Source organism: Ochotona princeps, chromosome X (assembly GCF_030435755.1).
Source record: "Ochotona princeps isolate mOchPri1 chromosome X, mOchPri1.hap1, whole genome shotgun sequence".
NCBI classification, from domain to species: Eukaryota; Metazoa; Chordata; class Mammalia; order Lagomorpha; family Ochotonidae; genus Ochotona; species Ochotona princeps.
Window position 1 is genome coordinate 9,152,365 of NC_080865.1, and position 60,948 is coordinate 9,213,312.

A 60,948-nucleotide genomic window follows, 5' to 3' on the forward strand; every position below is an offset into this window, starting at 1 on the left:
CAAAGATATATTTTAAAGGGAAGCTTACTTTGGTGCAAAAATATTCTGAAATCTTTTTTAATTAAAGAATTTGTGCATGGCACAACAACTAAACTGGCTAACCCCCACTTCCTTTAAACACCAAGATCCCATATGGGCACCAGTTCATATCCCAGCTGTTCCATTTCCCATCCAGCTCCCTGCTTGTGGTCTGGGAAAGCAGCAGAGGACAGCCCAAAACCTTGGGACCCTGTACCCATGTGTGAGACCTGGAAGAGGCTCCTGGCTCTAGCAGATGGAAGATTTTTCTGTCTCTCCTCTCTATAAATCTGGCTTTCCAATAAAAAGAAATAAATCTTTCTTAAAAAAATTGCTGGAAATGCTCATATGAAAGAACTATGCATGAATTTTAGAATATCTCTGCATCAAAATAAACTTACCCTGTAATTTCATTTTCCCTGGACTTTTTTGAAGGCTCCTCATACTGAACACCACTTTTTGATCGGAGTTGTTCCAAGGCTGGCATTTGGGCCATGGGTGGCCATGGGAGGTGATGAGGTTGGTCTCAAGGTTTTTCTGGGCATGGAGAGTTTCCCCATCATCTGAATCCCATAGAGGGATTCCCCAGTTCACCTTTGGGGTAAACCAACATGCTTGTCCCTGCACTGACAAGGGGGTTCCCAAACTCAGTGCCTCTGCTCCCTGCTTGTGGGTGGACAGCTGTGGGGCCTTGGCTTGGACTGTCAAGCATGCAGGGAGTTTGGGAGCCTCAACCAGCCCATCCTGAGAGCCAGCAGAATCCTGCAGCCCATGATGAAAGCCTTGGAGCAGAACTGAGTGTGCCCTTCACCCCTACACCCCCAGTCCTCTCCTTGCCACCACCTCCCGGCAGGCCCCATCGTGTCTCTCCCTGTGGTCTCCTCACTGACCCCTGCTGCCACCTGGGACCACTGTGCCCTGTCTTCACAGCAGCCAGAGGGAGCCTGCTGGGACCAGATCCCATCCCATCTTATCTCTGCTCAAAGCTGCTTAGTGAAGTCTCCTCTACTCAGCAAACTGAAAGTCAAAGTGTTGGTGGTGGCCCTCGGAGCCCTGCGGCATCTGGCCCATCTAACCTCACCATCACACTCTGGCTTCCATGACCACACTGCGGACACTCTCCAGCCCCACTGACTCAGCCCCTCTGTCTAGAATGTTCTTCCTCACACTATGGCTGCCTCTCACTTCATTCAGATCTTTGTTTAAATGTCAGCCTTTCAGGACAGGTTTCCCTGAGGCCATCACCCACTACCCATACTACTGCCTCCAGCTTGTCTCCTCAATCCAGTTGGTGCTGACACCACTCACCTTTAGCTGACCTGCTCCATTCGGATTCTCCTGTCCCCTGGAGAGGTTGCGTCCTGATGGACCCACAGGGAGCTGACAATAGCCTAAAGCTCCATTTAATCCCCACCACCCGCTGTGCAGTGGCTTGACTGCACCAAGCTCATGCACACTGAGAACACTTGAGGAGCCCACGGATGGGCAGAATCCTCTACCGAGGCCTATTTGAATATAATATAAAAGTGCTGAGTAGCTCAGGCATGTGTCGAATACTGTATTGAAAGTGAAGAACAGAATGGCTGCATGGGGACACTTTCATACCATCATAAAGTAAAAAAAAAAAATGCTGATGTTAGTCTGTAATTCTGTCTGCTGTTGTCTCCACAGGGCTGCAGATCCCACCACATCGCCACTACCCAGAAGGCTTCCTGGCACCACTGATTTGGTGTTCGGCAGTGCTTGCAGAATGCACAGCTGTGGAGAAGCTCTGGGATACAGCGGACATTTGCTAAGTGCTTGCTGAATGGATGAACGGACACATCACCGTGGGAAGACATGAATCAGACGATGGACCCCATTCCCCTTGGCTCCCGGAGCTGTGGGCTCTGCAGTGCTGCCTCCCGGGACACCCGGGAGCTGGTCCTCACCACCACCACAGACACTTTATTCACAACACAAAGCTGGTGGCGGGGACAGGAGCAGGGCCGAGCACAACCCTACTTCTGCTCCCGCCTCCAGACGATGACCATGCCCCTGGCATCACTGGAGGCCAGCAGGCTCTCGTCGCAGTTGAAGCTGACGTCAAGCACGGGCGCACTGTGGCCCTGAAGCTTGTTGACGGCAGCCTTGGCCGCCCGTTCCACGTCAAAGAAGTGCACGCACATGTCCTCACTGCCCGTCACTGTCCGGGTGAAAAGGAGAGGCTGTCAGGAAGCACTGGAGTTCCCTGGGGCCGGGGGTGGGGTAGTCCCTGAGGCGGCTGAGGTGCCAGGCCCCAGCATGGCTTCTCTAGGCCCAGGGTGTGTGAGGTCTCTGGGCTGAGCTCTCACACTGCCCCCTTTGAGGTTTTTGAGTCCCCAGCAGGAGGCTGTCTTTGAAGCCCAGGTGGCAAAGGGCATCATCAAGGTTGCTACCAGTCCTGGTCCCTGCTTGTCCCCAGCTGCCCAGCACCACCCATTCTCTCTGTCCTGCATACTCACCCACACAGGCTCCCTGACGGAAGGACATGAGTGGGCAGAAAATACTGCGCACAGGGTGGGAACTCTGCTCAATGGGGAAGCTCCTCTTCAGCTGTAGGGTCCCCTCGTTGTCCACCACCCTGAAGGATGACAGATAAGAGTGGCGGTCAGGGCTTGTGGCCTCAGCCCCAGAAACGGGCCCAGTATTGAGCATGCCTGTATCCCCACCAGAGTGCTTGAGTTCTCTGCCTTGCTCATCAAGTGCAGTGTGGAGATGAGGGCCTAAACCTCTGTGTGTGTGTACCTGGATGAGTGCGTGCAGGTTCTGACACACCCATGGGAGCCTCTGCAGAGTGGGGCTGATCTGCAGGGTGAATGAAAGAGATGAACACAGCACAGCATGGTTCACTGTAATAAGGACCTGGTGCTAGGGTTCCAGGCAGCTAGGCCAAGGCTTCCCTCACTCCACACCATGACAAAGGCTGGAAGGCAGAATCCCCTGTGGTGGGAGGGAAGAATGGGGCATGGCGGGGGTTGCGGGGAGGAATGGGCAAGGACCAAGGACTCAAATTTTATTAGACTGCTTCTCTTTCTTTTTTTTTTTTTTTCTTCGCCATACCTCCCCTTCCCCATCCACAATACGGGCCAAGCACAAGGCCACTGAGCTGATGTGTATGTGCGGGAGGTCTCCCTCTCTCGTTAGATACAAGACTGCAGCCTGTGGGAAGCAAGGATGCTTAAATTGACAAAGCGGACAGATGGATGGCTACGTTTGGAAAAGGGGAAGCAAAGGACCACAGTATAGTGAGCTGCAATCTTCTGGGCAGTGGTTTTTCAAGCCAGGCAGGAACTTTCCACCCCAGAATTTCAAAATTGCTGGCCCTCAGTAGGGCCAGCACATGGCTTTGTGAAATTCTTCCATGTCATTCCACTGTGTGGCCTGGCCTGAGGCCTTCATGTGGTAAGAAGCAGGTGTGAGTACTGAAAGTAAGCCACGCCTCCTCCCGCAAAGAAAACTGAAACAGGGAGAACAAGGCAGGGGAGGGAAAAGGAGTAGAAGGGAAAGAGGAAGAGAGAAAAGAAGGGACGGAGGGAGGAAAGAGGGAGGAGGGAAGGAAAGAAGGAAGGTTGGAGGGAAGGGATGGAGGGAGGAAGGAAATAAATGAAGGAAGGAAACTGGGCCTGAGCCTCAAGGGAATCCTTGTCTAATCTATGCCTGTTTGCTTAATTATATAAGGGAGCTGGTAACAATATGTACAATTGGTTGTTATAAGGATGCAGTAAGATGATATGCGAAAGTGCTTAAAAAGGGCCTGGTGGGCCTGATGTGTTGGCTCAGTAGGTAAATCCTCGTCTTGCATACACAGGGATCCCATATGGGTGCTGGTTCGTGTCCTGGCTGCTCCACTTCCCGTCTAGCTCTCTGCTTGTGGCCTAGGAAATCAGTCGAGGATGGCTCAAAGCCCTGGGACCCTGCACCCGTATGGGAGACCTGGAAGAAGCTCTTGGCTCCTGACTTCGGATTGGCTTAGCTCCAGCCACTGTGGCCATCTGGAGTGAACCAGCAGACAGAAGCTCTTTCTGTATCTCCTTCTCTAACTCTGCCTTTCCAATAAAAATAAGTAAATCTTTATTTAAAAAGGGGGGAGGCCCGGTGGCGTGGCCTAGCAGCTAAGGTCCTCGCCTTGAACACGCCGGGATCCCATATGGGCGCCGGTTCTAATCCTGGAGGCTCTACTTCCCATCCAGCTCCCTGCTTGTGGCCTGGGAAAGCAGTCGAGGACGGCCCAAAGCCTTGGGACCCTGCACCCACGTGGGAGACCTGGAGGAGGTTCCTGGTTCCCGGTTTCGAATCAGTGCAGCACCAGCCATTGCGGTCACTTGGGGAGTGAAACATCGGACGGAAGATCTTCCTCTCTGTCTCTCCTCCTCTCTGTATATCTGACTTTGTAATAAAAATAAATAAATCTTTAAAAAAAGGGGGGGGGGCTGGCCATAACATAGCAACTGCTGTACAGGTGCTTGCTACTACTAGGACTACTGCTACTAATGACACGTAATCCTCACTGTCATCATGTGAAGAGGGGACTGGGCGTACAGCCTCGGCGAAATGCCTGTGCTGCAGGAGGCAGGCTCTTGTCCCAGTCTGATGGAGGAGGCAGGCCCTCTACCACGTGGTGGCTGACAGGGACGCACCTGTAGAGCAGCAGCTTGTTGAGGCAAGTGTTGATGAGCAGCGAGGGGTCACGGGCCTCACGGCTGACCCAGGAGCGGGCGGAGATGCTGGTCACGGGGCTCCCCTCATGCACCACCAGCCGCTTGGCCTTGGTCAGCTTCCCTGAAAGGGAAGAGAAGAAAAGGCAAAGGGAAGGGCCACCGCTGTGCTCTGAGAGCGTGGGCAGGGGTGGGCAGCAAAGTGTGTCAAGGCGCAGGCCTGTTGTCCGCTTACCTGTGGCCATGTCGAAGAGGAAAGAGAAGACGCTGCCACGGTCATCGCCCGCCCAGAGCAGCCGGCCAGGGGCATCAAAGGACAGAGCGAGGACGCGGCCTGTCAGCTTGCTGGAGCCACCCTTCACTTTCTTGCCCGTGGAGATATTCACAACATGCACGTTGTGCTTGGCATTCCCCACCTGTGGATGGAACACACAGTCAATCATCCTGCTCCCAGCCAGTCCCTCCCTGAGTCTGACCACAGTGGAGCTCCGGCAGGTGGCACTGGTAGCTCTCTACTAGAATTTAATCACAGTGGGCATGTGGCACGTAGACCAGAAGGTGACTGAGGCATTCACTTCTCCCTAGCCAGCCCCTCTGGGGACAGTGGCTTATGTCACAAAGGGGCCTCGGAGCCATCATGCTGCCTCTTGGTTGGTGGCCTTACAGGTGGAAAAGAATGGAAAAGCCCTTCCATTCGAGTGTTCCCCCACCCAGGGCCCTGTGAGCAGCAGCTTGCCTGTGGTTGGTACCCCTATGCATCAGCACGCCCGCCTCAAGAGAGGTGAGCACACTCTGCATTTTCCTCCCCAGCTCTCCAAGCCGTCTGTCCTGCAATTGGACCACAATGGGACTTGGGGCTGGTGGACTAGATGATGTGCCAGCCTTTGCACTATGCTCCCCAGGATAAGCCCCTGCTTGGCCAACACTATAGGACTACAGCCAGAGGGGTCAAAGGGGTCCCTGACCCACGCCCCCCACCCTCGCTAGCCTGCCCCCCTCCCCGGAGTCTCCCAAAGCAAGGTCATTCCAGACCAACACTTGATCTCCCCATCCCCACCCCCATCTTGGCCTGTTTCCCTTCCCTCTGCCCACAGCGGGCTGGACCTGCATGGCAGGAATGGGTGTGTGTGGGGGAAGCTTTCTAGATTCCCCAGGCCATCCCCCCTTAGTCTCCGCTGCCCTGGGGTGAACGGGCGCCCTAGAGCCTGACCACAGTGAGGTTGTTGTTGACGGGCTGGAAGGTGCAGCAGAGCAGTTCAGCGCCATCGGGGTCAGGGATTTCCCGGATGCAGCGGCCATCCTCAGAGGCCCAGATGCGCATGGTGGCATCGAGTGAGGTGGACACAAGGATGTCATTGGAGAGGGACCAGGCAAAGTCGGAGACCCCGCGGGTATGGCCCCGCAGCACACGGAGCACGGTGGGTGGGGCGGGTACCAGCTGGCACAGGGAGATGCTGCCGTCCAGTGAGCAGCAGGCCAGTCGGTGTCGGTCGTCGTTGGCGAAGCGCACCCTTGGGACTGCAATGTCAAGGAGCAGTTGTGGCAGTCAGCACACTCACTGGGTACTTTGCATCTCTAACATGCTCTGTGGCTGTGCAGGGGGCAGGGCTGTGCTCTCCCTGCACAAGCACAGTAGCCTCAGCAAGATACCTTCCTTGGTTGGCACAGGGAACTGCTGCCCCACAGGGTCCTCTCCCGAAAGCTCCCTCCAACCTCAGCAGGTACTTCGCAGATTGCAAAAGCCACGTGCCATGTGTGCAAGTCCCTCTGTCTTCACAAGCCCCTGACAATCGCCAGGGCCTCGACAGCCTGCAAAGACCCATGCTTCTCCGGATCCCCTTCTGCCCTCCTCTGAGGGGGCACTGCTCATCAGCACAGGCTTTGAACTCTTCCCAGCGCTTCAGGAACCCCGTCAGCCTGTGGCCACAGTGCTCTGTGCACTCCTCGGGCCCTTTATGGTGCACAACCAAGCACTCAGGCCCTGGAGGCCACTTCCGCAGAGGGCTGCAAAAAGGCTCTACAGATGCTACTGCCTGCCTCGGAGGGGCGCCAGGGGCTTGCATTCTGGAAAAGAATGCATTGAGCGGTGGTCATGGTTTGGGTAGCTGCATAGTAATGCCCTGTCCGCCCTCCCCAGCTTACCTGCCTCATCCACGTGCTGGTCAAAAACATGGTACATGCCGGCAAAGGCGTAGTTCTCACTCAGTGACGTGTCCCCGGCCATGGCCCGACTGGCTTCTGCTGCTGATGTGGGTACCACACTGCCAGGGGGCCTGGGCCACACGAGGAAATGGACAGTGACAGGAAGGAAGTGCGTTAGGACTACCACCCTTTCAGGGTCCCTGTCTTCTCCACAACACCCTCCCCATAAAAACACCCCCCTCCCCAACTCGTCCCCCTGGCCTGGCCCTCAGCTGCCTCTGGGGCCTACCTGTCCTCATAGACAGCACGGTTCATCTGTGCCTGCAGCTGGTAGGAGCCACGGCTGACAGAGCGGCGGTGCCCGCGGGCTCCCAGGGCCCGGGGGTCATCCTCAAAGTCCTGCAAAGGGAGAGGTCAAGGGTGGGCTCATCTCCAACACCTGAGTTCCGGAGCTTTCCAAAGAGCTACAACCTGGTCTATTCTTACCACATGCCCTTCCACCTCCCCTGCCTTCCTGTGGTGCCTCTCTTACCACTTTCCCTGCTGGGCAGATAGTCAAGATTCTGAACACAGAAAGAACATGTTCTCCTGGGAAAGCCACTGGCCTCTGTCGTACCTCACTCAACTTTCAACTGTCACCTCCTCTAGGCCATCGTCCCTCCTCACCCCACTGAAAATAGCTTCCCTCTACTTCCTGCACTGCTTCTTTTTCATCTCCCAAGTCCACGTTAGTTTTCTAGTTTAGCACACGTCACTATGAGCCATTATGGCTTATCTGGCTTTTAACACACTTATTCACCCACTTCTCTTATTTACTGTTTGCCATGTTTACTGTCTACTGACTTTTGGGAGCTATTCTGTCTCAATCCTCTACTGGTGCTGAGAGGCTGGAACAGTGCCTTGTGCACATTGAAAGTACTTGACAGAAGTCCACGGAGTGGGGGCCAGCACTGTGGTATAGTGAGTTAAGCACTGGGTTGAGTCCCAGCTGCTGCACTTCCAAGCTAGTCTCTGCTATTGCACTTGGGAAAGCAGCAGAAGACGGCCCAGTGCTTGGGCCTCTGCCGCAGACTGTGAGAATGGATGGAGGATGGAGTTCTAGGCTCCAGGCTTCATTCAGCCTGGCTCAGCCCTAGCTCTTGCGGCCATTTGGAAAGTAAGCTAATGGATGGAAGACTTCTGTCTCTATCCCTCTTTCTGCCATCAAATGAACAGACTAAATTTTTAAAGAGTCCATGGGTGGGATGGGACCCATGCAGGACACGTGGCTAGCAACGTGTTTAATGAGCTCACCTCCATGCGGTCAAGGGTAGTGCGGCTGCTGCGGATGATGCTGTTGCTGTAAGCACGGGCACTGCCTGGCTCAGAGAGGGGTCCGTAGCGCTGGCCTAACAGCTGTCCCCTCAGCCTCAGGTACTGCCTACGCAGGGCTGGGGGATGCCCAGCTTTGGCATTCTCCCGGAGCAGCTGGCTGCGCCGGCGGATATACTGGGTCCGAAACTGTGGGAACGTTGGTGTGCGGTATGCGTTGTACCTGTGAGGTCAGGTGGCAGGGTGGACCGCAGGCACAGACCACAGGGACTTGATCAGTTCAAGGGACAAGGTAGAACAAAAGTGTGACTGGGGTCAGGGTGTTCATGTTTATGGTACAAGGTCAATCTCTGCTGGACTCAGGAGGGGGTGACTGAATCAGTGTACACCAGCCCAGCATGGTGACACAAGTTAAACTTCCATGGCAATGGGGAGTGGGTTGTTAGTGTCAGGTGGTGATGACGTGAGCATGAGTAGTGCCAATAGTAACACTGGCAGGGCAATGACGTCCCAGCTGCATCCTCCCCGCCCAAAGGCTTAGTTGCTTTGCCCATGCCCACATCAGATTGCACTTTCCCAGCATGCTGTGGGAACCCTCCCTAGCCACCTTCCGGGCATGCCCCCATACCCTGCCACAGGGCAAGCTTCCATTGAGCAAGCCCACACAGCCAGTTCTCACTTATTATTTCGCATGCACTAGAATAAGTTCTCCCAGCTTCCCACTTATCACTATTCCGCATGCACCAGAGTAAATTCCACTCCCAGGTGCTCCGACCCTGCGCCTCACCTCGCATCCACTGCTAATACTTGCTGCCACACCGCGGCCATTCCCCGGTCTCCTCCTCTGGCGTGTCAGCCCGCGGAAGCCTGCAGGAGAAATGCCTGGAATGTCAGCGTCCCAGGCGAAGAGCTCTAGTTCTGCCCTTTCCGCCAAACGACAGTTGCCAGAGAAACTGAGTCCCGTGAAGCTGGCATGTCACGAAATCCCACCCGACTGTTACCATGGTCATCACCCCAGAACTACTGTTCCTAGACAGAGCCCGAGGTGGCTCGCAGCCCCGATTCAGACCTGACCCCGCCCCTCCGGGTCGCCATAGCAACGCCCCCTTCCCCCACCCAGCAATTTTTGTTTGACAGTCCCCGCTCTTCTGGCCCCCCGCCGCCCTCCGCCTTCCCTTCTCGGGTCCAAAAGAATAGCCCAGGATCGAGGACCACCTCCGGGGCTGCCTCCGGCTCTTGAGGCCCCCCGGGGCGGCGGGAAGACCACTGTCACCCGTTTCTTTTGGTCTCGCTTCTTCCTCTGTCAGGCTCCAGACAAGATGGCTGCCTGCTACCAGAAAGAGCTGCCGAGTGCAGAGTGCATCGATAGGAGCCCTTCGCCGGGCGTGGGAGTTCCGCACGCGCACTGAGGGACGGTAGTGCCGCCCCGGGACTGAGACTCCACCCCTCGGGCGCCACCCTCTCCTGAATGACACTTTTTACCCGGGTGAGCCAGTTCATTACTCACTACAAATCAGAAATACGACTTTCAGAAACAGAAACAAACAAAAAAAGACTTTTGAAAGAATAATGCAAGAGTAGGCTCTTGGTCTAGCAAAACTAAATAATAGAATAAAGTATCACCGTGGACGCCGAAACCCTTGGAAAGCTCTTCAGTTCCGGAGTGACTTGACTGACAGGCCTCCGGACACTCCCAGGATAAGTGTCGGTTGCGTGGGTATAACTGGGAGTGGTTGGGTTCCCATGCCCCCACGGGGCTGGAGGCTTGTCTCTATAGGCGCAGAAATACTAACTCAGAACAGGCTTTGCGGTTTGGATCCAAGTAGGCTGTTCGAAGCTTAGTTTCACCTTGAACAGGAAGCTGTAGCTCAAACTGTTCACCTTAACATCGTCAGAACACAAAATTGACAAGATTGGGACACAAAGTTAAATGGTTTGTAACTGGACCTTAACATTTTCTGACAAAAATTTTAAAGCTTAGTTTTGTTTTGCTTGAGTCGCCTTGGCTTATGAGCAAACTGTTTCCTTTTTTTAGTTGTTGTTGTTATTATTATTATTGAGGCACATTTATAATGAATGACAGGTCTTCTATCTGTTGGTTCACTCCCGAAATGGCCACAATTAGTGCAACTGAGCCTATCTGAAGCCAGGATCCAGGAGCTTCTGCCACGTCTCCCACGCAGGTGCAGGGTCCAAAGGCTTTGGGCCGTCCTCCACTGCCTTCCCGGGCAATAAGCAGAGAGCTGGATGGGAAGTGGCACAGTTGAGACTCAAATATGGGCTGCTCGTGGCTGCCAGGGGGACACTAACCTATTGAACCACCATACCAGCCTCAAAGCTTAGTTTGTATGCTATGTTTATTTTATTATTATTATTTTAAATTAGAAAGAGAAAAAGGGAGGAAGGGAGAGAGAGAGATATCATTTGCTAACTCAGTTCCCAAACTCTCACATCAGCTAGGGCAGTATAAAGTAAAGCCGGGCAATGGGAACTCAATCAGGGTCTCCCACGTGGGTGGCAGAAGTACAAGAACTTGAGCCATCATTGCTGCCTCCCAGGAAGCACATTAACAGGAAGCTGGAACTGGGAGCACAGCCTGGACCTCAACGCAGGCACTCTAATATGGGATGCAGGCACTCCGAGCAGATATCTTAATCTTAACCACTACACCAAATGACTGCATCTTTTTTTAAAAAAAGATTTATTTATTATTATTTTTATTACAAAGTCAGATATACAGAGAGGAGGAGAGGTAGAGAGGAAGATCTTCCGTCAGATGATTCACTCCCTAAGTGAGCGCAACGCCAGTGCTGTGCTGATCCGAAGCCAGGAACCAGGAACCTCTTCCGGGTCTCCCACGCGGGTGCAGTGTCCCAGTGCTCTGGGCCGTCCCCCAGTGCTCTGGGCCGTCCTCGACTGCTTTCCCAGGCCACAAGCAGGGAGCTGGATGGGAAGTGGAGCTGCGGGGATTAGAACCGGCGCCCATGTGGGATCCTTGGGCCTTCAAGGCGGGGACTTTAGCCGCTAGGCCACTTCGCCAGGCCCATGACTGCGTCTTTTGCACTGTTTGCATAAGACAATGAACTAAGGTGTTAGTGAAATGAGGAGATATATCCAAAAATGTTATTATCCCTTTTTGTGTGTTTCAACAAAAATATACACCTTGTGGCAGAATAACTTTACGTCTCCCTTGAGCATGTAATTGTCATCATCTTTTCATATTAAGTACCCTGCTGTAATATGGTTGCTAGAGAGTGAAATGTGTAGTCTCAGCAAGAACCACTAAGTGTTGATTGGATAATACATGGGGCAATAGACAAAGTGATTTTTATGCATTAATCTATCTAATTTGTACTGGAAAAGCAGATTTACAGATACAGAAGGAGAGACAGAGATTTTCCACATTCTGGCTCACCTTCAAAAGGCAGCAATGGCTGGATCTGGATCAGTCCTAACCAAGGAGCCAGGAACTTCTTCCAGTTCACCTACATGGATTCAGGGCCCCAAGGACTTGGGCCATCCTCTGCTGCTTTTCCAGGCACATTAGCAGGGAGCTGGGTCAGAGTGGAGCAGCCAGAACTAGAGATGCTGGCCTCACGGGTGGAGGCACAGTGCCAGCTCCAATTAATCTAATTTTAATAATGGAATGTTGTGGGGCCTGCTATTTTCCTCATTTTACAGGTGAGGAAATCTGAAGACCAGGAAATGACACTTAATTGGTCCCATGTTTGTGATCAGCACTGAGTTTATTTCCATGTTTGTTTATTTATTACCATAAAACACATGATGCATGCCATTTCTATCCATTTCTCCCCTCCCTGGACATAGTCCTGTCCCATTCATTCCATCCCCTGCTTCCAGAGAAACAGGATGAGAGGAAATCACAGAGAAGATGCCCCAGAGGACCAGCATGATGACTCAATTACTAATTCTCTGTCAGCATGTGCTGGGATCCCATACTTCCAGCTCCCTGCTTGTGGCCTGGGAAAGCAGTCGAGGACGGCCCAAAGCCTTGGGACCCTGCACCCATGTGGGAGACCTGGAAGAAGCTCCTGGCTCCTAGCTTTGCATTAGCTCAGCTGTAGTCGTTGCAACCATTTGGGGAGTGAACCAGTGGATGCAGGATTTTCTCTCTCTTCTCTCTGTAAATCTCCCTTTCCAATGAAAAAGAAATCCTAAAAAAAAAAAAAATGGGGGAGGGGCTCCTGAGATGTATTATTGTCTCACTATCGACATGAAATCTCTTATTGCATTGTTATTTTTATGATTTTCATATATTATTTAAATTTTAATTTAATTTTTGGAAGGCAGAGAGAGAGAAATTTCTCATCTACTGGTTTACTCTTCAAATGCCTACAATAGCCAGGACCGGGCCAGGCTGACGCCAGGATCTCAGAACTCAATTCAAGTCTCCTATATGGTTGGCCAGGACTCAGGTACTTGAACCATCATCTGCTTCCCTTCAGTGTGTGTGTGTGTGTGTGTGTGTGTGTTTAACATTTATTTGAAAGGCAAGTTTACAGAAAGAGAGAGGGTGGGACACACACACACACACACAGATTGAGAGAGAGCTTCCATCTGATGGTTCACTCCCAAAATGGCCACAATGGCTAAGGACCAGAAGTTTCTTATGGCTCACTACGTGGGTGTAGGGACCCAAGCACTTGGATCATCTTCCACTACCTCCCACGCACATTAGTGCAAAGCTGGATTGAAAGTGGAGCAGCTAAGACTCAAACAAGGGATTTTTGTAAAGATTTATTTATTTTCATTGGAAAACAGAGAGGAGAGACAGAAAGGAAGATCTTTCATCTGCTGGATCACTCTCCAAGTGGCCGCAAAGGCTGGTGCCCAGCTGATCGAAGCCAGGAATCTCTTCCGGGTCTTCCACATGGGTGCAGGGTCCCAAAGATTTTGGCCGTCCTTGACTGCTTTCCCAGGCCACAAGCAGGGAGCTGGATGGGAAGCGGGGCTGCCAGGATTAAAAACAGCGCTCATATGAGATCCCCGCTAGTTCAAGGTGAGGACTTTAGCTGCTACACTATTGCGCCGGGCCCCCACACAGAATCTTTTTTTTTTTTAAATGCTCCATACTTGTGGAAATAAGTCGAGGACAGCCCAAAGCTTTGGGACCCTGCACCTGCGTGGGAGACCTGGAAGAGGCTCCTAGCTCCTGGCTTTAGATCAGCGCAATTCCTGCAATTGCAGCCGCTTGGAGATTGAATCATCAGCCAGAAGATCTTCCCTGTCTCTCCTCCTCTTTGTAAATCTGACTTTCCAATAAAAATAAAATAGATCTTTTTAAAAAAATCTCATTCTATAAGGCCATGTTATATAAAACAATATAATGAAAGGGTTAAATATAAATTACTTTTTTTTAAGATTAATTTTTATTTGAAAAGTAGAGTTACAGACAGAAGGAGAGACAGAGAAAGATTTACCATCTTTTGGTTTTCCCAAACATCTGCTTCACTCCGCAACAGCTAAGGATGAGCTGCTCTGGAGCTGGGAGTCAGGAGATTCCTCCAGGTTTCCCACCTGGGTGCAGGGTCCCAAAGATTTGGGCCATCCTCTGTTGCTTTCCAGGCCGTAGGCAGGGAGCTGGATTGGAAATGGAATCACCAGGACATGAGCTGGCACCTATATATATAAGAAGCTAGCGCTGCAGACAGAGGCTTAGCCTACCACACCACAGCACCAGCCCCTGTAAGTTAGTTATTAATACACATAAAGTGTTTACTACATTTGTAGTGTGAAGGTTACTGTGTTTTGGAGAGGCGATATAATTCAGATACAGTAAAACTTGGCCAGTGCTGCAAGCTATGCCAACTCTGAGTTATATGGCTTTGCGTAAGTAGTGTAACCTCTCCGTGACTCAGTCTTGTCATGTGAAAGAAAGCTGTCTCGCTGGGTGGGTGTGAAGACTGAATGAGCTAGTACCTGTACAGCTTAGTCTAGTGTCTGGAACAAAGTCCATGTCCATTCAGTGCTGCCTGCTACTTGTTGTTTTAGAAACTTTAAAGATTTCCCTCCCAGAGGTCAACCTACTACAGAAGTGATTGATACAAATGGAATTATCCCAGCTACCACTGGGATGTTCATACTTTGACTTTTTCAATTTAAAAAAGAAAACTTAATCTGCTTACTCTAATTCCATTAAAATAAGCACTAAACTGATAGCAGAAAGCACTTGTAGTTGAGAGCTTTGAAGACAAAGAGCAGATGTAGCTGCTAAATGGCGGTGTTATGCAACCCAAATCTAACACTTGTCACAAAGAATGTAATAACTACAGCTGGCATTTTGGTGTGGTCACAGAGCTGGTTCAAGTCCTGGCTGCTCCACTTTCAAATAAATCTTTAAAAAAAATATCCAGTAACTCAGGGTAGGGATTTGGGGAAAAGAAAGGCAGCAAAGTTTCCTCAGGCTACTAGCAACCTGGGAGGTGGCAGCTTGATATTCAATCTCTCAGGTGAACAAAATACAACCAGAACTTCCATACGAAAATACAGATGTAGCTACACGAGCACAATGAAGTGAGCGGTACACGAGCGAGAAGTTTTGCCAGTCATCGTGACAACATTCTGTGGAGGCACCTCTGACGGGCAGCATGGCTGTTTGAGCTGTAGTTGTAAATCTCTTCCTTAGGCCTGGCGCTGTGGCCTAGTGGCTTAAGTCTTCTCCTTGCACACCCCAGGCTCCCATATGGGTGCTGGTTCTAATCCTGGCAGCTCTAGTCCTCTGGCCATGCTGAAGGTGCTGTGCTGATCACTTTGTACCTTAGGCAGTTTTCTTATTAAGGCCAGTTTCTGGAATTCTCCAAAAAGCATTGTATATCGGTTGAATTGAACCAACACTTAGCTCTTGTTCCTTAGAGTAGGAAAAAGGAATTTAAAATGTATTTAGTACAGATTTGTCATGGTTGGGGGAAATGTGGGCCATAGGCCCGTGGCGGCGGGTAGTAAGGCACTAGAAGCAGCTTCCCGTGGTTGTGAGTGACCTTGGTTATGATCATGACCTCTGGAAACAAAGCTTCAGCCATGGGGAACCACAGGCCCCATTCATCCTAAGAGGATCTGGGGCCATTTCAATGCCAAAATCATAGTGAAAGGAGCCCAACCAATAAACAAAACAAGATTTGTACAGAAAAGATAGGGAAACTAGCGCTGTTTTAAAAGGTTCTTTGGGAACTGCATGATGGCTCAACTGGGTAATCCTCTACCTGCATGTTTCAGCATCCCATACAGGCACTGGCTCGTGTCCCAGCTGCTCCACTTCCCATCCAGCTCCTATTTGTGGCCTGGGAAAGTAGTAGAGAATAGCCCAAAACCTTGGGACCCTGCAGCCATGTGGGAGACCTAGAGGAAGCTCCTGGCTCCTGGCTTCGGATCAGCTCAGCTCCAGCCATTATAGTCGTCTGGAGAGTGAACCAGCAGATGGTTCTCCCCTTCCCTCTGTAGATATGCATCTTAAATAAATAAATAAATAAAAATAAATACATCTTTTTCTAAAAAAGAGAAGAGAATGTTCAGCAGTGGGGTGACTCCATTCATGGAGACACAGCCACGTGGGCCTTTTCTTTTTCAGGCTTGTTCTTTCTTCCCAGACCTTCTGCCCATTAGGCCCCGCCCCGAGTTGAAAAATGCAAAAGGAAGCTTAGGATCATTTGGGGAGTGTACCAGCAGAAGGAAGAAACACAAAGGAAAGTAAGGCCTGCAGTGGCTGTGGCTGCTTTTCCTGACTACCACTGGCAGAAGACAGAATGGAGCATGGTTTGAGGGGAAGCAGGAGGCCTGGGATGATCAGGAGGTGACGAGAATCGTGGCCAGCGGGGAAATGGGAGGAGCTGTGGTGCTGAGGTGTAGGAGTGTAGCCATGTCATCCTCATTCACTTATCTCATTTTTGAAGTTTTTTTTCTGAATAGTAGAAACTATTTCCTGATGAGAAGAATTTGCCTCAGGGCTAGGGTCCTGACATACAGGGATAAGCCACCACCGCCTGTGATACTACAACCCATATTGGAGTGTTGGTTCAAGTCTCAGCTGCTCCATTTTTGATCCAGTTCCCTGCTAATGAACAAGGGAAGGCAATGGAAAATGGATCAAGTGCTTGGGACCCTGTTACCTATGTGAGAGCCCTGGGTGTTGTTCCTGGTTTCTGGTTATGACCTGGTCCAGACCTGGATGTTGTAGCCATTTGAAAAGTAAACTACTGGATCAAAGATCTCTCTCTGTCTCTCTAACTCTCCCTCTCGGCAATTATGTCTTTCAAATAAGTAATAATTACATCTTTAAAACTAAATGAGCCCTTGTTATATTCAGATGTCACGTAGACATCAAAAAACAAGAGCAGCCACAGGTTTCCAGTTCACATCTCTCATGTCAGGCAACATGGCGAGGGAAGGGACGAAAGGACCACGTTAGCAGATGCTACGACGTCGTCTGCCAGTGGCTGAATTCCCACTGCAGCTGAGCACCACCCCAACACAGAGCCCGGGGAGAGGAGGCCAAGATAGCCTCACACCCCTCCGGAACCTCAGGAGGCCAGAGGGAGAGTGTCTCATAAAGCCTGCCCAGGAACTGGCAACGTGAACTGGGAATGGCCTTGCATCAGCTCAGCATGTCGTGCCAAGACTAAGATGAGTTTATTCACAAGGCCTGTGCAGCAACAAGGTAGCCAGAACCCCATGGTAAAGCCATTGCCTCCTATCACAGTTTTTCTTTACTGGCTCCCCCCGGAACTCAAGTCTCTGTGCCGAGGCTGCTTCCTCCATGGTGCCTGCCCTGGCTACCCTTACCCTTGAATGCTCTGTAAAAGGGCATCACTTCCAGCTCCATGCTGCTTTATTTTCCTTAAGGCATTCCACTCCCCAATATTATACAGTTTTATTTCTTTTTAAAGACTTATTTACATACTTGTTTATTTATTTGAAAGGCAGAATGGCAAAGAAGGAGACAAATCTTTGAACCATTGGTTCATCCCCAAATGGCTGCATTGGTTGGGGCTGGGCCAAGCCAAAACCAAAAGTACCATCCAGTTCCATTCAGATCTCCCACATGGGTGTAGACGCCCAGGCACTTCTGCTGCTTTCCCAGGCTCACTAGCAGGGAGTTGCATGAAAAGTGGAGCAGCTGAGACTTGAACCAGCTGAGTTTTTTTTTTTTTTAAGATTTGTCTATTTTTATTGCAAAGTCAGATATATACAGAGAGGAGGAGAGACCGAGAGGAAGATTTTCCGTCCAATGATTCACTCCCCAAGTGACTGCAATGGCTGGAGCTGAGCAGATCCAAAGCCAAGTCTCCCACGCAGGTGCAGGGTCCCAAGGCTTTGGGCCGTCCTCGACTGCTTTTCTAGGCTACATACAAGGAGCTTGATGGGAAGCAGGGCTGCGGGGATTAGAACCAATGTCCATATGGGATCCCGACTAGTTCAAGGCAAGGACTTTAGCCACTAGGCCACCGTGCTGGGCCCTCAAACCAGCTTTAATATGGGATACTGGCATCACAGTTGGTGCCTCAGCCTACCACACCACACATAATGTGCCCCTCTTGATCTGTTTTATGTAGAATTCACCAAAACCTCATTGCTAAGCAAAACAACTTTTGAATCTGGCACCCCATTCCTAATCGTATTATAGGGCAACATACAATACATGCTGTCACTTATTGACTCTATGACAATCAGCAGGTGCTGTGCTAGGTTTTCCCCATGGTGTAGCTAATTTTTATCTTTTAAAAATTATTTACGGGCCCGGTGTGGTAGCCTAGTGGTGAAAGTCCTTGCTTTGCACACTCCGAGATCCGTTATGGGCATTGGTTTGTATCCCCGCAGCCTCACTTCCTATCCAGCTCCCTGCTTGTGACCTGGGAAAGCAGTCAAGGACAGCCCAAAGTTTTGGTACCCTGTACCACGTGGGAAACTCAGAGTAGGCTCCTGGTTCCTGGCTTCAGATCAGCGCAGCTCCAGCTGTTGCAGCCACTTGGAGAGTGAATCAACAGACAGAAGATCTTCCTCTCTGTCTCTTCTCTTCTTTGTAAATCTGACTTTCCAACAAAAATAAAATAAATCTTTAAAAAATTATTTATGGAGAATCAAGATGGCAGACTAGGGTAAGGGCATGTTTAAACAGACAAACATTAGCCAGGACGAAGCAGAGAGGGCACATTCTGGGAAATAGGAGAAGACAGAACGACAGCAGAGAGACACCTAGAGACTGACAGACACGGGAAAGCAGCGGACACAATGGTGTGGTGTTGCAGTGACTGATACTCCAGCGGCATTCAGTAACGGCGGATCTGAACTCCACCAGCAGCCGGAAGTCCACCAGCAGCAAGGTGGGAAGGGACGTCCACTGGGAGCTTGGGAGGTGAACCCAGACAAAGAACTGCCTGTCTTGTTGGGCTGTGTGATTTGACCAGGAGCAGAGATAGAGTGACAGGTCCCAGATGGGCAGTGCAGGAACAGGGTGGATTTCACAGCCCAGTCAGCCCTCTAGAGCCAAATTGTCACCATGTTGTATAGAGAAACAAAGGCTATGAACAGTACGGCACATTCACTGAGCTGGGAGTGAACTCATTTCTGGCTCAGTGAACTGCAACTATGTGGCATTCTACAGGTTCCACCCAAGATAGGTCCGAGGGCTGAGTAGCCCTCAGACCTGACGGCCAGAAGGTCAAGAACTCTAGTAGTGGCATATCAGGTGCCATTTTGTACAGTGTGGAAAAACTTTAAGACTGCAGGGACAGGCCTGGCATGGTGGCCTAGCAGCTAATATCCTCACCTTGAACACACCAGGATCCCATATGGGCTCTGGTTCTAATCCCGGTGGCCCCACTTCCCATCCAGCTCCCTACTTGTGGCCTGGGAAAGCAGTTGAGGACAGCCCAAAGCCTTGGGACCCTGCTCCCATGTGGGAGACCCAGAAGAGCTCCTGGCTTCGGATCAGCACAGCTCTGGCTGTTGTGGTCACTTAGGAGTGAATTATTGGATGGAAGATCTTCCTCTCTGTCTCTCCTCCTCTCTGTATGTCTGACTTACCAATAAAAATAAATAAATCTTAAAAGAGAAAAGACTGCAGGGACAACCATGAGCTGCACATGCGCTGAGCTGTAAGCGAACTCACTGAGCTTAGTGCATTGCACTGGTCCCACAGTGAAAATAATACCGATGATGGCATCCTACGGATCAAAGTAGGTCCGTGTGGCCCTCAGACCTAGCAGGCAACAGGTTCTGGCAAGATCAGCACCACCAACAACCTAGCTATATAGGACACCTGGTGTCTCCCTAATCCTGGGACCTACTCCAACCAGAAGTGGGAGAAAGGTTGTACAGACAACTGTGCAGCCTCAGCACGGTGTCACAGGAGGTGGAGGGTGGTGAGCCAGGAGCTGGGGCTACAGAGACCATGGTGGAAATCTAACATAAGAACCCAGACCTGGAACTTACTGCAGGGAGTGGCACAAGTGACTGCGAACGAAGAGTTGTGTGCCAACTGCAGTAAGTAAAATTGAACCGTAAAACTGTGGGTGACACAGCTTAGACACCTGCCCCAAGGAGAAGAATCTGCTAACCAGAAGTACAATGACCAAGAGCAAAAGAAGAGACAAAGGCATAATGAATACTACTGAAGATTCTCCTGCAAAGGAGCAAAAGCCTTTGCCAACCTCAGAGTTAACTGAGGAATACATTGAGAAAATGGGGGATACAGAATTCGAAACTCTTGTCAAAGTTTCTTATCAACGAGAAGCATGTAATACAGGAGTTCAAGGAATTTAAGGACCATGTCACACAGGAGATGAATTAGATATATCAGAAATTAAGAATACAGTGGAGCAAATTGAAAGTACCGTGGAAAGTCTCCAAAATAGAATGAAGCAGAAGAAAGAATCTTAGAATTGTGAGAATTTCAGAAATGTGAGGATTACTATGTCTTGACAGTAAGATGTTGGACTCTTTGCCATTGTCCATGCCCACAATGATGGACATGTGATTGTTTATGAAGAACTATACTATAGTAATAATATAGGGGAATTAGGTAGAAGGGGAGGGAATTTGGGGAGTGGATCAGGGAAATCCCAGGACCTATGGAATGGTATCGTAAAATGATAATAACAATAATAATAAAGAACAAAATATGTGAGGGGGTTGGTGTCATTGCTTAATAGGCTAATCCTCTGACTTCAGGCACTGGCATCCCATATGGGTGCTTGTTTGTATCCTGGCTACTCCACTTCCCATCCAGCTCTCTGCTTGTGGCCTGGGGAAGCAGTGAAGGATGGCCCAAGGCCTTGGAACCCTGGACTCCTGTGGGAGACTGGGAAGAAGCTCCCGGTTCCTGGCTTCAAATTGGCTCAGCTCTGGCTGTTATGGACACTTGGAGAGTAAGCCAGCAGATGAAAGATCTTTCTCCCTGTGTCTTTCCTCATAGAATTTGAAAAAAAATGGAAAAAAAAATATTTGAAAGGCAGAGTTACAGAGAGAGGAGAGACAAAGATCTTCCATCTGCTTACTCCCTCGAGTGGCCATAATGACTGTGACTATGCCTCACTGAAACCAAGAACCAGGGGCTTCTTCTGGGTCTCCCACATGGGTGCAGGGTCCCAAGGACTTGAGCCATCCTTTACTGCTTTCCCAGATGCATTCACATGTAGCTGGATTGGAAGTGGAGTAACCGGGACACGAACCAAATCCTATATGGGATGATGGCGCTATGGGCAACAACTTTATTCACAATGCCATGGCACTGGACCCAGGTGTAGCTCATTTAATGAGCTAACTTTATCATCCTTGAGTTATATGCAAGGAGACAGAGGTTTTCAAAGTGGTCCTGTTTATTTTTGAGATTTATTATTTAATGTTTAAGGGAAAGTTGAATTTAAAGAGAGAAGTAGAGACAGAGACAAAGATCTTCCGTCTATTGATTCACCCCACAAGTGGCCGCAACAGCCGGAGCTGTGCCAATCCAAAGCCAGGAGCCAGGAACTTCCTCCAGGTTTCCCATGCGGGTGCAGGGTCCTAAGGCTTTGGGCCATCCCTGACTGCTTTCCCAGGCCACAGGCAGGTAAGCTGGAAGGGAAATGGAGCATCCGTGATAAGAACTGGTGCCAATATGAGACACTGGCCCATGCAAGGCAAGGATTTTAGCCAGTAGGCTACTGTGCCAGGCCCTTGTTTTGTTTTTAAAGATCTATTTTTCTGAAAGAGTAAGAAAGAGGGAGACACTCCCACTCACTTGTCACTCCCCAAATGGCTGCAACGGCTTTTACTGTGCCAGTCAGAGGCCACAGATCCATGAGCTTCTTCTGGGTCTCCCATGTGGATGCATGAGCCCAAGCACTTGGGCCATCCTCTGTTGCTTTCCAAGGCATATTAGCAGAGAGATGGATAGGAAGCAGAGCAACTGGGACTCGAACCAGATACACGCAGGCTTCTCAGACAGTGACTCTACCTAAGTGGCAGCATCAACACCAGATCTTTGGGTTTTAGAGAAGGAAAGACGTGACATCTAGTGCTAGGCAAATGGAAGCTTCTGCTGCCTGAGGAAGCCAGAGGGGTCCTGAGATCTGTACTTAGCAAGGGGAAGAAGGAAGATGGTCCAGGACCAGTATTCAGAAAATAATAACCTAACAAACATCAGAGGGCATGTTAGGAATCTGGTTTCCAGGGTCCTTAGAGCAGAAATGCCTCTAACTGTGGAACGTCCTGGGCAGGGGACAGAGCAGGCCATCAGGAATATGTGGTAGCTACCCCCATCCACGCCATTGTGGCAGCTGAACGAACTAACCCCCTTCACGACCTTCTCCTATTTACAATGACTATTTAAGATTTAAATTTTATTTATTGAAAGGTGCAGTGACAAACAGCATGGGGAAGGAGGGATGGAGGGAGGGAGGGAGAGATGGAAGACCACTCTTTCTGTCTCTTCCTGTCCCTCTGTGTAACCCTGGATTTCAAATACATAAAATCTATAATCATAAAAATTGGTAAAATAAAATATATTATATTAGAATGAAAACAGGCAAAAAGAAGCAGAATAGAGTTCAGAAATACAGAGCCAACCAAACTGTGACAATGATGTCTTGAAAACACTGGGCAAAGGACAGTCTCTTGAATGACTGTTGCTGGGAATTGGACGTTGCCCTGCAAATTCATGTCCTTGGACCCTTATCTTGGACCATGGTCAAAACTTCATCAGAATGTATTGGCCTTAGGCTTAAGGCCTGCAACCACAACTGGCTCCAGTGGGAAAACAGGCAAAAAGCTGCATTATGGGAAATTATATTTTCTTGGCTCTTCCAACAAAAGCTTGCAAGGGGGAGTGCAAGCAAAACCTCGGTTCAGCAAAGGAAACAACCCACACAAGGCAAAGGCAACTTACAGAGTGGGAAGAAACATTTGCAACGACTTATCTGTTCAAAGGCTGATATTCCTCAAAATGTAAGAAACCAAAAGGCACAACAATAACAATAGTCAGATGTAAAAAAAAAAAAAATAGGCCAGGGACGTGAGTAAATGTTTTTCCAAAGACATACCAAATGGCTCACATTCCCTGAAAGATGCTCAACATCACTCATTGTCAGGGAAATGCAAATCAAAATCACCATGACATGTCATCTCACAACTCTTTCAATGGTTAATGATTAAAAAAAAAAAAGAAAAAGAAAAGCTGGTTGGTGGGTTTCAAAAAAGTCATGATAGGGTTGGCACTGTAGTAGAGCAAGTTAGCCTGCTGCCTCCTATTGAACAGCCCCTATGAACAAAGGCTCAAGTCCCAGCTGCTCCACCTCTGACCCAGCTTCCCCCTGATGACCTAGACAAAGCAATGGAAGATGGTCCAAGTGTTTGCTTGGGCCCATGCACCCATGTGGGAGACTCAAATGGAACTCCTGGCTCCTGGCTTCAGCATGGCCCAGCCAGCCCCAGCCGTCACAGCCCCTTGGGGAGTGAAGCCACGCATGGAAGCGCTTGCTCTCCATCTCTAATTCTGCAGATCCAATAAAGAAATGAACAACTCCTAAGAAGGCAAGGGAGGGTGATGTGGTTTAATGAATTAAGTTGCTGCTCAGCATGCCCATGTCTCCTATGGCAGTGCCAGTTCCTATCCTGACTACCCTGTTTGCAATCCAGCTCCCTGCTAATGTTCCAGAGAAGGTAGACCTGGCAGCCCTGCTCCCATTCTCGCACTTGAGCTACTTCTCTGCTTTGAATGTGTCTCTTACACCCTGGAAGAAATGCACCTGGGCACCCTTACAGAGCCCAGAAAATGGACTTCTTGGAAAAGTGTGTAGCAAATCCTTTGTCTTCCTGCACTGTGCACTTTGGGTATGGCAGATTTCAAACCAGTATCCAGGGAAACCTCTGGGTACATAAGTTGGTGCTGGGACTTCCTCCCTGAACTCCTCAGCTACTCTTGCTACTTTTCCTTTACAGTTTAACTTACAGGCCAGCCTCCTTTCAAGGTCTATTGGGGTTGAAACCAAAAACCCTCCTTTCAAATTAAAACCAAATTAGAGATCACCTTTTTTTTTTTTTTTTAAGATTTATAGGAAACTGGGTAAGACCATTGTTTCCACATTCTTTTTTTTTCTTCTTCTTCTTCTTCTGTATCTGGGGGAAGGGGGGAGACAAAGGGAGAAGCTCCACCTATCCTCCCACCCATTCCAGGGTCCCCGACCTGGGCATGCTCTGAGGGCACTGTTCAAGTGGTTTTGATAGTTCAGCAGTTCTGAATTGCTGCCAACCTCGCTATTCCAAGCACGATGAAATCTCTCCAGAATCCACTGCCTGACTTAGTCCACCTTAGACTCTGCCCAGATTTTCACTGCCAACACGTAGCTGGGGTAGTTGATTGATTTGTTCTGTCCTCCGCCTCTGCCATGGTCCAGGTGTCCTCTGGAGGCTCCAATGCACTGCCATATCCTCCATGTGCACCTGGATATGCTGCCCACTGCTCCATCTGAGTCACTGCGGAGGCCCAGCTCGGACACATGCACTTCATGGTCAGACCATGGAACCTGCACTTCTCTTCATGGTTGGGGTTCTGAGATCAGCAGTTCAGTTGGAGGGATTCCCAAAGAAATTTCATATCAGGTGATCCCCGACCTGATTCTTGTGTGTGCATGCCAATATAGGGTCCAGCAGTCTGTTACCCCAAATCAGCTTATGCACATGCTGATGGGTTGCAATTGCTGGGTCAATTCTGTTTCCAGACTTGTCTTCCACACCCACCAATGGGTGTTGCAGTCCAGCCGTATCCTGCCCAACACACACTCAGCCCTCATGCAAACTAGTGAGAGCTGCAGCCTAGTTGGAGCGACCCACAATAACTCCCACCAGGCCCACCCCCTGCCCTGGTTCCCGTGCTTGCCAGTAATGTACAGCGGACTGTCCAGTCTGTCCCACATCCCATTCAACTCTCATACATGTCAATGGGCATTGAAGCCTAGTTCAAACCAACCAGCTCCACTATCCAGCTCATATACATGCTGGTGGGTACCATTCTGTCCAGCTGCCCGGCCCCAGTCCTGGTTTTCATGCTCTCCAGTTGGAGTGGTAATCCAAGAGGGAGGTGCCCAGTTTCCCTACTGGGCCCACTCCAGGATCATGCACTCTCCAGGTGGTTCTGCAGTTTAACTTGACAGATTTAGCCCCCAGTGCCAGCCTCCGCCAGCTGATGCTGCAGCAAAGCCCAAACCACCCTCACCCACTCTGATTTATGCTTGTTCCAGAAGGAAGTCAGGATTTTCCCAGATCTAGCTCACATGAGGCCCACAGGTGTTATAGCCCTGCCTGGTCTGCCCCCATCCCAAATCACACTCTCCGTTGGGCGTGGTGGTCCAGCAGAGGAACCCTACACATTCCCTCTACCAGCTTTGCCTCCTCCCCCTCGGTTCTCACATGTGCTGGTTGTTGGGTGCTGCACCCTCGTCTGGCATGGCCTGCCTCGCCTTGGCATTTGCCAGGGGGTGCTGCAGCCTGGCCAAGCCCAGCCCACCCCCAATGCCAGGTCACGCTGGTGGGGGTTCCAGCCTAGCTGGCAGTTACACAGAAATCAGATATTCCATTTGATTGTTCACTGCCCAGATAGTTCCAACTGCCAGAGCAGAGTCAATTCCCAGGAGTTCCATGTGCCCAACGTGGGTCCATGGGACTTGAAGTCTTTGATTGCCTTGCTAGGTTATAATCAGGGAGTTGGATTCAAAGTGTGGCAGCCAGGAAATGAAATGGGCCGTATATGGGGTGTTTGTGCCCGTGGGTGGATGAGCCTATTTAGAACTTGAGCTCGATGAGGAAGGTTTCACATTTCACATGCTTAAAAAAATTTGGGCCCAGTGCAATAGCATAGTGGTTAAAGTCCTCACCTTGCACACACAGGGATCCCATATGGGTGCGGGTTTTTTTTTAAGATTATTTATTTTATTACAGTCAGATATACAGAGAGAAAGATCTTCCGTCCCATGATTCACTCCCCAAGTGAGCCGCAACGACCGGTGCGCGCCGATCTGAAGCCAGGAACCAGGAACCTCCTCCAGGTCTCCCACGCGGTGCAGGGTCCCAATGCTCTGGGCCGTCAACTGCCTTCCCAGGCCACAAGCAGGGAGCTGGATGGGAAGTAGAGCTGCCGGGATTAGAACTGGTGCCCATATGGGATCCCAGGGCGTTCAAGGCAAGGACTTAAGCCACTAGGCCATCCCGCAGGGCCGGGGGTGCGCCGGTTCTAATCCCCGCAGCCCGGCTTCCCATCCAGCTCCCTGCTTGTGGCCTGGGAAAGCAGTTGAGGACTGCCCAGAGCCTTGGGAACCTGCACCTGGTGTGGGAGAACTGGAAGAACTCCGAATTGGCTCAGCTCCAGATGTTGTGGCCATCAGATCTGTCTCCTCTCTGTATATATCCTCCTTTCCAATAAAAATAAATCCTTACACTTGAAAGGCAGATTTGCAGGGAAAATTTCAGTTGGCTCGCTTCCTGGTGGTCATGAGGGGAGCTTCTTTCTGGTCTCCCATATGGGTACAGGGTGCCAGGGACTTCAGCCCTCTGCTGCTTTTGCAGGTTATCGCGGAATTAGCCAGCAGTAAAGCAAATGCTTAGCCTTAGCCCAGTGCACCCACCACCACTTTGGACCCAAAATCCTTACACTCCCCCGCTCCCATTACTGGCAGGGATATAGTAGTTTAATGTTTCAGCTGCCACCTGCCATTACCAGGATCCCATGTAGGAGTCCTGGATACTCCACTTGGGGGTCCAGTTACTTGCCCACACCAGGGAGAGCAGTGCTTAGACCATGTTGTGTACATGGAAGACACAGATGGAGATCCTGGCTCAGCCCAGCCCAACTTATTTGGACTGGTTATGGGGCGAACCAGGAAAATGTCCTCTCGGCAAGACTGCCTACAAAGCATTTACACAGGCTCTCCCCAGTGCCTTGGGCCTCCCCAAGCTTCATCTTGGACCAGGAGCTGGATACAGCTCATCCTATGAGATAAAGTCCTCACCACCCCGGATCACTCCTTTGAGGGCACCCACACCAATACTCCAGGGCACACAGTAATTCAACACAACGGAAAGATCTGTGGAAACTCAAGCCCACCCTGGAGCTCAGCTATCCCAACATTTCAGGTCTCTGGACAGCCCCCAAATTCAACTCAGCTCTGAATTGAACAAAGAAAAAAACACTCATTTTTCAAGGTTCCAACTTTTATTCAACTCCATGAGACTATTCTAAGCACACAAGACACAACAGAATACTTTCTTCCAGCACTTCAGTAAAAATGACAATTACCAACATTTTGAAGTTCTTTAAAACCTGGATAATGATCTGGAGTAAAAAAAGTCTATCACGTTGATACAGATTTCTTCCAAGTACATTTGGAAATTGCTTCCCGTGGTAAACAACGTGCACACATTAAAAAAAAAAAACTTTAGATACAAATGGAAGAAAAGGTCTGACCAAATAGGTTTTTCCTTTTTTGTCCAGAAGAAAATAATCCTGAGAGTCCAAACAATGAAAGGAGTAATACTGAAGCCCTGCAAATATCCTAAAATTTACCTCTAAATATGCAAGGAAAAAAAAAAAGAAACCACTCAATTTGTAATAAACATACATGGAGCTTTCTAAAAAGGTCTTTCACAAGCTACCCTGGGAAGCTCAATTCAAAAAAAACAAAAGCTGATGTTAAGAACAGGTGTTTCAGTGCAGCTCCAAAAAACTGTTATAAATACAGCTGTTTAGAAGGATGGTCTTGGGTCAGAAGTGTTAGTCCTTGTGTATCTGAGAACAGCAAGAAAGGGGACAATCACCCCTGGAAGGATCTGGCCGCCATCTTGCTCACCTTCCACAGGTGAGGATGCCTTCAACACCCCCTCCCCCTCCAGCACCAAAGAAAGCAGGTGAAAGCACCCCACCCCCGCCTGCAAACTAACCCTGACATGCAAACTCAGAGAGGGGACAAAAGGGCAAAGGATGGGGGTTGGTGGGTTGGGGTATGTGGGGAAACACAAGTGCTGAGCAGCTGGATAGGTAATAAGTTGCAAGGAGTACAACAGGAAGTTTGCTCACTGTCAACATCCGGGTCTCACCTCTGTGACGTGCAGAGCACCGTCTTAGTTGTCGTAATTGTCCCTGTAGTTTCCTCCTGGGTAGCGGTCGTAACCCCCCTGGCTTCTGGGAAAAACCATGCTAGCTTTTTATATGGATACTTCATAAACAGCTCTTTATAGTCATAGTACAATACAGCCAACCTAAATGCAGAACTTGGTCTTGGCACAATCCCATAATTAATTGCATCACAAAACCGTAGCGCACACAGCTAAACACCCAGGTGTGACAAGAAGCACTAGCCCTCGCATTACCCACCTGCCAAAGTCCCGGGGCCGTGTGTATCCATAGCCATATCCTCCAGGGCGAGCATCATACCTACCAGAGCCATAGCCCTGGTCTCCACCACCTGTAGCAGGTAAGAAATGTCTAACCAGTTACCCAAAGGCCACCAATAGATGGATCCCCACACCAACTCCAAAGTCAAACGGATTCCAACACTTACCTCTGGGGTAGCTGCGACCACGCCCCTGGGCCCCAAAAGCGCCCCCTCCTCTGGTCCCCCGGGCAGACTTGCCTGCGTGGTCCACACGGATCTGGCGACCATCCAGGGACTAGGTGTGGCAAGGAGACAGAAGGAGGATGGGTGGCAGTCAACTAAGGCAGTGGTGAGATGGGACTGGGCGGGGGTTTGGGGTGGGTTGGGAGGGTGGGGGTGGGGTGGCACAGGTGGGCTTAAGAGCCCAGAAGTTGTTGCCAGGCACCAGGTTCTGGGTGCCGCATTCCAGAACAAGCTCCTCTGACCAGAGCGGCTTCAAGCAGGAGCTACAGCATCCCACACAAACGACCTGGATCCACCATGATTCCCCTGCTACTACTTACATCTTGACTGAACACAGGCTGAGTTCTCCTCCCCACTCCTCTAAGCTGCCCTACTATTAGGGCTAGACAGACACCTCTCTTGGTTTAAGGCTTCCGAGTCCATCCCAGAAGACTCACGAGGTCCTCTCCGGGCCAGGCCCACAGGTCTGCAGACTCTACTATCTAAGCCCAGAGCAGGTCAACCATCCACAGGTGGCTTCTCGGCCTCATGCAGGACCAGTCGTCGCCTCCCAGGCAGCCCGGCTCTGTCTGCCGCTGCCCTCCACCCCCTAGAACAGAAGGCAGTCACGCTCCTGTGAGTGGGAACTGCGGGGCTTGGTGGCCACGCTGCCCCAAGCAGAGACACAGAGGGGAAAAGAAAAAACAAAAACAAAAAAAGCAAAAAAACAGAACGGAGGAAAATGGCACACGGGGACGGGGCCCCCTCTACAGGCAGAAGACCTCACCTCGCCATTCATGGCTCTCATGGCATCTGAAGCATGCTCCGGGTTAGTGAAGGTGATGAAGCCAAAACCCCGGGAACGCTGAGTCTCCCGGTCCTTGACAACGACCACTGTGGAGGGCAAGAGGTGGGGGCAGCCATGACAACAAGCAATGGCTTGCAAAGGGGGCCATGGGGAACCCACAGAATCCGAAAGAGACTCCAAACTTTACAACAAAGGCAAGAGGAGTGTCGGGAAGCCTGAATCCCTCTTCCCCTTTCCTACGGGTGTTCCCTGACACACAAAGGCCGGACCGACTCCTCACCCTCAGAAATCGGTCCGAAGCTGCTGAAGTGGTCTTCCAGTGCCTGCTCATCGGTGTTGAAGTTAAGTCCTCCAACGAACAGCTTCCCTTCTTCGGACATGGCGGCGAGTTCAAGTCCTGCAGGTAGAAAATGAAGGAAAAAAAAGCTACGCAGGTGCGAACAGAGCCACACACGGAAAACACACAGAGGAAAATGATGGCTTCACAGGCGCAAAAGGACATCTACTGGGTGGGTGAGTCCTCGCTGTTTTAAAGTCACAACTGCGCAAGTTCAGTCTCCTCCCCGTCTCCGGCTACCACGTCCGTCATTTTGCGCAGCTGCGCAGACTCAGAACCTCTTCACGTTTCTCCCGCGCCCGGACAAGATGGCGGCAGTCACGTGGGAGATGGAGGGGCTAACCGGGTCCCGGAGGTAGCGTAGTCCCTGCAGCCACTGACACCGGCAGCCCCTCTCCGCGCTCAGATACAACTCCCGAGGCTCCCAACAAGCGAGCTATATTTCACCACTAAGCCACCCGTTGCGATAAAAAAAAAAAAAGCCTCAGCCTACGTGTCAGAGACCGTCACTTTCCCCGACCCGCGTTCCTTCCCGCTGGTTGCCGCAGCACAAGTAAACCGTTGCACAGCAGTTGGACTTTGCTTACCTGGAAATGTAAAAAAAGGCGAAACAGCCGGGGAAGTGGCAACCGCTCGAGTGCAGAGGAAACAGGGAAGCTGAAGCGCGGGAAGACGCTTGATAAAGCCTACGTAGAGCGGACGTATGGGAACGCCTCTACAGCGAGCCCCGGCGTCCGTGTTCATTGGCTATGGCCACAGGAAGGGCGGAGAGGAAGGAAGGGCGTAGCTAAGGGAACAATCCACTCTCCCCGTTGGAGAGAGTCGACCTAACCTTGATGCGTTTGCTGCCGCCTAACGGCAGCCTCCTGCCTGCGAGCAAAATGCCTCTGCCTTTCACGCGGGACCCATAACGCTGCACATCTCTTATAGCGTAATTACTGTGCTGTGAGGTCAGCCGACACCGTCATCTAGTGCGTTCACCTCGTACCCCTTAAGGGACTGCTGTTGTTTCAACCGCACCTTTGCGCACTTTCTGCTTCTGACCCTTAGGCTTTCTCCTGTGTGGCCAACATTTAGCCTACAGCCTGGGACCCTTTACACCCCGTCATTGCTTGTTATCTGTGACTTCAGCTCTCATCCTCTAGTTGCGCCCTGAAACCACCCTCCACATTAAACCGCCTAAGATGTTTTCTACAAAACAAGATGCTCCGATCTTTTTAAGTTTATCTTTATTTATCTGAAATGCAGAGTTGAGATTTTTCATCCCCAGATGGCTGCAACAACGGGGGCTGAAGCCAGGAGTCAAGAGGTTCATCTAGGTCTCCCATGGTGGCAGGGGCCCTTGGACCATTTTCCACTGCTTTCCCACGCACGTTTGCAGGGAGCTTGATTTGAAATGGAGCAGCCGGGACTCACCTTGCTGCAACATGGCGGCAGCCCTCCACGTTGTTCCGTCTGGCCTGTACCTTCTCTAGCAACAGTAAGATTTACATTTTCGCATGGAGTAAGGGAGTTTCTCTTGAGGAAAATTTCATTGCACCCGGCGCGGTGGCCTAGCAGCTAAAGTCCTCATTTTGAGAGCCGGAATCCCAGCAGTCCCGCTTCCCATCCAGCTCCCTGCTTGTGGCCTGGGAAAGCAGTCGAGGACGGCCCAAGGCCTTGGGAACCTGCTCCAGTGTGGCAGACCCTGGAGAGCTCCTGGCTGCTGGCTTGGGATTGGCTCAGCTCCAGCCGTTGTGGTCACTTGGGGAGTGAACCATCAGATGAAAGATCTTCCTCTCTGTCTCTCCTCCTCTCTGTATATCCGATGGCTTTCCAATAAAAATAAAATAAATATTTAAAAAGATCCAGACTATATTAGCCTCAATAAATGAGTTGGACAGTTTTTGTTAATTTTTTGTATTTTCTGGAACAATTTGTATAAGATGGATAGAATTATAACATGAAAAAAAAAAAAATCAGTCTGAGCCTGAAGCTTTGTTCTTTTCAACAGTCAGAGAGAAAATCCAGGAGAAACAGGAGACAAAGTCCCATCTGCTGGCTTATGCCACAAATGCCTGCTGTACTCCAGCTGGGTAGCTGGGAACTCCATTGAGGTCGCCCTCGTGGGTGGCAGGGCCCTAAGCATTTGGACCATTCCTGCTGTCTCCCAGGGTCTCCATGAGCAGGAAGCTGGAGTGAGGAGCCAGAGCAGGGAATAAAACCCAGACATGCTGGTGTGGGGAAACAGGCACCCTAAACTAATGGCTTAACTGCTAGGACAAATACTCACCCACGGGCCTGAAGCTTGTTGTTGCTAGATGGTGCATGTTTGACCATCATTTTTGTCTTAAAAATTAGTTATATTGATGTTTTGCATTTGTTTCTGCATCAATTTAAATGCAGTCTATCTTTTCTAGAAAGTTGAGTCTACAGCCATACCACCCTGAACGCCCCCGATCTCGGAAGCAAAGCAGGGTCAGGCCTGGTTAGTACTTGGATGGGAGAAAGTTGAGCTTTTTCATCTACTTTTGTGTCTGCAATTTCCCTATTCATCTATTTTTAAATTTATTTTGGTTCTGTAGTTTGCATCCTTTTCAATGAGTCTTAGCAAAGGTCTGTTTTTAATATTTTCCATGAACCAGCTTTTACAAAATATTTTGTTTCTTTGAAATGTGGAGTGACGGGCCCGGTGGCGTGGCCTAGCGGCTAAAGTCCTCGCCTTGAACGCGCTGGGATCCCATATGGGCACTAGTTCTAATCCTGGCAGCTCCACTTCCCATCCAGCTCCCTGCTTGTGGCCTGGGAAAGCAGTCAAGGACGGCCCAAAGCCTCGGGACCCTGCACCCACATGGGAGACCCGGAAGAGGTTCCTGGTTCCTGGCTTCGGATCAGCACAGAACCGACCGTTGTGATCACTCCGGGAGTGATTCATCGGACGGAAGATCTTCCTCTCTGTCTCTCCTACTCTCTGTATATCTGACTTTGTAATAACAATAAATAAATCTTTTTAAAAAATGTGGAGTGACACAGGGAAAGATATAGACAGAAACCTTCCACCTGCTGCTTCATGCCGCAATTGCTCACAACAGCCAGTGCTGGGCCAGGGCAAAGCACAGAGCTGGGAACTCAGATCTGAGTCACCTATGTGGATAGCAGGGCCCCAAGCACTCAAGCTCTCTTTTACTGCCTTCCAAGGTGCATTCATAGGGAGCTGGATTGTAAGTGGGAATTAGCATTCTGATATGGGATGCTGGCCTTGGAAGCAGTGGCTTAACCACTGGCTACAACACTAGCCCCTCCAGGAACCAGCTGCTTTATTACCTTTTTGTTCTCTATAACATTTCCTTCCACACTTACACTATTTCCTCCATGACTCAACCTTCTCAGTTTTTTTTTCCTTCTGTTCTTTTTCCACTTTAAAAACAAGTTTTAATTTTAGAAAATGTATTTATTTTGGAAGGTAGGGAGGCAGAGACAGGGAGATCTCTCATGTGCTGCATTGTTCTCCAAATGTCCACAGCAGCTAAGGTTGGGCCAGACTCAAGTCAGGAGTCTGGAATTCAGTCTATATGGGTGGCAGAGACTTAAGTATTTGAGCCAGCAACTGCTGCAGCCCAGGGCATGCTTTGGCAAAAAAGCTGGAATCATTAGTGGAGCCGGGACTCGATCCTACACACTCCAGTGTGGGCTGAGGGTATGTGGGTATTCCAGGCAGCATTTTTTAAGCGACTTAAAAAAAAAAAAAACAGATTTGTTTATTTATTTGAAAGGTACAGAGACAGAGAAGGAGAGGGCTTCCATTTGCTGGTTTACTCCCCCAAATGCGTGTAAAGAACTATAGGTGGGCTGGTTCAAAGCCAAGATCCAGGAGTTTCTTCCAGCTCTCCCACATGGGTGCAGGGACCCAAGGACTTGATCCATTGTTTACCGCTTTCCCAGGCACATTAACAGGGAGCTGGTTGGGAAGTGGAACAGCAAAGGCTTGAACTGGTGCCCATAAGGGATGCTGGTTCCACAGGTGATGGCTTTCCCTACTATACCACAACACTGGTAACCAGATAGCATCTTAGCCATGATGTCCTCTTTTTTCGCTGCTTTTAAATTGATACATAGAGCCTGGCACGATAGCCTAGCAGCTGAAGTCCTCACCTTGCACGCTCCGAGATCCCATATGGGCACCTATTCTAATCCCAGCAGCCCCACTTCCCACCCAGCTCACTGCCTGAAGCCGGGGAAAGCAATCAAGGACGGCCCAAAGCCTTGGGACCCTGCACCTGTGTGGGAGTCCTGGAAGAGGTTCCTAGCTCCTGGTTCCGGTTTGGCTCAGCTCCAACCGTTGCGTCCACTTGGGGAGTGAGTCAACAGATGGAAGAACTTCCTGTATCTTGTCCTCTCTGTATATCTGACTTTCCAATAAAAATAAAATGAATTTAAAAAAATAAATTAATTGATACATAAAAATTGTACATAATTTTGGGTGCCCATGATTTCCTTTTTTTTTTTTTTTTTTTGAGGGTTGAGGGTGCTGCCATCTACTGGTTCATTTTCTGAATCCTCATGATGCCTAAGCCTTGACCAAGGCCAAAATCAGGAGCCAGGGACTGCCACATAAGTGGCAGAAGCCCAATCACTTCAGCCATTTCTGCTGCCTCCCAGGGTCTGCATTATTAGGAACATGGAGTCAGACACTGAGGTTCAGGTGCTCCAACCTGGGGCATGGCTTTTTAGCTGTTAGGCTAAGTATTCACCCATGATGTGATTTTTTTTTAACGTAAAAGGTTTTATTGGGGGCGGGGGACACAGGATCTAGTCAAATAAGCCAAACCCCAAGTCGTCGGGACTCTAATGACTTTTCTTTCTTCTCCTCCTTCTCCTCCACTGCTGCAGAGGCCAACCTGATGGCCGGGGCAGTCAAGCCTGGCAGCAGACAAGGCCACAGCCCCGCCTGCAGGCACACAGGCCAGCTTGCCAATGCCCTGGGCGGTCACGTCTCTGATGTTCTTGCCGTTGAGCTCGCAGCTAACCTTGTTGAGCTGCTCATCGTCTGCCTCAATGCCCACGCTGTTCAGCACCTTCCTGATGTCCTTGGCACTGGGTGAGGCATTGCCCCCTGCCCCCAGGACGACCAGCCGGCAGGAGGCGACGGAGCGCATGGCAACATCGGCCTCCTCTCGCTTGCGTCCTCGGTGGCGTCTGCGGCAGAGATGCGATGTTTTGAGGTACGTTTACATTGTGTAATTTCTAACCAGGGCAAGCATATCTATCTCCTCCAATACTTAACATTGCCTTATGTTGAAAACATTCGGATGTCTCTCCCTGTCTCCTTTCAAGAGGCCGTCCATCTCGCAACCCTCCTGTGGGAGGCGCTTCCCCCTTTCCTCTTCCCACGTTCACCTGGTCACTTCATGAATAAAACATCTCTCCAACTGAAAAAAAAAACTCAAAATAATTTCTAGCTAAAGACATGCTTATAGGAACATTACCTATGGTTTTCTTTTGTGATAGATGTATTTAGAATTGAACATTTTCTTCTAACAGTTAATATTACTGTGTCCCATGAATTTGACATGTAGCGTTTTTATTATTTTTTGCATCTCCTATCTTTTTTAATGATTGAGTTTTATTTATTTGAAAGTCAGAGTTGCACACAGAGAGATCACCTGCTGATTCATGCCCCAAATGCCTGTGACAGCTGGGGCTGGGACTGAGCCAGGCCAAAGCCAGGAGTCAGGAACTTTATCCAGGTTTCTCTCCCGTTGGGTGGCAGGGACCCAAGCACTTGGACCATCTTTTACTACCTTTCCAGGCAAATTAGCAGGAAACTGGACTGTAAGTGGAATACCCAGAACTCAAACCAGTGCTCCAATATGTTGGTGTCTCAATCTGTTGTGGCAAGACACCAGTCCCATATTGTTATTTAGCTTCAACTACTTCTTTTTTTTTTTTAAGATTTGTTTATTTTTATTGCAAAGTCAGATGTACAGAGAGGAGGAGAGAGAGAGGAAGGTCTTCCATCTGTTGATTTACTCCCCAAGCAGCCGTAATGGCTGGAACTGCACCGATCTCAAGCCAGGAGCCAGAGCCTCTTCTGGGTCACCCAGGTGGATGCAGGGTCCCAAGGATTTAGGCCATCCTTGACTGCTTTCCCAGGCCACAAGCAGGGAGCTGGATGGGAAGCAAGGCTGCCAGGATTAGAACAGGCACCCATATGGGATCCCGACATATTCAAGGCAAGGACTTTAGCTGCTAGGCCACTGTGCCAGGCCTGTAGCTTCAACTATTTCTAAAGCTCATCTATTATTTCTTATTTCCTTGAAAATGTTATTTATAATGTTAGTTTCAAAAACTGGTGGCAGGGAGAGGGCAGTGGGTGCTGTGGTGTTGTGGGTTAAGCCACTGCTTGGGATGCCTACATCTTATATTAGAGTGCTTATTTTGATACCAGACTACTCTATGCTCTTAATGAGTCTTCTTCCTTGGAGGCAGCAGATAATGGCCCAAGTGTTTGGTTACTGCCACCCATGTTGGGATTCCCAGCTCCTGGCTTCAAACTAGAACAGGAGTGAAGCAGCAGATAGAAGATCTCTCTCACACTCACTTGCTCTCTCCTCTTTTAGTAAAATCTGCCTTTTACACTAATAAGAACAGATGCTACACTTGATATTAGCTAAAGGGCTGAGAAGCGATAATATCTGCCTTTAAAATAAAACTAAATAAATCATTTTTATTATAATATAGGGGCCTTTTAAAGTACTTTGCTATTAATTGCTATTTTTGTTACATTTGGTCAGAGATTATGCTTAAAATCAATGACTTTTTAAAGATTTTGTTTATTTTTTATTGCAAAGTCAGGTATACAGAGAAGAGGAGAGAGAGAAAGGAAGATCTTCCATCCAATGATTCACTACCGAAGTGACCGCAACAGCTGGTGCTGCGCTGATCTGAAGCCAGGAGCCAGGAACCTCCTCCAGGTCTCCCACGTGGGTACAGGGTCCCAATGCATTGGGCCATCCTCGACTGCTTTCCCAGGCCACAAGCAGGGAGCTGGATGGGAAGTGGGGCTGCTGGGATTAGAACCAGTGCCTGTATGGGATCCCGGCGGAGTGTTCAAGGTGAGCCACCACGCCAGGCCCAGAAGGTCTTTTTTTTTTGTATCTTGTTCCTATTTGCTTGAAAGCAGGGACTTCATCTGGGTCCCCCACAAAGAGGGCAGGGGTCCCAGTATGGGACTCATTTCCTTTGTCTTCCCAGGTGCATTAGCTAGAAGCTTGATTAGAAACAGAGTAATTGGGGCTCAAATTGGGGTTGCAATAATGGGATGCAGGTGTCCCCTAAGCAGGGAGTTAATCCACTGTGCTACAATACCCCTTGTTCCTGTTTCATATTCTAATATATCTTATTTATTATACAGATTTAAAATTATACATGGTGGGACTTCTTCAACTAGTCTGTGTTACCTGTTGTGATAGCCAGTCTCCACTAGAGTGCCCAGTGACCCCTGCCTCCCCTGTGTATCCTTTCCTATCTACTAGGATTGTTCCAAGTGCCCAAAACATACAGCAGAAATGATGGTACGTCATTTCCGAGATGAGGATGCGGACCATGTAGCTGCCATGTTGGTCTCAGTATCTAGCCTCACTTGTGAGCAGCCCTATGGAAGGTAGTGGGCATTTCATGTTGTAAGCATGGAATCCATGAGCCACATCCAGGATCCAGAGTCAAAATCCCTTGGGTGACCTGCTCCCAGATTCCTGACCTTCAGAACTAGTGAGCTGAGACTTGGTTGTTCCAACACGCTAAGTCTTGGGGTAACTTGTGTTTTAAAGTGTGTTGGGGATGGACCCAGTGTTATGGCTCAATGGTTAACTCCTCACCTTCCATGCACTGGGATCCCATATGAGCACTGGTTTGTGTCCTGGCTGCTCTACTTTCCATACAGCTCCCTACTTGTGGCCTGGGAAAGCAGTAGAGGACCGCCCAAAGCCTTGGGACCCTGAACCCACGTGGGTGACCTGGAAGAAGCTTTGACTCTGGATCAGCTCAGCTTTGGCTGTTGTGGCCACTTGGGAGTGAACCAGCAGGCAGATCATTCTCTCTGTCTCTCCTTCTCTCTGTAGATCTGCCTTTCTGATAAAATCTATTAAAAAAAAGTATTGGGGCTGGCACTATGATGTAGTAGGTTAAGCCACTGCCTGCAATGTCAGTAGCCCATATGGCTGCTGGTTCAAGTTTGGTTGTACAGCTTCCAATCCAGCTTCCTGCTAATGTACCTGGAAAAGCAGCAGAGGATGGCCCAAGTACTTGGACACTTGCACCAATATGGGAGACCCAGATGGACTTCTCCTTCATAGCCTGGCCCAGCCCTGGCTGTTGCAGCCATTTGGGCAGTGAACTAGGGGATACAAAATCTCATTTCTCCATTCTCTTTCAAGTAAAAAAGTCTTTTAAAAATTTTATTTTTTTTCAGTTGAAAGTCATATATGTGTGTATGTATTTATAGATAGATAGATAGAGACTCTGTTATCCTCTTGTTCACTCATCAAATGCCTGCAATGGCCTGGGCTGGGCCAGGCTGAAGCCAGGAGCCTGGAACTCAGTCTGGGTCTCCCATGTGGGTGGCAGGGGTTCAAGTTCCGTTCTTTTGTTAATATTTGTTTTTATTTAAAAGGCATATTTATAGAGAAGGAGCGATAGAAAAGGGGACTCAAGTTCTTGAGCCATCAACTGATGCCTTCCAGGGTGTGCATCAGCTTGCGGGATTCTGCTTCCTCCCCCAAGCATGAACTTATGGTCCAAGTTCCCTGTGAGCCTGAGGACTGGACTTGGCTTGGGCAGCCAAAAAGCTGGGATAACAAGCAGAGGTAGACTCAAACCCAGGCCTTGTGTGTGATATGGGCTGCAGGTAGCTCAATTTGTGTTTTTAACTGCTATGCTGAACACCAGTCCCGCAGGTAATTTGTTGCACAGCAAGAGATAACTACCATACCATTTCCTTATTGCGATGAACTGTTGTCATATCTAAGTTGTCAACTTGTGCAATCTGATGAAGGGCTGGAGGACCCGCTCTTATCTGCTCTGGGGTAAAGGGCAGTGTGTGGAGATAAACCAGAATGCTGGACAGTCCCAGTTCCTGGCAATGTGCAAACCTCATTCCTGCCTGCTCACACCCGAGACCCCCTGGTTGCGGTTCATTTGCCAACCCTCAGAAGGAGGTCACTGTTTGAGGAGACAGTCTTTCCCAGTGTGCTGCACCACTTCTGGTATTTGCAGGTGTGGGGCGGAGGTGATTGCCTCTGGCTGCCCTGGACTAGCCAGCTCCCCAGATACCTGTACTCATGCACTGCTAGATTTCTGCCAGGAGGGAGCACCCGAGAACCTCCCCAAGGCAACACAGGAGAGCAAAGAGCCAGAACTTAACATTTGGTCTCCATCCCACTCCACCCCCATTTGCTGCCTCTAGCCATGTGCCCTGAAAATGCACCTAGTTGACAGTCCTACCTTTGTGCACACATGGGCTTCTCCGAGCTACACTGCAGGTTCTGGAATCCATGTGTCCCTCTAATTTCTTTTGGCTGGCTTCAGGCACGGAAACCAGCAGCTCATGCCATCTGTTGATTTGGGCAGAAGCCAGAGCCTCCAGTGCCCTAGAGGAACACATTTTTCTGCCCTTCAGGGCACCTAGTGTCTGATTCACACAAAGGGCTTCTTGCTTTCGTCCTTGGAGGCCCCCAAGTTGCCATGCACAGAAATGACTAGTCTGGTCTTTCAAATGGCTGAGCTCATTAATCATAGCCTGGAGCCCAAGGGCACCAGGTGGTTATGAAGAAAGGGAAATTTCTGATCCTCAGGGGGCCAAACATCCCCTATCATGAGTGGCCCTCAGGGGACTCTGAGCTCCCTATATCCAGCAAACACTGTGGGGGTGCACAGTGGTCTCCTCCTGTTCAAGCCACAGAGCTCTCATCTGAGGAATGGTCTCCTCCCTCTTCAGCATTGTGGCAATGGGAACCTTTTGAAGGTCACCCTCCCTTTATATGACATGCTTAGGGGTGGGGGAAAATAAAGAGCATGGGCTGCCCCGATGCCCCTTCTACTTTGAATGCAGCAACTTCTGGCCAGGACCTGGCACAGTGAAAGGCTATGAACTGAGGACCCCACTAGACCCGTGAGAAAGCCCCATCTTCCGAGGTCAGTGGGAAAAAAGGACCATTTTTGATCATGAGTCTCGCAATGAGCAGGTGGCTTCTTCTAGTGCCAGAATACTTGATAAGAATACTTGATTTGTATGGGAATGGAGAAGGCAAATAAATGCTTATATAAGGAGTCGAGGCTGCAGTGGTCACAGCAGGGGCTGTGAGTTGGCAGCCTGGTTAAGGGCCCTACATCACATGGCAAGGTTACAGTCCCTCAGCTTGCTTCCCAAGCAGATGCCAAGGTAGGAGCCTTGGATTCCTGTCCCAGGGCTGCTAGGATTCATGCCTAAGACTGGCAGAGAAGGGTCACGTGCAAAACTGATCATGTGAAATGCCAGGGGCAGCTCACCTGCTGTTCCTCTTAGCAGCTCATTACTTTACAGTCTTTGTAATACAACCTTGCCCCTTTTTGGAGCCAGGAACCGCCTCTCCTCTCTGCTTCTGGGTCCTGTCCTGAAAACCTGCATTCTTAATGCCTGCCCTCCCAGCCCCCCACCCCAGGCAGGCAGATGAACCAAAAACCAAACGCAGGCAGCCTTTCAGCCTTTCCTCAAGCCCTCTGGCATCTGGGCTCACCTAAGATTCCCAGCCGCTCTCCCTACCCCTGCCCCTCTTGCCACTGGGGGGAGTCGGAGCTACCCTCCACCAAGGCAAGGATTTCAGCTTTGTCTGCTCAAGGACCATCCCTGCAGCTCCTGCCTAGTGAAGAATTCGGGGAGAGAAATACACAGACTACCATGACCTTCGTGTGTGCAAAGTGTAGTTAAAAATAAAACCGCGCATGGAAACAGAAAGAAGAGGCTGTAGCCTCTGGGGATTGCTGGGGAAATTGAGGGGGAGGCAATGCTGAAGCAGAGCCCAGTACACTCAGGCCCAACTCTCCAACAGGTCAAGGAGTGGCAGGCAGGGAGGTTGGGGGGTAGGGTGGGGAGGAGGGCCTCATGTGAAGGCCCTCCCGGCAAAGAAAGAACTGGCAGGGTTGATGGGCTGCCTGGTCAAGACGGGGCTGTAGCCTCAGCCCCCTCCTCCGAGTCCCACACCTCTGACTGCAGGTAATCAGCGAACAGTGCCTTGGCCCGACGCAGCACGCGCCCCAAGTGGTGTTTTCGCACGAGGCGGTCAAAGTGCATGGCCAGCTCGTTGTAATCCAGCCCATTGCGCATGATGTGGTCACGATGCTCCAGCAGGATGGCCAGGCAGAGGAAGAGCATGAAGGGGTTCCCTCGGCCAAATTCCTGGGGCGGGGGCAGGCCTGCTGGGGGTGGGGGTGGGGGAGGCAGGGGCTTCCTAGGGTCTTGTGGAGAGCCTGCCTCTGCCATGAAAGGGGATCCTATGGCCAAGTCGCTGGTGGGAGAGGCCTCCTGGGTGGAGGGTGGAGAGGAGGAAGATGGGGAATCGGGATGGGAAGAGGAGGAAAGCAGTGGGTCTGGGGAGTTCAGCAAGGGCTCGGAGAGGGACTTGGTGTTGAGAAGGGTGGCTGGGTGGGGCAGCTGGACACAAGGGTCCCTCCGGGGCCCCGTGTTATCCCTGAGTTGCTGTAGGCCATCCAGGCTAGCTTGCCGCAGGAGGCGGCCCCCACCACCAGGCCCTTGGCTACTTCTGTTGGCCAAGTGGTCAACAGCATCTTCAAAGGCTCCGCCTCCTGCACCGGCAGGCCTCAGCATGTGCCGCTGGCGCATAGGCCGCCCCCTGTGGCCACTGAAGCCAGTTTCTGCTGCTTGGCTAGGGGGTCCAATGAGCTCCACCTCATGTTCCGGGGGGTCAGGAGGCAAGGAGCTCCAGGTGACCTCAAGCATACGCAGGGCGTCATCGAAGGCGAACTCGCGCTTGAGCTCAAGCAGTAGCCAGCGGTAACAGAAGAACAGGTCGTCAGCACCGGCTTCTTGCAGGTACTGGTAAAAGTCAGGGTCAGCGTGTCGCAGCAGCAACTTGAGGTGGGCAAACTTGGTGGCCATGGCACGGCCATCAGGGTGGAAGTTGGCGGCCAGGCGCTTCATGATGCCACAGAAGCAGACAAAAGCATGTCCCTCGTGGTCCATGACGGCGAGAATGGGTGAGGCGAGGTCACTCATGCCCTGGCAGTAGGACACCTGTGGGTGGGTAACAGCGTAAGTGGTGAGTAGGTCATGCAGGGCCCGCAGGTGCGGCCCGTCTTCAGGCCCTGCGTAATAGGGGTGGGCACGGTCAGTGCGCAGCACGTCTTTGAGGACTGTGCTACGGATGAACTCCAGGTCCTCTGGGCTTGCTCGCTGTGCCCACTCGCTCTTGAGCTGCTCATACTCTCGGCTCTTGCGTTTCATGTAGTCCATCCGCTCGCGGCCTGTCAGCCCGTCAGGGTATACATTCAGCAGGTACCTCCATACCACCTGGCCAGGTAGGAGAGGGATGAGGCCAAAGATCAATCAGTCATCATCCACCTACAACTCCTTTCTCCCCTGCCCAGGGTCACGTGAGACCTCTGTCCACAAACCCCCTACACACACACACACCACACCTCCCACCCCACCCACCCCCGCTGCTGCCCTGGAGTATCTCCATCTCAGCCACCAGTTTGTGGGCTACAGGTGTCTGGAGTGCTGCCGATGAGTGCAAGACTGAAGGAGCTAGTAAATGATGGAGCAGGCTCACCTTCCGCAGAGAGGGCTCCACCCCGCCATGGTAGATGCGTAACCGCAGCTCCTCAGGGCGGGAGAGCTGGCCTTCATGGTTGAGGTATGTGTGGAACTCGGCATCACTCAGGGGAGGCTTGAAGGGCTTGGCATCTTCCCCATACGACCAGCTCAGCACCTGCTGGACCTTGGACAAGGTACGGCCTACCTGTGGAGGAAGGAGGGTGGCCCACGTGGATCAGCTGGGTAGGTGAGGGGCACAGGCCGAGTGGGAGGCTCAGAATCAGGGGATGCCAGCTAGGCCCCACCCTCCAACCATGGTGGGGCCCCTGGGGTCACTGCCAGCACCTGAGAGAGGATGGACTGTGTGAAGGGCAGTGCAGCTGTCGTCAGCGATGACCGCTTCTCAGCCAGCAGCACATCGGAGCCAATGACATCCTTGGGGCTGATTATGTCCCAGTCTTCCAGCAATGGACCTGGGTAAAGCAGGGAAGCACCATGAGGGCAGGGCCAAGACCCTGACCTCAAGACCTGATTCTTCTTCTACAGATGCCAGGCCACTGCAGGGCAATGCAAAACTCCCATCCCCTCTTCTCATGTCCTCCAAAACATGTAACCAAATCACACTATGAGCAATTCTTTGGCGGTCGATGTTTTGCAGACAAAATGGCTGGATATAGCCTCCAATATTTTAATAATATAAAATAATGCTTAGGGGTAGGTGTCTGGCACAGCAAATAGCATGCCACTTTGAGCTGGTGCCGTGGCTTGGTGGGGGAAAGCTGTGTGACTCCAACATCCCATATGGCTATTAGGTCAATTCCTGCTGGTCTACTTCTGTTCCAACTCCTTGCTAATTAGCCTGGGAAAGCAATAGAAGATGGCCCAGGTGCTTGGGACCCTCACTCATGTCACAAATCTGGAAGAAGGTCCTGGCTTTAGTCTGCCCAGCCCTGGCTGTTGCTGCTATTTAGGGAGTGAACCAGCAGAAAGAAGATGTGTGTGTCTCCTCTGTGCAACTCTGCCTTTCAAATCAATCAATAAATCTTTAAAAAAATAAAAAAGGAGATGCCAATTAGGACACCTGCGTCCCATACTGGAAAGCCTGGTTTGAGTTCTGGTTTGATTCCATTTCTGATTCAGATTCGTGTTAATTTGTACCTTGGGAATCACAATGTGATGGCTCAAGCACTGGAGTCTGACAACCACATGAGTGATCTAGATGTAAGTAATTCAAGGATCTGGCTTCAGCCTGGCCCAGCCCTGCTGCTGGAGGCATCTGGGGAGTGAAGTAGCAGATAAAAGGTTTCTGTCTTTCAAATAAAAAAAAAATAATAAAATTTTAAAAGGAATGCTTTGGTGAGCACTTACTACGTGCCAGCCACTGAGATATTGGATTACCATTAAGTAGTAGTAATAACACCAGGGGCTGGTAAGGTGACTCAACAGGCTAATCGTCCACCTGCAAATGCCAGCATCCCCTCTGAGTGCCTGATTGAGTCCCACATTTCTGACGCAGCTCCTTGCTTATGGCCTGGGAAAGCAGCAGAGGATGATCCAAGGCTTTGGGACCCTGCATCCACATGGGAGACCCGGAGGAAGCTCCTGGCTCTTGGCTTCAGATCAGTTCAGCTCTGGCTGTTGTGGCCATTTCGGAAGTGAACCAGCAGATGGGAGACCTTTCTCTGTCTTTCCTTCTCGAGCTGCAAAAATCTGCCTTTCAAATAGAAGTAAATAAATCTTTAAAAAAAAAAAGAGGAGAAAGAAAGAGAAAGGAAGGAAGGAAGGAAGGAAGAAAGGAAAGAAGAAGAATACCAGCTAACACCTGCATGATGCTAAGTGCCAGGCGATGTTCTGAGCCCTTTGCACACAATTTTTTTACATATTTTATTTATTTTTATTTTTAAAGATCTATTTATTTTTATTACAAAGTCAGATATATAGATAGGAGGAGAGACAAAGAGGAAGATCTTCCATTCAATGATTCACTCCCCAAGTGAGCACAATAGCCAGAGCTGCGCCAATCCAAAGCCAGGAGTCAGGAGCTCTTCTGGGTCTCCCACATGGGTACAGGATCCCAAGGCTTTTGGCTGACCTTGACTGCTTTCTCAGGCCACAAGCAGGGAGCTGAATGGGAAGCGCGGCTGCTGGGATTAGAACCGGTGCCTTTAAGGCAAGGGACTTTAGCTGCTAGGCTACCACACCAGGTCCTATTTATTTGTTTTTATTGGAAAGACAGTTGTACAGAAAGAAGAGACAGAGAGGAAGATCTCTGTCCACTGATTCATTCCCCAAGTGACCACATCAGCCAGAGCTGCGCCGATCTAAAGCCAGGAGCCAGGAACCTCCTCTGGGTCTCCCACGTGGGTGTAGGCTCCCAAGCCTTTGGGCCGTCCCTGACTGCTTTCCCAGGCCACAGGCAGGGAGCTGGACGGGAAGTGGGGCTGCCGGGATTAGAACCAGTGGTCATATGGGATCTCCGCTCGTGCAAGGTGAAGACTTTAGCCGCTAAGTTACCATGCCAGGCCCAGTATTCACAATTCTATCATTTAATGCTACTATTACAATCACTCCTCCCTCTTCCCCCCTTTTTATTTGAAAGGCAGATTTATAGAGAGAAGGAGTGACAGAGAAATAGCTTCCATCCTCTGATTCACTCTCCAAATGGCTGCAACAGTTGGAATTGAGCCAATTTGATGCCAGGAGCCAAGAGCCTGCTCCATGTTTCCAATGTAGGTGTAAGGTCCCAAGGAATTGGGCCATCCTCTGCTGCTTTCTCACTCCATAGCAGAGAGCTGGATGAGAAGTAAAGCAGCTGGGACATGAACTGGTGCCCGTATAGGACCCTAGTGGTTGCAAGGTGAGGATTTAACCACTAGGCCATTGTGCTGGGCCCAATTACTCCTTTTATTATGACAACATAGGCACAGTCAGGATAAGATACTCGCTGCAGTCTCCACAGTGAATGAACTGATATTTCAGGGTGGGCACAGTGGTGCGGTGACTTAAGCTGACAGTTGGGATGGTCATATTCCACATTGGAGTCCTGGTTGGAGTTTTTGGCTCCTTTGCTTCTAATCTAGTTCCCTGCTAATGTGCCTGGGAAGGCAGCAGATGATGCCCCAATACTTGGACCCTTGCCACCTACATGGGAGATCTGTGTGCAGTTCCTGGACCCTGGCTTTGGCCTGACCCAACCCTGTATGTTTGTTGGCATTTGGGAAGTGATCCAGTAGTGGGAGAGCGTGTTTCTCTGTGTGCCTCTCCCTCCCTCTCTCTGTCACCCCTTCTTGCTCACATGGAGTGGACGGGTAAGCAAAATTTTGGCAATGTTTGGTTTGCCACAGAAGTTCCCTGGATGTCTCATGGAGCCCTGTAAACCTGAACGGCCCAAGGGTGAAGCCTGAAACCTAAGAGATGTCCATCCGTGCCCCTGTCATGCCCCCATTCCCCGGGGCAAGCTGCTGCTTTGCCCTGTGGCTCCCGTGTGTAAAAATGACTTCGAGTCTACCTCTTGTTTCATCTACAGCTCTTCTTTCATCTGCAGCTGCCTCCTACCAGGCCTCTGCTCCCTCCCGGCTCCTCTCCACTCTCCAACAGATGCCTGAGTTTCTAAAATATTTAACAGGTGACACAAAGAAGTTCATATGAGTTGCAGAGCAACTTAATGGCTGGTATTGTGGTGCAGCACATTAAACTACACAGCCTGCAGCACTGGCAACTCATGTGGGTGCTGGTTCGAGTTCCAGGTGCTCCATTTCCAGTCTAGCTCCCTGCTCATGTGTCTGGGAAGGCAGTGGATGATGGCCCACGTCACTGGGGTTATGCCATCCACGTGAGAGACCTGGATGAAGGTCCAGGCTTTAGCCTGGCTAAGACCTGGCCATTGTAGCCACTTGGGGAGTGAACCAACAGATGGAAAACATTCCCCCTCTCTCTTTCTTTTTCTCTCTCTCTGTGTATTTGAAATAAATAGATAAATATTTACAAAAAAAGAACAGGGAAATTTAAAAAAAAGAGAGACAGAACTAAGGTTTGATCATTTGAATGAAGAGATGAAGAGACCTGAGGCCTGGCCCAGGAGATCAGGAAATGCAAGGAGAGGACAGGGATCAGGTGAAAATGTCCAGATTAAACAGGAAACAGGTAGGAAGAAGGACTTTTCTGAGATGAAACAGCTCATCAGGTGGGACTAGTGAATAAACAACTCTTTCATGAGGCCTCTCCTACCCCTACTCATATGCTGGTCAAATGCCCAAATTCTGTGAACGAGGGAAAATTCTTGTCAGTTTCCAAAGCCAAAGAATGGGCTGCTGACAACAGAAAGCAGACTGGCAATGCCCCTGTGTTCCACAGCTCTGGATGTGAGAAGACAGATGGCTTGTGGTACCCTTGCAGCACTAAGGAAAAAAGGACCCCCATCCAAAGCCCTACACCCAGGCAAGAGTGCCAATCCACCTGACCAAAGACAGCCATCAGGATACATTCAAGTCATGTGCCCTAGGAGGGGAGAGCAGTGAAGTTCTCTAAGCAAATCAATCCCAAGTGGGTATGACGGCTCCAGATCAGCAAAGGCAAAGGAGAGGATAAATGACTACCCATCATGCTTGCACAATTAAGCTTTGGGACCCTGTACTCTTGTGGGAGACCAGGAAGAGGCTCCGGGCTCCTGAGTTCCGATCTGTTCAGCTCCGGCCATTGTGGCTACTTGGGGAGTGAGCTACCAGACTGAAGATCTTTGTCTCTCCTCCTTTCTGTAAATATGACTTTCCAATAAAGATAAATAAATCTTGTTTTGTAATTATTTTATTTTTATAATCTTTACATAGTTGATTAGGGCAGAAAGAGTCAAGGGCTACAGGAAAGTAGGTAAGACCATTGATTCCACATTTTTTTTTCCTGTATCTGGGGTAAGGGGGTTAGGATTTTTATCCTCATCGGAGGAAGATCTTCCTCTCTGTCTCTCCTCCTCTCTGTATATCTGACTGGAGGAGAGACAGAGAGGAAGATCTTTCGTCCAATGAGTCACTCCCCAAGGAGCCACAACGGTCGGTGCTGCGCCGATCCTAAGCCGGGTACCTGGAACCTCTCCCTGGTCTCCCACGCGGGTGCAGGGTCCCAAGGCTTTGGGCTGTCCTCAACTGCTTTCCCAGGCCACAGGCAGGGAGATGGATGGGAAGTGGAGCTGCCGGGATTAGAACAGGTGCCCATATGAGATCCCGGCGCGTTCAAGGCGAGGACTTTAGCCGCAGAGCCAAAAATAAATTTTGGATAAATCCTGGATCTTGGCCTTGACATTCTCGATGGTGTCACTGGGCTCGACCTCCGGGCCCAAAAATAAATTTTTAAAAACAGAAGATATTGCCTAGTGATGACCTCAAGACTATCATGCTGTAGTACAATACGCCACACGAGGGTATGCAGGATGCTGATGTGAACACACCTACTGCACTGCTGGTGAGATAAATGTAGAACATCCACAATGATGTGCAGTACAGAACAGTTGGTAATCATAAGGGAAACAACTACATTGCTGGTTTATGTACTTACTGTACCACATTCTAATATTATTTCAGAGTGTACTGCTTCCACTGTAAGAAGCTTAGGAGAGGGCATCATGGCACAGCATGTGAAGTTGCCACTTGGGATGCCTACGTTCCATATCAGAATGCCTAGCGATGAGGCCCATCTCTGCCTCTACTTCCCATCTAGCTTCCTGCTAATGTGCACTCTGGGAGGCAGCAGAGGATAGCTTAAGCACCCACATGGCAGACATAGAGTTCCTTGTTCTTGACTTTGGCCTGGACCAGCCTCAATTGTTGTGAGGAATTTGGAGAGTGAAGCAGTGAATGGATGATCTCTCTTAAAATTATGCTTTCAACAAATAAAAGTGATTACATAAACATGTTTTGCATAAAAAATATTTTTAGATTGGAAAGGCAAGATATACAGAGCAGAGAGGAGATACAGAAAGTTCGTTCTTCTGATCCAAAGCCAGGAGCTTCTCCAGGTCTCCCATGCAGGTGCAGGGTCCCAAGGCTTTGGGCCGTCCTCCACTGCTTTCTCAGGCCACAAGCAGGGGGCTGGATGGGAAGTGGAACAGCCGGGACTTGAACCAGCACCCATATGGGATCCTGGGATGCAAGGCAAGTATTTAGCCACTAGGCTGTTGTTCTGGGCCCAAACAAACATGTTTTTAAAAGCTAAAAATTTTGGGGCTAGCCATAATTTAGTACCTGACAGTACTAAAACCTCTGTCTGTGGTGCTGGCATCCCATATGAGTGCTGGTTCAGATCCCAGCTGCCCTACTTCTGATCTAGCTCCCTGACTGGGAAAGCAGCAAAAGGCAGCTTGGGCCCCTGCACCCGCACATGGGAAACCTGGAAGAAGCTCCTGGATCCTGCCTTTTCAGACTGGTCTAGCTCTGGCCATTGGGCCACTTGGGGAGTAAACCAGGGAATGGAAGATCTCTCTGTGTCTCTCTATCTCTCTCCTTTTCTCTGTAAATCTCTTTTAAATTAAAATAAATCTTTAAAAAATTAAAAACCTTACTGTAAAACAGTAAGTCTTATTATTCTGGCAGGAGCCTTACATACCTTTGATTTACTGGATCTCTTGATTGTATCAATTTCCCTTATGCTTAACTAAATCTTGTGGTGTTTTGTGCATCAAGGCCCTAGGAGAATTAGCTGAACTACACACACACACACACACACACACACACACACACACACACACACGGCCTCACAGTATAGGAGGCTATCCCATCTGGGTTCACGTAGTAAGAACATCTCATCTATGATGTTCATGCAATGGGAAATCAACAAACAACAAATGTCTCAGATTGGAGCCCCATCATTAAGCAACATGGTCCTGCAGAGTAAAATGTAAGATGATAGAGAGAATGTAATTGGCAAATTAGTTTGAGTTACCTTAGGATTCCTAGAATATAAGTGACTCAAAAAATGTTAGCGAGACAGGATAACGGTAACCTGGAATTTAAATGGGGGGTGGAGGGATTGGGGAATGGAAGTGGTCTAAACACAACGCAAATGTTGGGAGTTAGAGAGCAGGGAGTTAGAATTAGAAGTGCTCCAAATTTGTAGGTCTAGAGCTGTAGAGGGTGGGAGAGACTGGAGAAGTGGTCTGGCGATTTCACCGTCAAGTCTGTAAGAAGCACAAATACAGCAATGCAGCTTTGATGAAAGCATACTTCAGACAAGGTGCCAAGGGATGGCTGCGAAAGGAAGAAACCTAAAGGTGCAATCGGCAAACGCAAAGGAGACAGCAACAATGGCAACATGAATGGCAGAAAGAGCGCGACTCTAGGCTGAAAGCACACCACCAGAAAAGATAGAAGTTGCCTAGACGAAAGTAAGATAAACCAAGACTCAGAAAAATAGGCAAGACTATCTGCAAGCATATTATCCAGTGGTAAAACCTGACCTCAGCTGACCCAAGACTATATATATATATATAGTCTTTATGTAACCCGCATGGTGTGAATATGCACACATTTCCCGAAAAACATCCAAGTGTTTCCTTATGGGCTGCTGGCCCAGACCCTGCTGGTGGTATTGCATAACACTTGAGCTATGTATGACATTTCCTTATCACATAGTCATCAAACTTGCCAGACCCTAAATTAATACAGAAATTTAGGGCAATGCCAGCCAGTAATCTCAGAGGGTTTCCCCTAGAACTAGGTGAAATTATTTTAAGGTTCGTGTGAAGAATTCATATTTAAGAATAGCTAAGGAAAGAAAAAACAGTGGGAGGGTGGCAGAGGTTTGTCTTATGAAAACAGACCAGAAAACCAATAGCATAAAAATAACGGTGTCGGGCCCGGCGCGATGGCCTCACAGCTAAAGTCCTTGCCTTGAGTGCGCCAGGATCCCATATGGGCACCGGTTCTAATCCCAGCGGCCCCACTTCCCATCCAGCTCCCTGCTTGTGACCTGGGAAAGCAGTCGAGGATGGCCCAAAGCCTTGGGACCCTGCACCCACAGGGGAAACCTGGAGGAAGTTCCTGGATCCTGGCTTCGGATCAGCTCAGCACTGGCCGTTGTGCTCACTTGGGGAGTGAGTCATCGGACGGAAGATCTTCCTCTCTGTCTCTCCTCTTCTCTGTATATCTGACTTTGCAATAAAGATAAATAAATCTTCTTAAAAAAAATAACGCACTATCAGCCCAGCAGCAAGCATAGCTAGTTGGGTGAAATGCAATAGAGACTAAAAATCAATGTGCATGACCATGAAGACCCAATATAAGGCAAAAGTGATACTGCAAATCTGCATAGAAGATGTGACTATTTAATAAAGCATGCCTATGCCTATTCCTTGCACGGTGTTCTGTATGCTTTCCTCTAGTGGTATTATGGTGCTTGGGTGTAGGTCCCTAAAATGCCTTTTTAAAATAAAGATTTATTTTTTTTATTGGAAAGTCAGATTTACAGAGAGAAGGAGAGACAGAGAAAGATCTTCCATCTGCTGGTTCACACCTTAAGTGGCCACAGTGGCTGGAGCTGAGCCGATCTGAAGCCAGGAGCCAGGAGCCTCTTTCCAGTCTCCCAAGGACTTCAGCTGCTAGGCTACTGTGCTGGGCCTTGAAATGCCTTTTTAAAAAATATTTATTTATTTGAAAGGTAGAGTGACAGAGAGATAGGGAAAGGGAGAGGGAGAAGAATCTCTAATCTGATGGTTCCTTTTCCAAATGCTTACAATAATTGGTGTTGGGCCAGAACTAAGCAAGGATCCTGGAACTCTGCATGGGTCTTCCATGTAGGTGGCAGGGGTCAAAGTATTTGGGTCGTCATCCTCTGTGTTCCCAGGCACGTTAGCAGGAAGCCAGACTGGAAGCAGAATAGCTGTGATTTGAATCTGATTTGCTCTGATATGGGATCCTGATGTTACAGCGGGTGGCTTCAATCATTGTGCCACAGCGCTGGCCCCTGGAGTACCTTGTTCGAGTCTGGACTCTTCTGCTCCCCATCCAATTCCCTGCTAAGGTTCATTCTGGAGGGAGCATGTGACGACTCAGGTACTTGGATCCCTGTCACTCATATGGGAGACCTACGTGGTATTCTGGGTTCCTGGTTTCACATTCTGGCTGATGTGGGCATTCAGGGTGTTCATCTGTGGATGAAAGGGCTATCTGTCTTTGTTTCACAGCATTCCACATGAACAAAAACACACAAATAAAGCCGCCTTCTAAAAATGGGAAAAGGAGTGCCAGTGACAGTAAAGGATTCGCTGTCCTCCCAGTGGCAGAGGTGCCAGAAATGGCCTACTTCCCAGAGAAGGGACCAGTCCACCCAAGTGGCTCACCACATGCCTACTGCTGTCAGGGTCATGAAAATGATCAGAAGCATGCCACAAATAACATTTATAGTTGCATATACACGATGTTAGCTTAGTAACAGCTGATGCACCACATCTACTATACATACTTGTGTGGCTCCATATGTGGATTACTATGTGAGTGTGTAAATACGTAGAAGTCCATCAGTGTACATACTGAGCTACTTTTGAGATCAGGCCACATTGTGTCCCAGAGATTTCCACATTATTTGAAATTTTATTATTGTTATTATTTTAATAAAGCAGAATGTATTTAGTGGGTGATTAAAAAGTATCTTCTTTGGCAGGCGAAATACCTCAACAGGCTAATCTTCCACCTTCAAGTGCCAGCATCCCATTTGGGTGCTGCTTTGTGTCCTAGCTGCTTCACTTCTGATCCAGCTCTCTGCTTACGGCCTGGGAAAACAGCAAAGGATGCTCGAAAGCCCTGGGATCTCACACCTGTGTGGGAGACTCGTAAGAAGCTCCTGGTTCCTGGCTTCAGACTGGCTCAGTTCTGGCTGTTGCAGCCATTTGATGAGTGAATCAGCAGATGGAAGATCTATCTCTCTGTCCTTCACTCTGTATAACTCTGCATTTCAAATAAAACTAAATATTTAAAAAAAAAAAACACAGTTGCTAGAAATGAAAATAAAAAAGAAATGCAACTCCAAGGAAATAATCAGGATTTTAATGGGATGATGAGCTAATTCTATTAAAGGTAAGAAAGTATACAAGCAAATTCAATAAAAATTTTAAAATGTAGAACAATAAATCACAAGAACTAGCATTAGGATGCAGTTAGTTAAGCTTCCACCTGCACACCAGCCTCCCATATGCACCAGCTCGAGGCCCAGATGTTCTGCCTTGGGTCCAGCTTCCTGTTAAGGCACTTGGGAAGGTACAAGATGGTCCACTTGGGCCCCTGACACTGTTATGGCAGATGCAAAACAGAATTCTAGGCTTTGAGCCAGCTTAAACCTGGCTAAGCAGTCTTTACAAAGTGAACCAGTGGGCTGGAAATCTGTTTTTCTTTGTCTCTGCTTCTCCCCTTTCTCTGTCACCCTGCCTTTCTTCCTTTTTTTTCAGATTTATTTTATTTATTTATTTTTTATTGCAAAGTCAGATATACAGAGAGGAGGAGAGACAGAGAGGAAGATCTTTCGTCCAATGAGTCACTCCCCAAGTGAGCACAACGGCCAGTGCTGCGCCAATCTGAAGCCAGGAGCCAGGAACTTCCTCCAGGTCTCCCAAACCGGTACAGGGTCCCAAGGCTTTGGGCCATCCTCGACTGCTTTCCCAGGCCACAAGCAGGGAGCTGAATGGGAAGCGAGACCACGGGGATTAGAACTGGCGCCCATATGGGATCTTAGCACATGCAAGGCTAGGACTTCAGCCACTAGGCTACTGCACTGGGCCCACTTTTATTTTTTTTAAAAGGTTTATTTGTTCATTTGAAAGGCAGGGTAGGGCCCGGCACAGTGGCCTCGCAGCTAAAGTCCTTGCCTTGAGTGCGCCAGGATCCCAGATGGACGCTGGTTCTAATCCCAGCAGCACCACTTCTCATCCAGCTCCCTGTTTATGCCCTGGAAAAGCAGTTCAGGATGACCCTGCACTGGTATGGGAGACCCAGAAGAGCCTCCAGGCTCCTGACTTCAAATCAGTGCAGTTCTGGCCGTTGCAGCTGCTTTGGGAATGAATTAGTGGACGGAAGATCTTTCTGTCTCTGCTTCTTTTTGTATATCTGTCTTTCCAATAAAAATAAAATAAATCTTTTAAACATTCCAAAGCTACGATGATTAAAACAACATGGAGTTGGCTTAGGAGTTAATAACGTTTTTTAATGTTTATTTCCATCTACTTGGGAGAGTGAAAAAGAGGCAGGTTAAAAAAAAAAGAAACAAAAAGAAACAAAAGCAACAACAACAAAACACACACAAAAAGAGGCAGACTGATTTTTCTGTCTGCTGGTTTACTCCCCAAATGCTCCCAAAAACAGACGCCAGCCACTCCATCTGATCTCCCATGTTGGTGGCAGAAACCCAAGCTCTTGGGTAGCCTCCACTGCCTTGGATACAGAAGCAGAGGCTGGATCAGAAACACCAAGTGGCAGGCACCTGAACTGACACTCTAATATGAGATGCTGCGTTACAACATATGTCCCGTAGTTGGAATTTTCTTCACATCAGCCAGGCAGATGTTTCTTTTTTTTTTTTTCAAAGATTTTATTCATTTTATTACAGCCAGATATACACAGAGAAGAGAGACAGAGAGGAAGATCTTCCGTCTGATGATTCACTCCCCAAGGGAGCTGCAACGGGCCGGTGCTGCGCCGATCCGAAGCCGGGAACCAGGAACCTCTTCCGGGTCTCCCACGCGGGTGCAGGGTCCCAATGCATTGGGCCGTCCTCAACTGCTTTCCCAGGCCACAAGCAGGGAGCTGGATGGGAAGTGGAGCTGCCGGGATTAGAACTGGTGCCCATATGGGATCCCGGGGCTTTCAAGGCGAGGACTTTAGCCGCTAGGCCACAGTGCCGGGCCCAGGCAGATGTTTCTTAAAAACAAAACATTTACGGGCCCAGCGTGGTGGCCTAATGGCTAAAGTCCTTGTGTTGAATACACTGGGATCCCATATGGGCGCCAGTTCTAATCGTGGTGTCCTCACTTCCCGTCCAGCTCCCTGCCTGTGGCCTGGGAAAGCAGTTGAGGATGGCCCAAAGCCTTGGGACCCTGCAGCCGCGTGGGAGACCTGGAGGAAGTTCCTGGCTCCTGGCTTCAGACTGGTGCAGCACTGGCCATTGCGCTCACTTGGGGAGTGAGTCATCGGACGGAAGATCTTCCTCTCTGTCTCTCCTCTTCTCTGTATATCTGCCTTTGCAATAAAAATAAAATAAATCTTAGAAAAATAGAAAAGAAAAAGAGAGTGAGAGAAAATCTTCAATTCTCTGATTCACTTTTTTTTTTAACATTTATTTTTATTGGACAGTCAAATATACAGAGCGGAGGAGAGACAGAGAGGAAGATCCTCTGTCTGATGGTTCACTCCCCAAGTGACTGCAATGACCAGAGCTGAGCCAATCCAAAGCCAGGAGCCCAGAGCTTCTTCCTTATTTCCCACGCATGTACAGGGTCCCGAGGCTTTGTGCCATCCTCAACTGCTTTCCCAGGCCACAGGCAGGGAGCTGGATGGGAAGCAGGGACACCAGGATTAGAACTGGCACCCATATGGGATCCCGACATGTTCAAGGCGAGGACTTTAGCCTCTAGGCTACCGCACTGGGTCCTTGGTTCACTTCTTAGTTAGCTACAACAGCCAGGGCTGGGCCAAGCTGAAACCAGGAGCCAGGAACTCCATCCTGGTGTCCCATATGGATGGCAAGAACCCAAGGACCTTAAGCATCACCTGTTGCTTTGCAGGCACATTAGTTCTAGAGAAAATTCTGGGCTTTGTACATTACCTAAGCTCAGATATTCTGTTACAGTAACACAAAAACGCCCAAGACACACACCCAGGAACATGAATACCTGTATAATAGTATTCTCTAACGTATGCAGCACAATCAAATCTTTGCGACCACGTCTTAATGTCTCTGTATGCTTACAGAAACCAGTATGTGGGCAGCAGTAGGAAAATACAGATGAGAAAAAGTGGCTGAGAGATCAAGGGAAAAAAATGAATGAGCAAGAGCACAAATGAATATGGGGGCAGGGTGAGTGAAGGAATAAAAACAGCTGTGTTTTGATAAGCATTGTGTTAAATAACAATATCACTAAATCAAAAATCCTATAGCTACACTGCTAAATTGCATTACATGAAGATAACATCTGCCACTAGCCTATATGCTTTAAATGTACAACACGAGAATTAGTATAAGAGCTAACTCTTTCTGAGCAGCCAGTGTGCAGCCAGACACTGTTCTGGGCATTTGAAAATGAATTTCATTCTCCCAGTGACCCTAAAACACCATTAGCTATATTTTATAGGTAAGGAAACAGATTCAGTTGCCGTGCCCGGCTCTATGCCCAGTATACCTTGCTACCCATCCACTGTATAAAGAAGTCGATTGCAAGCATGGAGTCAGAATTCTGTCCCAGGCATTGGGTACTCACTGTCCTCTGAAGGTCGAATGTCTACCCGCAGCTGTAGGTAAGGTTTGGAGGCAGTGGCGAAGGCTGTGCTGAGGTCCCAATCCGACAGGAGGGAGAGGTAAGCTTCTTGGCCTAGCCGGTCCCGACCCAGGTAGCTGATGCCAAAGTTCTTCTTCCTGGACAGAGGATATATGAATGGAACTCTCAGGAGCCCCAGCAGGCTGAAGGCCTCAGAATCAGTTTCCAGAACAAAGGAGGAGGTCATACTGTTCAGAGCCACCTTGCTGCCCAAACACAGAAGCAGATACACATTTGATGATGTCTGCAGGGGACCCTGGGAATTGCAAAGAGGCTGTTCCCTTCTGGTACCTGAAGGGGAAGAAGTGGGAAGCTGGGGCCTTCTTACTTCATACAAAATAAAGCTACAAGTTATGCTACTCCTGAAAAAGGCAGCTTTATGCTCCTAGGAAGAGCCTAAGGTAGTCCCTTCCATCACCACCAGGTAAAGAGCAGGCTGCATCCGTGCAGGGAACACCCCTGCTGTTATCTGGTTCAGCCTGCGAAAAGGCAAGACCCGCCCATGCCCTAACTGCAGCCCATGTGTAAGCTGGTTTTGCACTGGCACACTGAGTCCCTGCACGAACTTCATTGAACTGTGTTGGGCTGTTTCTTCTTTCTAATAAAGAGCAGCCACCTTTATGGACTCCATTTCCCATAAAATCTTGTTTTCAAAAAGCCAGAAGGCTTATGCCTTTTATTTTACACAATAACAACAAAGAAAGGTAGGCAACAAAGTTAAATAACACTGAAGAATTTCTTTTCCAGACATTCTTGTGCGACTGTACAAAGAGACACATTGCGCAAGAATCACCGTAACCATGGAGGCATTCTAACTGCTTATCAATTCTGTCATGTTTCCATTTATTATCATGGGCATGTATTCCTCCCCAACAACCACTACAACAAAATAACCAACATACCTGTTCCTAAGATGCAAAACACTTCTCCCCACCCTCAGACTGGGCTGGCAAAGTTTGCAATGTTTTTTAGTGATCAGTGTTCATGAGGGTGATAGGGACCCAGGCTTTGGATAACTCTGCTGGTGAAGTTGTAAATTGGGAAAATATGCTTGAAGAACACTTGGGAAATAGGCATTTCATTCAGAAATGGCACTGGTAGGAACTTCTCCTAAAACTAGACGTTCTGCAATACACCGAGATCTGCCAATGTGTGCTGTTCATGGTGGGACTATTCATAAGAGCAAACCAAGCAAACAGAACACTACACAACAGTGAGCCAGCCATTCTTGGGGCCAGGCTCCAGTATCATCCACTCACCCGTTCAAGTCAAAGGCTCGAATGAGGATGTGCTGTAACACGTCCAGCGAGGTTATCTGTGGGTCTACGGCGAAAGAGCGAAACTCAGGAGCCAAAAAATTTTCATGTTTCTGCAGAGAGAATGTGGGGCTACATTCAGCAAACTGAAGAGTATGGGAGGTGCAGAGCGGCAGAAGGCGAGCTCAGGGAGGTGGCAAGGGCCACATCAAGGCGAGCTATCTGGGGCCATGGTGAAAGCTTCTGTCTACAGAGTGAGGGGCAGCCACAGGGGGCTTCTTAGTGACAAGGGTTGTGGCCTGACAAAGGATTTTTCAAAAAGGTCTATTTGGTTTTTTTTTTTTAAGATTTATTTATTTTTATTGGAAAGTCAGATATACAGAGAGGAGAACAGAGAGGAAGATCTTCCGTCCGATGATTCACTCCCCAAGTAAGCGCAACGGCCGATGCTATGCCGATCCAAAGCCAGGAGCCAGGAACTCCCTCCAGGTCCCCCATGCGGGTGCAGCGTCCCAAATCTTTGGGCCGTCCTCGACTGCTTTCCCAGGCCACAAGCAGGGAGCTCGATGGGAAGTGGAGCTGCTGGGACTAGAACCGGTGCCCATATGGGATCCTGGGGCATTCAAGGCGAGGACTTTAGCTGCTAGGCCACAGTGCCGGGGAAGATCTATTTGTTTTTATTTGAAAGTCAGAGTTGATAGAAAAGGATAGATACAAAGAAAGATCTATGCACTGCTTCACTCCCTAGATGGCTGTAATTGTCAGAGCTGGGTAGGCCAGGAACCAGGAGCTTCTCCCAGGTCTCCCACATAGGTGCAGGGTCCTAAGACTTTGGCCACTTCTGCTGCTTTCTTAGGTAACAAGCAGGGAGCTGCATGGGAAGCGGAGCAGCTGACACATGAACTGGCAGCCATATGGGATGGCAGAGCACAGGTGGAGGCTTAACCTGCTATATCTCCTGGATCCTTCTGACTGTTCCATATATTGTGTGGGCTGGGGAGGGGCGAGGGGAAAAAGGGACCAAGGAGGAAGCTCTTTTAATAGTCCAAGTGCCCAATCTTCCTCAGTATCCCTCCGACCATGCTGGTCCAAATCTCCACATTCAGTCTTGCCCCTTTGAAAATTGGTCCTCCTCTTTGGGCCTGGCACAATAGCCTAGCGACTAAAGTCCTCGCCTTGAATGCACTGGGATCCCATATGGGCGCAGGTTCTAATCCCAGCAGCCCTGCTTCCCATCCAGCTCCCTGCTTGTGGCCCAGGAAAGCAGTCAAAGATGGCCCAAAGCCTTGGGACCCTGCACCCGTATGGGAGACCCAGAAGAGGCTCCTGGCTTCGGATTGGCTCAGCTACAGCCATTGCAGCTGCTTGGGCAGTGAAGCATTGGATGGAAGATCTTCCTCTCTGTCTCTCCTCCTCTCTGTATATCTGACTTTCCAATAAAAATAAATAAATCTTTAAAAAAAAAGAAAAAAAAAATTGGTCCTCCAAGCTGCAACCAATTGAGTGCAGCTATAACAAGAGCGCATCTGTAACAACATTCCCCTGCTGTATGGGGGTCTGGCAGTGTTACGTAACAGCCAAAGTCACTGCCTGTGATGCCACCATCCCACATAGGCGTTCAAGTCCTGGCTTATCCACTTCTGTCTCAGCTTCCTGCTAATGACCTGGGGAAAAGCAGCAGAAAATAACCCAAGGGCTTAGGATCCTGTCACCCACATGGGAGAGCCAGGAGAAGCTTCTGACCTCAGCCTTGGCCATGACAGCCACCTGGGGAGTGGACCAGAGGATGAAAGAACTGTATCTCTTTGTCTCTGTCTGCAAATCCTTCAAATAAATAAATAAATCTTTTAAAAAAGTAATAAAAAAAATCAAAAACCTCTTCGATGACATCCCTAGGTCCCGAGCAGTTGGATCCACAGGGCCCTGACTGGTCGCCCTCCAGCTTTTTGTTTTTTTTTGTTTTAAGATTTATTTATTTTTATTGGAAAGTCAGATATACAGAGAGGAGAAACAGAGAGGAAGATCTTCCATCTGTTAACTCCCCAAACGGTTTCAACAGCTGGAGCTGAGCCGATCTGAAGCCAGGAGCCAATAACCTCCTCCAGGTGTGCCACATGGCTGCAGGGTCCCAAGGCTTTGGGCCACCCTCGACTGCTTTCCCAGGCCACAGACAGGGAACTGGATGGGAAGTGGATCAGCCATGACACGTACAGGCGCCCATATAGGATCCCAGCACGTGCAAGGTGAGGACTTTAGCCACTAGGCTACTGCACTGGGCCCTCCCTCCAGCTTTTAAACTCTATATTCACATAGTTTCAGGCGGTTGAAAGTTATCTCGAACACATCCTAACTCCGGGCCTTTGTTTGTGCTGATGCCCCTGTCTGGAACATTGACCTTTTCCCAGCTGCTGCGACAGCCACCACCCGAGTCTAAGCAAGGCCTGCTGCTCCCTGGAACTACCGCCAGCAGCTTTGTTCCTCAGAGTATACACCAAGGCTCTGCCACTTGCCCTCTTACCTCTCGCTTTCACCTCCCACCACGCTCTCACACTCTGCCCCAGCAACAAGCCGACCCACAGGAGCATGCCAAGCATAGCCCACCTCTCCTCTTAACCTCTGCCTCTGCTCTTCCCTCTGAAACGAATACTCTTCCTCAGCCGATATACACACGGCTGACTCCTTTGTGTTCTGACAATACCTACTTGGGGCAGGAGGGGAGGGTCTACCGCTACAAAAGGAACCTCCTAGATCACTATGGTATGCATTATTTCTCCATGGCACTAAGCAGTCTCCAAAGCATGCCACTGCTTTAGCAGTAAGTCCCTCCCCCCCAGCATGCCAGCTCACCGAGGGTGGGGATTTGCACAAAAGTGCACTCAACACAAACACACGTGTTGACTGATTTCAAGGGACAACAGCATACCCCTCCTTCCTCGGAGCCCGTACCTCAACTGCTGGAGGCCCCTCCCTCAACCTTACAGTCCCGCCCATCTACTCAGAAACCCCACCTCTCTCTTCCCTAGGCCCCCGGCATTCCATTTTATGCCCCCAGGTTCCAACATATTTCCGTAAGCACCACACCTTGAAGCTTTCCCTCCACCCACCACATTACTAGGTGCTGTGGCCTACAACAATCGCCATCTTCCCATCTCCTGAGATATCCAGAGCGGCTGGCGGACGGCCAGGCCACTCTAACCTCACCTTGACTCGGACCCGTACCACCTCTCGCTCCTCGTCCTCCGCTACCGTTGCTGTCTGGGCTCCCCCGCCAGGCGGGGGCGCTCCGGAGCCGACCAAGTCTGAGGACCCGGAGGTCGTCGCCATCCCGCGACCGTCCCTTAGTGTGACAGTTGGCCGTAGCCCCCCAGTTCTGCGCGAACCCTACAGTGCGGGTGCCCGCTGCCCCACCTTGCACCGGGACGCAGGCGCAGAGGGCGCCACACAATTCTTCCTACCACAGCCCCTCCCATCTGGCCCCGGAGGGAGGTCAGCTCTGCTCATGCGCCAAGTTTGCGGTTGCCAGGTGTCCCGCCCCCAAATCCGGGTATTTTGCTTCACTTCCATCACTGCGCAGGCGCAAAGTGAAGTTCCGCCCGCCCTCGTTCCACGGTTTCGTTGTTTTGGCAGTTTAGCTCCTGATTCACGTAGGTGAGTGTTGAACTGGACAAGCTGGCGAGCGAAATGGGCAGGAGCTGCTGCTGTTGATGTCAGCGTTCATGCCGCACCCCGCCCCCAGTTGCCTCGCTCCCCTGCTGAGAAATGATGTCATCTGTTTCAAATACCTGTGCGCTTTATTTCAAATGAACCTGATGAACATGAAAAAATGTTAGCCTTTTATAAGCATTATTTACACATTATGAAAATTCACATAATTGTAGAATTATGATTCTTGCAATTTGTGCATTTTTCTCCAAAGATTTATTTATTTTCATTGGAAAGGCAGATTTACAGACAGAAGGAGAGACAGAGAGGAAGATCTTCCATCTGTGGTTTCACTCCCCAAGTGACCACAACGGCCAGTGCTGCACCGATCA

General features: G+C 49.6%; 3 protein-coding genes across 7 annotated transcripts; all 3 read right to left on the reverse strand.

Annotated features, from left to right (window-relative positions):
• Positions 1–1,556: 1,556 nt before the first annotated feature.
• On the reverse strand, positions 1,557–9,834 carry WDR13 (WD repeat domain 13). 4 transcript variants are annotated; one of them, XM_058658561.1, is made up of 10 exons: positions 9,771–9,834; positions 8,935–9,014; positions 8,130–8,370; positions 7,126–7,235; positions 6,837–6,967; positions 5,905–6,212; positions 4,930–5,110; positions 4,677–4,818; positions 2,502–2,620; positions 1,557–2,203 (listed from the first exon to the last, which is right to left on the reverse strand). In XM_058658561.1, the coding sequence occupies exons 2-10, from the start codon at positions 8,973–8,975 to the stop codon at positions 2,019–2,021; spliced, it is 1,458 nt and encodes a 485-aa protein (XP_058514544.1). In that variant the 5' UTR covers positions 8,976–9,014; positions 9,771–9,834; the 3' UTR covers positions 1,557–2,018. The 4 variants fall into 4 exon arrangements, with proteins under 4 accessions (XP_058514544.1, XP_058514543.1, XP_058514547.1 ...); XM_058658560.1 differs by lacking the exon at positions 9,771–9,834 and adding an exon at positions 9,363–9,699; XM_058658564.1 differs by lacking the exon at positions 9,771–9,834 and adding an exon at positions 9,363–9,697 and having other exon boundaries at positions 8,130–8,417.
• A 16,988-nt stretch (positions 9,835–26,822) lies between these two features.
• Positions 26,823–30,126, reverse strand: RBM3 (RNA binding motif protein 3). 2 transcript variants are annotated; one of them, XM_058658797.1, is made up of 7 exons: positions 29,955–30,126; positions 29,311–29,427; positions 29,010–29,116; positions 28,187–28,295; positions 28,000–28,090; positions 27,723–27,804; positions 26,823–27,414 (listed from the first exon to the last, which is right to left on the reverse strand). In XM_058658797.1, exons 1-6 carry the CDS (start codon positions 30,109–30,111, stop codon positions 27,747–27,749), a joined length of 639 nt encoding a protein of 212 aa, XP_058514780.1. In that variant the 5' UTR covers positions 30,112–30,126; the 3' UTR covers positions 26,823–27,414; positions 27,723–27,746. The 2 variants fall into 2 exon arrangements, with proteins under 2 accessions (XP_058514780.1, XP_012783216.2); XM_012927762.2 differs by having other exon boundaries at positions 27,723–27,807.
• Positions 30,127–40,245: 10,119 nt separating this feature from the next.
• On the reverse strand, positions 40,246–60,406 carry TBC1D25 (TBC1 domain family member 25). The gene is made up of 6 exons (XM_004587893.2): positions 60,116–60,406; positions 56,918–57,027; positions 55,602–55,756; positions 42,500–42,627; positions 42,171–42,359; positions 40,246–41,908 (listed from the first exon to the last, which is right to left on the reverse strand). The coding sequence occupies exons 1-6, from the start codon at positions 60,236–60,238 to the stop codon at positions 40,538–40,540; spliced, it is 2,076 nt and encodes a 691-aa protein (XP_004587950.2). The 5' UTR covers positions 60,239–60,406; the 3' UTR covers positions 40,246–40,537.
• Positions 60,407–60,948: the final 542 nt, after the last annotated feature.

Bases quoted from the DNA above. Each gene is read 5' to 3' on its own strand.
- WDR13 (XM_058658561.1), bottom strand. From the start codon at position 8,975: ATGGCCGCGGTGTGGCAGCAAGTATTAGCAGTGGATGCGAG. The intron at 8,371-8,934 runs GTGAGGCGCAGG...CTGACCTCACAG, and splicing joins GTATTAGCAGTGGATGCGAG to GTACAACGCATACCGCACAC. The intron at 5,111-5,904 runs GTCAGGCTCTAG...TTCCATCCACAG, and splicing joins TCAACAACAACCTCACTGTG to GTGGGGAATGCCAAGCACAA.
- RBM3 (XM_012927762.2), bottom strand. From the start codon at position 30,111: ATGAACACGGACGCCGGGGCTCGCTGTAGAGGCGTTCCCATACGTCCG. The intron at 28,296-29,009 runs GTGAGGTCTTCT...TGCCACACCTAG, and splicing joins TGAGAGCCATGAATGGCGAG to TCCCTGGATGGTCGCCAGAT. The intron at 28,091-28,186 runs GTAAGTGTTGGA...TACCTGCTACAG, and splicing joins TGGTCGCAGCTACCCCAGAG to GTGGTGGAGACCAGGGCTAT.
- TBC1D25 (XM_004587893.2), bottom strand. From the start codon at position 60,238: ATGGCGACGACCTCCGGGTCCTCAGACTTGGTCGGCTCCGGAGCGCCC. The intron at 55,757-56,917 runs GTGAGTGGATGA...TCCTCTGTCCAG, and splicing joins CGAGCCTTTGACTTGAACGG to GAAGAAGAACTTTGGCATCA. The intron at 42,360-42,499 runs GTGCTGGCAGTG...CTTCCTCCACAG, and splicing joins CACAGTCCATCCTCTCTCAG to GTAGGCCGTACCTTGTCCAA.